The following is a 72,089-nucleotide window of genomic DNA, read 5'->3' on the forward strand; positions in this document are numbered from 1 at the left end:
ACTAAATTGAAATCAGACTCTAGTTCTTGTTCAAATAAGAGAAGGATTCATCCATTAAAATTTCTAAACATATATTATTAATTGACTTCGGTATCCAATATATTAGATAGTCCAAATACGACAATTTTATCAACCAACATAGATTTATTTTTTTGTACAAATATATGTTTTGAAGGGCAAAAAGGTGATCAATTTTCTAAGAATATTTTAGCCCATCAACATATAGCTTTCTAATAGTACTTTTATAATAATATAGAAGATATATAAATAGAAATAAATAGTTGCAGATATAAATATATACGTTCTCAATTGGGGAAGATATAGGAAAAAATAAGTACCATTAATAAGTGCTATAGTTTTTCTTTTAAGCTTTATAAATCGGTAAATCATTTAAAATTTGCTCATAAGTTAAAATTCAATCTACAACATATGTTAAGATACTTTAATTTTTAAAAGAAAATTATTAATATGCTTTTCTAATTCAAGTAGGATCAACTTTATAGGGTCCATGTATGTGTAGTTTAAATCGAAAAAGAATTCCATCATTGAGTAATTTAATTACAATTAGATCCTTAAACTATACAAATATTTAAGGGCATAAAAGTCGATAAATGTTTTACGGATATTTTAGTCGTTCAACATTTAACATCATTCCAATATACCTCTGTTCAGCATGATATAACCCTAATATCAATCAATTATAATGCATGTGTCACGACCCAATTTCACCTATAGGTCGTGATGGCACCCAACACTACAGTTAGGTAAGCCAACTTAATAAATTAAGCATATGTTGATACAATTTAAAACCAAAATAAATAATAAAATACCAAATTCTACCAATGTGTGTGCCAAGACCTGGTGTCACAAGTGTATGAGCATTTAGTAGATAATACAAAACCTCAAATACTGTATGAAATAAAAATAGACAGAATGAAAATACAAGGAGAGACACTAGTAGCTGCAGAACGGCTCAGAAAGTGCAGCTCACCACTATGCCCCTGGATAACGTGGGTGTAAGACGATAGGTCCCCCACTAGTTCATGTCTCAGATCCTGCACAAAAAGTACAGTAAGTGTAGTATGAGTACGTAAACAACATGTACCCAGTAAGTATCAAGACTAATCTCGAAGTGGTAGAGACGAGATGACCGACTTTGACACTCACTATGGGTCAATAATAATAATTGAAATACAACTAGGTTATTTAAATCAACATGATTTACAGAATTTAAAATAATTTATTTAATCAGTGAAAATAATCAAATTCCTTCAAATCCAACAATTCTCAATATATTAATTAAATTCCTTCAAGTCAAATAAGTTTTCCATTTATCAATTAAATATCATTTACAGGAATAACAATTAATTCTTTAACAAGCAAGAATAATAATTCATTAAATTCTAAGGATTTTCCAATTTATCAATTAGCTTCGCAAGTTGAAATAAACTATTAAAGTATCGTGTAATTATTATTATTAAGAATGATTTCTGCAGAGGACGTACGACCCGATCCAGAGTGTCGTGTACACTGCCGAGGGACGTGCGGCGCGATCCATAGATGCATCTATCCTGCCGAGGTGTTCGGCCCGCTCCACAAGAAAGGAGGACATTTTCTTATGTACCTCCGGAAGGAGAGTATATTTATTATAAGATAAATTTGGGAGGAAGAACAATTTCTTTTAACAATTAATTAATTTAAACAGAAAATCAAACATATGAATTTTCCATCCTTTAATATTTTTATCTAACAATTCACAACATATATATAAATATATCAAATAATATTAATTAAACAAGAAATACAATTTACACAAGTAATTCATGTTTTGAGTCCTAAACTACTTGGACTTTAAATATAATAGTAGCTACGCACGGACACTCGTCACCTCGTGCGTATGTATCCCCCGCAATTAGCAATAATTATTCAATTTAATCCCTATGGGGTAATTTTCCCCTTACAAGATTAGACAAGAGACTTACCTCGTCTCAAAGTCCACTTTCCGATTACCACATCGTGTTGAATTCTTGATTCGACGCCGAAAGATCCGAAACAATCCAAATATTATACACAATAATTAATATATGCTAAATGATTCGAAATTTATCTATTAAATAAATTACCTTATCTAAAATGGTAAAATTTCTAAACTTCACCCCGGGCCCACATGCTTGGATTCTGAAAAAGTTTGGATGAAAACGTTATCCATAATCTCAAGAACTTAAATATATAATTTCTACCCAATTTCATAACTATTTTCATGGTCAAAATCTCATTTTTATAAAGAACTGGTTTTTTTTTTACCTAAACCCTTGATTTCTAAGATTTACTAGTTATAATATACCAATAATCTATGTATTTAACTCAAAGGGTGTAGAATTAACTTACTTCCAAGTTGATAGTTGAAAACTCCTCACAAAGAGCTCTGAAATTGCCCAACAATGGATGCAAAAAATAGAAAGAAATGGACTGAGTTTTCGTCCGTTTTAAGGTTCTGCCTAGACAGGTTTTTTGCACCTGCAGAAAGAGTACCGTACATGCCGCTTTCGCACCTACGAAAATTCCTTGCATGTGCGCATTTTCCTTCTTTTCCTGGTTCCGCACCTGCGAAAGAAGTGTTCGCTTCAGTGCAAGCGCAGGTGCGCCCATCCCTTCGCACCTGCGCATTTTTCCGCTTCTGCGCACAAGGCCATCACACCTGCGCATTCGCAGGTGCGCCAAATGCTTCGCATCTGCGATGGCTGGGCAGGCTTCTCTTGTTCGCACCTGCGATTGGTGGCTCGCACCTGCGAGCTCGCACCTGCGGCTGTCCAAGCGCAGGTGCGATTATGACAGTAGCTGGGAGCTTCAGTCCTTGCTCAATTTCCCCAAATTGGTCCGAGCCTCATCCGGTTAACACTCGGGACCCCCGAGGCCCCGTCCGATCTTGGAACGCGTAAAACAACATCAAATTTAAGAATCATACCATAAACCAAATTGATTCAAACGTAAGAATTTTAATTTTTTATTTTACTTCCAATGCGCCAAAATATACTTAAACTACTCGGAATGACACAAAACTTTGCGTGCAAGTCTTAAATCACTATACGGAACTATTCCCAAACTCGGAATTCCAAACGGACTTCAATTACTCAAAATCCTACTCCAAACCAAATTTAAAGAAGTTTTAAACCTTCAAATAGTTGATTTTTACTATTAAGCATCAAACGCTCCCGGGTTATCCAAAATCCGATTCGGATATACGCCCAAGTCCAAAATTATCATACAAACCTATTGGAACCGTCAAATCCCGATTCCGGGGTCATTTTCTCAAAATGTTGACCGAAGTCAAACTTGGCCTTTTAAGGCTAACTTAAGGAACCAAATGTTCCGATTTCAATCCAAATGCTTCCAAATACCGAACCAACCATCCCCGCAAGTCATAAATTAATAAAATCATGTTCAGGGAGTTTTATTTTAGGGAACTGGTTTCTAAAAGTTAAAATGACCGGTTGGGTCATTACATTCTCCACCTCTTAAACAAACGCTCGTCCTCGAACGGGTTTAGAATAATACCTGGAGTGCTAAATAAGTGTGGATATTTGCTCCGCATGTCCTCCTCGGCCTCCCAAGTCGCTTCCTCGACTGGTTGGCCCCTCCACTGGACCTTTACTGCAGAAATCCTCTTGGACCTCAACTGGCGAACTTGTTTATCAACAATGGCAAATGGCTCTTCTTCATAACCCAAACTCTTATCTAGCTGATCTGTGATGAAGTCCAACACATATGATAGGTCAGCATGATACTTCCAGAGTATAGATACATGGAAAATCGGATGAACTCCCAATAGACTGGGAGGCAATGCAAGCTCATAAGCAACCTCCCCAACTCGTCTCAACACCTCAAATGGGCCTATAAACCTTGGGCTCAACTTGCCCTTCTTTCTAAACCTCATAATTCCCTTCATCGGCGAAACCTTCAAGAGAACTTCTTCACCTACCATAAATGATAAATCACGCGCTTTCTGATCCGCGTAACTCTTCTGTCTAGACTGTGATGTACGAAGTCGCTCCTGAATCAACTTTACCTTTTCCAAGGCATATTTTACCAAATCAGTACCATATAACTTAGCCTCACCGGGCTCAAACCATCCGATAGGTGAACGGCATTGACAGCCATATAAAGCCTCAAATGGAGCCATCTCGATGCTGGATTGGTAACTGTTATTATAAGCACACTCGGTCAAAGGCAGGAAACGATCCCATTGACCTCTAAAGTCAATCACACATGCCCTGAGCATACCCTCCAAAATCTGAATTGTCCACTCTGACTGCCCATCGGTCTGCGGATGAAAGGTTGTGTTGAGCTCTACACGGGTCCCTAACTCACTCTGTACTGCTCTCCAGAAATGTGAAGTAAACTGAGGGCCTCTATCTGATATGATGGAAATTGGCACGCCGTGCAACCGAACTATCTCCTGAATATAAATCTGGGCCAACCTCTCTGAAGTATACGTAGTCACAACAGGAATAAAATGTGCCGAGTTGGTCAACCTATCAACAATGACCCAAACTGCATCAAACTTCCCCAAGGTCCGCGGCAACCCAATTACAAAGCCTATAGTGATGTGTTCCCATTTCGATTCTGGTATAGTCAGCTGCTGAAGTAGGCCACCTGGCCTCTGGTGCTGATAGTTAACTTGCTGGTAATTTAGACACCTAGCTACATACTCAACTATGTCCTTCTTTATTCGTCTCCACCAATAATGTTGCCTCAAATCACGATACATCTTTGTAGCACCTGGATGAATAGAATACCGAGAACTGTATGCCTCCTCTAGGATCTTTTTCCTCAGTCCATCCACATTAGGAACACATAGACGATCATGGAGTCGCAGAACACCATCCGCTCCAATAGTAACTTCCTTGGCACCACCTCATAGTACCGTTTCTCGAAGAACCATCAGGTGTGTATCATCATACTGACGAGCCTTGATTTGTTCAAATAGTGAAGACTGAGCTACAACACATGCAAGAACTCGGTTGGGCTCTAAAATATCTAGCCGCACAAGTCTGTTGGCCAAGGACTGGATATCTAAAGCTAATGGCCTCTCTTCTACTGAAATGAAAGCCAAACTACCCATACTTTCCGCCTTTCTACTCAAGGCATCTGCAACTACATTTGCTTTACCTGGATGATATAGGATAGTAATATCATAATATTTTAGTAATTCCAACCATCTGCGCTGCCTCAAATTTAGGTCCCTCTGCTTGAACAAATGCTGCAAACTGTGATGATCCGTATAAACTTCATAGGACACCCCATAAAGATAATGCCTCCAAATCTTAAGGGCATGAACAATCACAGCTAACTCCAAATCATGTACCGAATAATTCTACTCGTGGGGCTTCAACTGACGTGAAGCATATGCAATAACTCACCTTTCCTGCATTAATACACAACCCAAACCAGCGCGTGAAGCGTCACAATACACTGTATACATCCCCGAACCGGAAGGTAACACTAACACTGGTGTTGTAGTCAATGCTAGCTTTAGCTTCTGAAATCTTGACTCACAATCATCGGACCATCGAAACTGAACACCCTTCTAGGTTAATTTGGTCAAAGGTGCTGCAATAGATGAAAAACCTTCCATAAACCGATGATAATAACCTGCTAAACCCAGAAAACTCCTGATCTCAGTCGCCGAAGTGGGATGATGCCAATTCTGAACTGCCTCAATCTTTTTGGGATCAACCTTAATACCATCACCCGATACAATATGCCCCAAAATGCTACAGACTCAAGCTAGAACTCACATTTAGAGAACTTAGCATATAGCTTTTGTTCCCGCAATGTCTGAACCACTACTCTCATATGCTGCTCATGTTCCTCCTTACTGTGCGAGTAGATCAAAATGTCATCAATGAAGACAATGACAAACGAATCAATATATGACCTGAATACCCTGTTCATCAGATCCATAAATGCTGCCGGGCCATTAGTCAAACCGAAAGTCATTACCAAAAACTCATAATGACCATATCTAGTACGAAAAGAAGTTTTCAGAACATCCGAATCTTTAATCTTCAACTGATGATACCCCGACCTCAAGTCGATCTTAGAGAACACCCTAACACCCTGCAACTGGTCAAATAGATCATCAATATGCGGCAACGGGTACTTGTTCTTCATAGTGACTTTGTTCAATTAGCGATAATCAATACACATTCGCATTGTTCCATCCTTCTTTTTCACAAATAATACCGGTGCACCCCAAGGCGATACACTCGGTCTGACAAACCCTTTGTCTAGTAACTCTTCAAGTTGTTCTTTCAATTCTTTCGGAGCCATGCGATACGGTAGGATAGATATAGGCTGGGTATTTGGAGCCAAGTTAATACAAAAATCAATATCACGATCAGGTGGCATACCTGGAAGATCTGAAGGAGATATATCGGAGAACTCCCGAACTACTGGCACTGAATCAATAGCCGGAGTCTCTGCAGTAGTATCCCAAACATAGGCTAGATAAGCCAAACAACCCTTCTCAACCATGTGTTGAGCCTTTATAAAAGAAATAACCCGATTAAATGAACTAACCGACAAACCCTTCCACTTTAGCCTAGGCAAAGATGGAATAGCCAAGGTAATAGTTTTGGCATGACAATCTAGAATATTATGATATGGAGATAACCAGTCCATACCCAGAATAATTTCAAAAATCGATCATCTCGAGCAACAAGAGATCTGATCTAGTTTCATAACCACAGAATGTAATAATACAAGACCGCTAGATCCGGTTCACAATAACAGAATCGCCTACAGGAGTGGACACATAAATAGGAGTACTCAAGGACTCACGAGAAACACCAAGGAATGGAGCAAATAAAGATGACACATATGAATACGTGGATCCTGGATCAAATAATACTGAGGCATCTTTGCCGCAAACAGAAATAATACCTGTAATCACAGCATCTGAGGCCTCTGCATCTGGTCTAGCCAGAAAAGCATAGAATCGAGCTGGAGCGCCAATTGGCTGGCCTCCGCCTGGCGGACCTCCACCTCTAGGATGACCCCTACCCACCTGTCCTCCACCTCTTGGTGGTCGGACTACTGGTGGAGCAACTGGTCCAATAAGCATAGGCTGCTGATCCTGCTGTACTGATCTACCCCAAAGCCTGGGGCAAAGCCTCCGCATGTGACTAGGATCCCCGCACTCGTAACAACTCTTCAGTGCGATGGACAACTGACTAAGTGTCTGGCCTGGGGAACTGAATACCCACTGGGAGGACCCTGAATAGCTGGTGGGCGGTAGGAACTCTCTGGTATAGCACTGAGATAAGGTCGCACCGGAGCACCTCGAGGAGGTGGTGGTGCTGGAAATGGGGGTCTGCTGGACTGCCCCCTCACGAACTGACCTCTGCCCCCAGACGGAGCACCTCAGAACTCTCCAGAGTACCTGAACCGCTGATCTCTCATAATATGCTCTCGGATCCACTGACGTACACCCTCAATCCTCCAGGCTATCTCCACAACTCGCTCATAAGAAGTACCCATCTCAACCTCTTGAGCCATAGTGGCCTGAATACCAGTATGTAAACCGGCTACAAACCTCCGCACTCTCTCCGCCTCAGTAGGGAGTATCATAAGTGCATGGCGAGATAATTCAGAAAACCTCGCCTCATAATCAACCACTGACATCTGACCCTGCTGGAGCTGCTCAAACTGAAACCGCAACTCTTCCCTCTGGGAGGGTGGAATATACCTGTCCAGGAAGATATAGATGAACCTGTGCCAAGTCATGGGAGGAGAATTTGCTGGTCTGCCAAGAACATAAGACTGCCACCATCTACGGGCTCTGCCCTCTAGCTGAAAAGTAGCAAAGTCTACCCGATGAGACTCCAATATCCTCATGTTGTGCAGTCTGTCCCTGCAACGATCAATGAAGTCATGTGGATCCTCATGTCGCTCACCCCCAAAGACAGGGGGATGTAGTCTAGTCCATCGGTCCAATAATTTCTGAGGATCGGCGACTATACCTGGCCTGGGCTCAAGTATAGCTGCTACCACTGGCTGGGCTCCATCCATGGGTAGTGCACCCTGGGTTTGATATAAAGCAACTGCCTGTCCATGAGCCTGCGCGGTAGGGGTCTGTGCTCCCCCGCCCGCCTGAGATGTGGGTGTGTCTGCCAGAAATAAACCGGCCAGAGTCATATTGTCCATGAACCGCAGCATACGACCCATGACATCCTGAAATCCCGGTGTAAATGTGAAATCCACCGGAGCTGGCTCTGCCACAGGCACCTCATCTTGTTCCTCAACAATGGGGTTCTCTGATGGACCCACTGGCGGCATAACTGGAACAGTCCTGGGACGTTCTCGCCCTCTACAGTAGCTGGGAGCTTCAGTCCTTGCTCAATTTCCCAAAATTGGTCCGAGCCTCGTCCGGTTAACACTCGGGACCCCCGGGGCCCTGTTCGAACATACCAACAGGTTTTAAATCATAAAACAGACTCGCTCGAACTCTCGGAACGCGTAAAACAACATCAAATCTAAGAATCATACCCTAAACCAAATTGATTCAAACTTAAGAATTTCAAGTTTTTCAATTTACTTCCAATGCACCGAAATATACTTAAACTACTCGGAATGACACGAAATTTTGTGTGCAAGTCTTAAATCACTATACGGAACTATTCCCAAGCTCGGAATTCCAAACGGACTTCAATTACTCAAAATCCTACTCCAAACCAAATTTAAAGAAGTTTTAAACCTTCAAATAGTTGATTTTTTACTATTAAGCATCAAACACTCCCGGGTTATCCAAAATCCGATTCGGACATACGCCCAAGTCCAAAATCATCATACGAACCTATTGGAACCGTCAAATCCCGATTTCGGGGTCATTTTCTCAAAATATTGACCGAAGTCAAACTTGGCCTTTTAATGCTAACTTAAGGAACCAAGTGTTCCGATTTCAACTCAAATTCTTTCAAATCCCGAACCAACCATTCCCGCAAGTCATAAATTAATAAAAGCATGTTCGGGGAGTTTTATTTTAGGGAACGGGTTTCTAAAAGTCAAAATGACCGGTTGGGTCATTACAACATGATATAATATTGGTTGACGAAAATATCCTTAAAATATTAAACACAAGAACTCATAGTGAAAGGATACAATTGGAATACTACACGTTAGCCCATATATAATCCTACAACCTTTTGGACATCTTAAAATACCTCTTACTTTTAGGACATGGTTCGAATTTGTATAGGTTGTAGTTTAGTACGTGTAAAATGACTTGATCATAATAATGGTAATGAATTCAAACGAAGGATCTAAAGTTGGTTACATAATTGTTTTAAAAACAAATACTTAGGTAAAATAGTTTCATGTAATACTCTTTACTATTAGTTTCAGAATAAGTAAAAGTTCTTTTGTTAATATTTGAAAATTGAGATAGAAATTATTATGAACTGCATAAATAAATACATTAACAATAAAATCTAATTTTATAGAAAAAGAACGTTTTACTGTAAAAAAGAATGAGATGTAACCAATTTATAATATTATCTTTCAGAAAATTCTATTCTTAAATAATATAAAAGTCGATACATAACCCTACATTTACTTTAATGTTTCGGAATTAAATTAAAACTTTGTGAACTTCAAATTTATATGAAAAGTCTGCAATGGATACTTTTGCTAAATAACAAATCACGCTTACATCTAATTCCCCATCTATGAAGCCAGAAAACACTTTGAGGTCATGTGACTTATTTTCTTAGAATTCGTCATATATGCTGAAAGAGAGAGATCCTTGTCAAAAAGCTATATTACTTTCTTGCTTTTATTTTCTTTCTTTCTGATTGACGGGGAGAAAAACACGAGGGAATGGAAAATTTGGGTCGCCGAGTTATGTTTAGATTATTGTTAATATTCGAAAATTTTACAGGTATAAGATAGAGTCTTAAATGTAATTTACTGTCACGACCCAAAATACCCAACCTGTCGTGATGGCACCTATCTCGATACTAGGCAAGCCGACAATCTCGATAAACTATAATTTCTCTTAAGTTTGAAAATACAATAATTTAATACAATACAAAATCCCATAAATACTGACACGAACACTCCCCAAAACCTGGTGTCACTGAGTACATGAGCATCTAATATGAATACAAGTCTGGAAAATACGGTCTATAATAGTCTGAGACCAAATACAGTAAACAAGGAGATAGAGAAGGAGAGACAAGGTCTGCGGAACACAGCAACTACCTCAAAATTTCCTGAAAATCAACTGCGCGAAATGATCAACACCCGCTATGTCCGGGAACACCTGGATCTGCACACGAAGTACAGGGTGTAGTATGAGTACAACCAACTCAGCAAGTAACAATAATAACTAAGGAACTGAAGATAATGACGAGCTACACTTTTATAATTCACTTTGAGTAATTCCAGAAAAGAATAGACATGCTTTCAAATCCGGTATTTTAAGTCAAATTAATTTTATACAGTTCAAGTTCATGTAATCCGGATATAAAATCTTTCAGAGATTTCACAACAATGACAGATAGCAACCAAGTGCAACAAGAAATGCAAAGCAAGTACAACCTCTCAGGCAACAGTCGCTCAACTCATCATAACAGCTCAATCACTCGGCTCTCAGCCCTCAACACTCACACTCAATGGGTATCCACGCTCACTAGAGGTGTACATACTCCGGAGGGGCTCCTACAGCCCAAGCGCCATAATCTGCATGGACAACTCACGTGCTATAATATCCTACACGGACAACTCACGTGCCATAATATTCTTACCTCACCAACAGGCCCTCGGCCTTACTCAGTCCTCCACCTCTCTAGTCTCTCGGTCCCTCAGAAATCACAAAGATCAGCCCAAAAAAAGATAACATAGTGGATCAACAAATATCCAAAAAGATTGAGGTATAATACGCAAGAAAAATTATGACTGAGTACAAGACAGTAATTAGCAAATAATTCAACAAGTATGCGACCTCTGCGGGCCTCAACAATACTATAACATAGCCTAAGTATGATTTCTAACATGATTTACAGTCAAATTTCTTCAACATATAAAACTGCATATAGCTACAATAAATTATTCAACTATACATTTTTTCCGGGACGGACCAAGTCACAATCCCCTCGGTGCACGCCCACACGCCCGTCACCTAGCATGTGCGTCACCTCCAAAATATTCACATGACACAAAATTCCAGGGTTTCATACCCTCAAGGCCAGATTTAAAACTGTTACTTACCTCAAGCCGTGAAATTCTTATTCTGCAATGTCCTTTCCTTGTGAGTTGGCCTCAAAACACCTCGAATCTAGCCATAAATAATTCGTTCCAGTCAATAAAATTCATTGGAATTAATTCCATAAGAAAATGTAAATTTTCCATAAAAGTTCGAATTTTAGCTCAAAAATTGTTCGTGGGGCCCATATCTCGGAACTCGACAAAAGTTATAAAATCCGAAAGCCCATCCAACCACGAGTCTACCCATACCAATTTTACCAAAATCCGACCCCAACTCGACCCTCAATTCTTTAATTTAAACCAAGAGGGCTTTTCAAACTTTTCTTAATTCACCAATTAAATGATAAAAATAACTATGGATTCGGGTAATTTAACCAATATTGAGTTAAGAATACTTACCACGTTGTTTTCCTTGAAAAACTCCCGAAAATCGCCTCTTTCCGAGCTCCAATCCATCAAAAACTGAAAATGGAAACTCTCTGTCCAGACCTCTTTTCTTCGCGAACGCGACAGGTCCCTCGCGTTCGCGAAGCACAACTCGACTGCCTACAAATTTAACCCTTCGTGAAAACGATCACCACCTCGCGAACGCGTAGAACAAGGAACCGGGGGTCCCTAATAGACTCACTCCTCTTCGCGAACGCGACACCACTCACGCGTTCGTGATGCACACTGTCGCGTTCGTGATGCACACACAGACCATACCTTCGCGTTCGCGTCCTCCCCTTCGCGGACGCGAAAAACAAAACCTCACACTCAGAAAACACTCTTCGCGAACGCGAGGGCCCACTCGTGAACGAGAAAGAGTAAATCAGAAAAATGCAGCAGCAGATATCAGCAATCTCACCAAGGCCAAAAATGATCCGTTAACCATCCAAAACTCACCCGAACTCCTCGGGACCTCAACCAAATATACCAACAAGTCCTAAGACATCATACGGACTTAGTCGAACCCTCAAATCACCTCAAACAACGCTAAAACCATGAATTACACCCCAATTCAAGCCTAATGAACTTTGAAATTTTTAATTTCTACAAACGACTCCGGAACCTATCAAATCAGGTCCGATTTACCTCAAATTTTGCGCACAAGTCATAAATGACATAACAAAGGTATTTCAATTTTCAGAATCGGATTCCGACCCCGATATCAAAAAGTCAACCCGCCGGTCAAACTTCCCAAAAATTCAACTTTCGGCATTTCAAGCCTAATTCCTCTGCGGACCTCCAAATAATTTTCCGGACACGCTCCTAAGTCCAAAATTACCATACAGAGCTATTGAAATTATCAGAATTCGAATCCGAGGTCTTTTATACATAGGTCCACATCCGGTCAACTTTTCTAACTTAATTTTTTAATTATGAGACTAAGTGTCTCATTTCATTCTGAATTCCTTCTGGACCCGAACCAACTACCCCGGCAAGTCATAAAACAATTTTTAGGCATAAATTGCACAATAAATGGGGGAACAGGGTTGTAATACTCAAAACGACCAGCCGAGTCGTTACATTCTTCCCCACTTAAACATATGTTCGTCTTCGAACGTGCCAAGAGTGGTTCCAAGCTACCAAATCACTATTCCATCTTACCACACACGTACCCGGGGGTGATCCCACGTTACCCTATTCCACATAGGCCCGACAACACAATACAACTAGAAATCCCTAATTTAGCCTTAGCCCAAAAACCTTGGAATTCAACTCCCAACCTTCAGAATTTCGTTTCAAGACACGGATCTTACATTTACACACTGTATGAGTCTGAACAAGCTGCATCGAGCTATAACTATAATCACGAATATAATCACCCAGCATATTACACAACTTGCCCGCTCGTAGCACCATTCCTGATCACAGTAACTACTCCAAACCAACCAAGTACTAGCATTAAACCCTCATATCGAACAAAAACTCATCCCAACACCTTCGTACACTATTGATAATAAAAGAAACACGCAGAAACTAGTAACCATTCGTCAGATCCACCAGTTGTGGAGCTCCCTCTCATTCGACAAGAACCATAGCAAATTTCTAAGCCGACTTTCAATGTTATCCTTCTGAATATATTGTAATCAAACATGATAGTACCCATTCTAGGTCTGATGACATTATATTATTAAACACAACTATCCCACAGACACGCCACATCAATATAACTCCAGCCGCCATTGCACAATTTGTGTACCCAAATATGGGAGATGTCTCAAGGAAGAGAACCATATTTATCACAACCCAATTTCACTTATAGGTCATGATGGCGCCCAACACTATAGCTAGGCAAGCCAACTAATAAATTAAACATATATCGATAAAATTTAAATCCAAGAAAAATAATAAGACACCAAATTCTACCAATGTGTGTGCCAAGACCTGGTGTCACAAGTGTATGAGCATCTAGTAGATTATACAAAACTCCTAATCACTGTCTAAAATGAAAATAAACAGAATTAAGAATACAAGAAGAGGCACTGGTAGCTGCAGGACAGCTTAGAAAGGCAGCTCACCACTACGCCCCTGGATAACGAGAATGTGCGATGATAGGTCCTCCACTAGTATCTCTCTCAGATCCTGCACAAAAAGTGCAGCAAGTGTAGCATGAGTACATAAACAACGTGTACCCAGTAAGTATCAAGCCTAATCTTGAAGTGGTAGAGACGAGATAACCGACTTTGACACTCACTAAGGGTCAACAACAATAAATGGAATAAATTATAATTATTCAAATCAGCATGATTCACATAGTTAACAATAATTTTATTAAATTAGCAGAAATAATAAAGTCCTTCAAACGCAGCAATTTTCAATATATTAATTAAATCCTTTAATTTTAATAAGAATTCCAATTTATCAAATAGCTTTACAAGCTGCAATTCAATTTCAATAAACTTTCAATTATCAAATAGCTTTACAAGCTGCAATAAACTGTCCAAGTATCGTGTAATTATTATTATTATTAAGCACGATTTCTGCCGAGGTCGTACGGCTCGATCCAGAGTTTCGTGTACACTGCCGAGGGACGTGCGACACGATCCATAGATGCATCTATCCTGCCGAGGCGTTCGGCCCGCTCAACAAGAAAGGAGGACATTTTCTTATGTACCACCATAATGAGAGTATATTTATTATAAGATAAATTCAGGAGGAAAAATAATTTCTCTTAACAATTAATCAATTTAAACAGAAATCCAAGCATATGAGATTTCCATCCTTTAATATTTTTATCTAACAATTCACAACATATATATAAATATATCAAATAATTTAATTAAGTAAATATTTACCATTTACACAATTAATTCATGCTTTTGAGTCCTAAACTACCCGGACTTTAGCATTAATAGTAGCTACGCACGGACTCTCATCACCTCGTGCGTACGTAGCCCCCTCAATTAGCAACAATTATTCAATTTAATCACCTATGAGGTAATTTTCCCTCACAAGATTAGACAAGAGACTTACCTCGTCTTGCTCCAATTTAATCCACTAGTAGGCCTTTCCTCGATTATCCAACTTTGATTGGCTCGAATCTAACAAAAAATAATTTGATACAAACACTAAAATTTTTAGGAATCAATTCTATAAGGAAATACTATATTTTCAATAAAAATCCCGAAATTAATTAAAATTCGTCTGTGGGGCCCATATCTCGGAATCCGGCAAAAGTTACGAAATCCGATAGCCCATTCAATTACGAGTCCAACCATACCAGTTTCACTCAAATCCGACTCCGAATCGATACCGAAATCTCAAAAATTTATTTCTAAATTTTTTCCATATTTCAATCTCAAAACACTAATTAAACGGTGAAAACAATGATATATTTGTGTATATAGACCAAATCCGAGTTAGAATCACTTACCCCAATGTCTTTCCTTGAAAATCTATCCAAAATCGACTCTGCTCAAGCTCCAATTTTTTTAAAATAGCGAATGGGACGAATGCCCTCTTTTTATAAAACAGCCTAGACAGCCTTCAGAATTAGGCCTCGATCGTGGTTTCGATCATGGCCCTCGAGCCTAGGCCTCGATCGTAGCTTCGATACACAAGCTCGAGCCTAGACCTCGGTCATGGCCTCGATTATGGCATCGAGCCTGGTCCTTCGATCATAGCCTTGATTGTGGCATCGAGCCTGAGCCTTCGATTGTGACCATCGGTCTTGGGTCTCGATCCTGGCCCTCGAGCATTGCCTTCGATGATGGCCCTTGAGAATTGCCTTCGATCATGGCCCTCGAGCATTTCATGTCCCTCGAGTTGGACCTTCGATCATGGCCCTCGAGCTGGACCTTCGATCATAGCCATCGAGCTGGACCTTCGATCATGACTTCGATACACAAGCTCAAGCCTGAGCCTCGTCAACCCTGGGCTCGATACCTGGGCTCGATCACAACCCAGAATGTCCAACAGAAGAGGAAAAATTGCAGCGGCTTTTTAAGTCCAACTTTTAATCCGTTAACCATCCGAAACTCACCCGAGGCCCTCGGGACCCCAACGAAATATACCAACAAGTCCTAAAACATCATACAAACTTATTTGAAATCTCAAATCACATAAAACGACGCTAAAATCACGAATCATGCTTCAATTCAAGCTTAATGAAACTTAGAATTTCCAACTTCTACATTCGATGTCGAAACCTATCAAATCAAGTCCGATTGATCTCACATTTTGCACACAAGTCATAAATGACATAACGGAGCTATGAAAATTTTCGGAACTGGATTTCGACCCCGATATCAAAAAGTCAACTCCCGGTCAAACTTCCAAACTTAAATTCTTATTTTTAGCCATTTCAAGCCTAATTTAACTACGAACTTCCAAATAAAATTCTGAACACGGTCCCAAGTCCAAAATCACCATACGGAGCTGTTGGAATCATCAAAATTCTATTCTGGGGTCATTTGCACATAATTCGATATCCGGTCACTATTTGAACTTAAACTTTTAATTTTTCATCAAAATTCCATATCTCGGGCATACGCACAAGTCCCAAATCACGATACGGATCTACCGGAACTGTCAAAACACTTATCCGAGTCCGTTTGCTCAAAATGTTGACCAAAGTCAACTCAATTGAGTTTTAAAGCTCTAATTCACATTTTAATTCATTTTTCACATAAAAACTTTCCAGAATCTTTTATGGATTGTGCACGCAAGTCGAGGAATGATAAATAATATTTTTTGAGGTCTTAAAATATAAAATTAATTATTAAATTTAAAAATAATATTTTGGGTCATCACAATATTGCAAGCTCAACAAGCACCACCACAACCACAATGTTACAACCAATTCCTCAAATTTCGTGAAGAGGATAACCATAGGCGCATGTACAGAATTCCTCAAATACACTGCTCATGTAATTTTTATCATAGAGGAAGGAAACCAATAAAATCTGATAAATTATCAAAGAAATGAAATTCCCACACGCGGTACGGATAACTCACGTGCCAACAATATGAACCGCCTGGCATGGTCACAGGCCTCCAGTCCCAGCATATCATACAGGAGTAATTAAACATATACACTTGTATATGATAATGAAATAAGATTCTCATGCTCCTGGACTGGTATAAATAGCACGCCATAGTGCAAGCATGTGTAAAGTCTGCTATCACAATTCAAATCGACAATTAATAAATACATGAGGAATACTTTCATAATTCTTTTGTGTGACATAGAAATAATTTGAATATCAGCAGTCTATCAACCAGGTGAGTACTGCAATACTGATAAACATCCGTAAGTCAAAACACAACGCGCCTTCTAAAATGCGCACCCTTCTAAGGAATTACCGAGCAGTTATGACATTAATCGAAATATCTGAAACTGACCATGTTATCCAACATTCGTTACCTTCTCTTCAAAACTGAACTGTCATTTTGTACATGTAAATTCTAATCCCGCACAACACACCACATCTATTATGCCATCATGTGACAAGCACAAGAATCCCATTATCAACTCTCAGTCACCAGCAAATTACATACCTTATTAGTTAGAGACCTCTCTCTTGCTCCTTTCCAGGAGAAAATCACAATACACAACACGTTCCATACACCGGTAAAAAATATCTAGTTCAAACCATGGTAGAAATCATCATGAATACTTTGAAATCCATTTGCACATAACCAAACTATCAGAGCTGAATTCCTCCAACTCCACCAAGCCACACAAGTTGCCAAATCCGAGTGTATTGCCACAAAACACCTGTAAAGTCCCATATCATCATAAGAACCAAAAGCACCGAGCATCCCATTACCATACTGATCCAGCATGTTACCCATTTGTCCTATTTTCTCTGAGTTTATTCTGAATCACCCTCAAGTTGACATTTCTCTATGTCAAAACACTATTATCCTTACCCAAAGCTCACTACAAGACATCCTAACATAAAATCACATCGCCCTAAGGCCCATAAGCCACTGTATTCTTCTTATGCACCTTCATAAATACCCCAACCGTAACACTCACTCTGAAAATACTTTATGAGAATTTAAAATTGTTCCTCTTTCCTTTCTTATACTGAAATGTAGAATCCATAGTCAAACAGAATTACCGCACGTCCCGATACCATCCAACGTAAGTAACTGATTCTAGTGATATACAAATTCAAAAAATTTTCAATTTCCACATATACATTTTGAACCCATTAGAACCCTCTCGATAGTCATCCACTCTGCTCAAATCTAATTTACTCCTCCCCAAACGGGCCGAAAGACATGTGCTCCTTTAGCACGGTCAACACTCAAATTCATACTTCGTGTGCACTACATCCTTCAAAATAACAACTTAATTGTTCTAAAATTTTCATATTTCTATAAAGTGCCATATAACCCGTATTCAGGAATTTTCTTACTCGGGTCATCCTCGATATCCATCTCTGCAAGTCATAACTGATCCATAAGTGTGTCTCCGACCAAAACTAAAATTTAACACATAACCATAAAATCGAATTGTCAATAGCAGACTCCCCCACTTAGCTTTAAGCTGCAATTATATAAAATTAGAACCCGCAAGAATTTCTCCTTCTCAATTACCAAGATTTCGCACCGTTAACCTGCCAAACTTCTCGAAGTCTTTTGTTAAGCTTTTCATGAACATTCTGAATCACCAGCCGTAGTCACACACTCGACCTCTTACCAGGTAGCAACTAATATTTCTCGCAGAAGTTTCATCAATATCTTGCCACCGCAACTACTCACCGGAGATAACCCACATGTGGAATTCCTTTCCGACATCTTACTGTGATTAAGTGAATTTTAAATTAAGGATAATATCTTCACTTGCATCATTATAAAGATAATCATTATTGAAATATATATATAAAGTTTTAGAAATTGAAATTTTAAAATAGAAATATGTTTTGAAGGATAACAACATACCAAATAAGAGTTCAAGTACTAGTAAAAGAGTCACGTCATAACCAAAGAATCATTCATATTGTGTCAACCTTTGTGCTTTGCCATAAATACGAGTTATTATTTCGCTTTGTTGCAAAAATAAAATTATCACTACGAGATTTGAGAAAATGTTAGTCTTTTTTTATTTATTATTTCTTAATTAATATCTAGCGATTATCTATAATTATCTAGAAGGTTTAAATTTTAAGATTAATTACATATAATTTAAATAACTCAGATATTTAACATGGTTAATGTCAAATATCAAAATGGAGTCATACTAGGGAAAAACAATTCACTAGCTAAATAATTTCTTAAATTTTTAGATAGTCGACTAAAATGAGTTTTGAATTAAGGATAACATTTTCACTTACATTACTATAAAAAAAATTATTATGACGCTTCACTGGGTGCAACGACCACGAACTCAGTAAATTCTTCTGAGCTCATGCTCGCCCACCATTTGTATAAGTTTGCACTTTCCCTATTGACATTAACTAAAAGTTCAAACAATGCCTTCCGAACTCAAGTCATATTCAATCTTTCTTCGTACAGTAACCATCACTCCAAATAAAGTCTGTAGGCCAAATCACATTTTATCACGATTCCAAACCGTTCTACACTTTCTCAAGGCACGAGACTACCCTACCACAGAATCCATATGCTAATCTGCCACTCTTACTTTGGTTAAACCACCTCCTTTAAGCAACTTCTCAACCTTTACTTCTCCTACTTGACCTGCTAGTACTTTAACCACCCCGAAACACTTCTCGTCATGTCTTCCCTCACACTTTGCTGCCCAACTGTTGCATCAAATCCAAATGCATCTCTGTCACACCTGAACTAATAAAATGTTACCGACTCTAAGCCTCTTCGAAGATCATCTTTCTTGAGCCATCAACATTAGAAATATCCATTCGCAACCACAATTACTACACAATCACTTACTCTCTTTGAATCCAAACTCATTGACAAGACATGAGAATTTAATTTGTCCCACAGTTTATCAACGTGAAAGATCCTTCAATACACTCACAACTCGAGACCATACGTCAAATCAAGACAGATATGAAGTACCCAATAGCCAACTCTTGAGTCACAAGTAAACTTTATTTGTCTCATTCAACCCATCTGAAAACATCCCGCATTCACATCATACATATAGTCATTCAACCGCTCAGAGCCACAAATTCCACTCATAGGGACACTACCAGACATATGAGTCCAAATGTATAAGTTCACATAACTGAAGCTACCGAGCCTATGTCACGACCCAAAATCCCTTCACAGGCGTCGTGCTGGCACCTAGTTTCTAAGACTAGGTAAGCCGATTTCAATTACCTTTTGAAGATAATTTTTTTTAATTAAATAAATAATCAAAACTGACAGTGGAACAAATATGAATATACAACCTCCCAAGACTGGTAGTACTGAGTTACGAACTCTAACTAAATATATGGAATTATCACGAGGACCGAATATACAATACTGTTTGATTAAAAATTAACAGTACAATGAAATGAAAAGACTCCAAGGGACTGCTACGACCAAGCAGCTCTACCTTGAATCCTTACGATCCCGCTTTAACTCTGCTCAAGTCCAATATCTCCAATACCTGGCTCTGCACAAAAATGTGCAGAAGTGTAGTATGAGTACACCACGGTCGGTACCCAATAAGTATCAAGACTAACCTCAATGGAGTAGAGACGAGGTACAGTCCAGATACTCACTAGTCTAATAACCTGTGCAATATAATATACAAAATACTAGGAAACATGTAGCAATAAGGGCAGGATAAAACAACTAGTGGTATGCTCAGCAAGACAACAAGAATACCATAAATATCACTCAACAATTAATAAATACATGTACGTCCAATTAATTCAAGTTTTTCAAATAAATATCCTTCACGTATAATTCTTCCAAATAACTCTCTTTTAAATGTAGTTTTCTCAAATAAATATCTTTCAGATACAATTCTTTTTGAATAAAAATCCTTCCGAATAAATATTTTGAATATAATTCTTTCAATTAAAAAGTCACCATGTGATGCCTTATTTCATAATCATAAAACAATACGGGTCTCAGCCCATTTTCATATTTTTCGAAACGGGTCTCAACCCATTTTCATATTTTTCGTAAACACGGTTCTCAGTCCATTTTCATATTTTGACGGCACCTCGTGCCCATAATTAAATCATATCACAACTGCACGGACAATTCACGTGCCAATTATCATCATCATTTCATCACAACACCTCGTGCCCACATTTCATATCACAACAACATGGACAATTCACGTGCCAAATATCCTCATTATTTACTCACGACACCTCGTGCCCACATTTCAATTTATAATCCTCCTGGCAGTAGCCACATGCTCTCAATTTTAACATAAATCAGATTGTTATCAATTTACCAACAACAAGACAAATTGCACAAGGTATAAAAGTAAACAGAAGAAAATCACAACATCACATGAAAATTATCAACACCACAACCCCACATCATCACATATCGTCCCTGACAATAGCCACCCTTATCGCTCCTATTGCTACCCTTATCACTCCTATAGCCACCCTTATCGCTCCGCCCAGACAATATCAATAGCCAGCCTTATCGCTCCTATTGCCACCCTTATCGCTCCTATAGCCACCTTTATCGCTCGGCCCAGACAATATTCCAACAAACACAACAACAATGAAATGCCACACTTATACCCACATAATATCATCGGTGAAATGCCACCCTTATTTCTCCAAAATAATAACTCACACAACATAACAATTTATACGGAAAATTAACACAGCAACATAATAAAATTAATTCATATCACAATTTGCCCAATGGCCACAACCAAATTCTAAAGATATAACAAAAATCAATTAATTTCACAACAAATAGCCCAAGGCTCCACACACTGTATATAACACCCAAAAACAATCAATAGAGATAGAAATTACTCAGCATAAAGCAAAACCTTCATTAATGCAAATTTAGATAATTATATTAACACTTATTCTTAAGCTCGCTTAAATTAATTATTTGCATAAGAAAATTCATATTGGAATTAATTTCCAAGAAATATTAAACCAACAATACTCACGAAATTTCATAAATATTTCAAGTAACAATCACATCAAATTATCATATAAAAACAAATTCAACAATAAGGATTTAGGCATGGCAAACAGATGATTTAATAATTTTCCACCATTTACCAATTTACTACACAATAATACCTAAAACTTTAATTCAATGAATTTTGCACGTATAAGCCCGAGTACGTACTCGTCACCTCGCGTACACGGATTTTCACATTTCACAAATGGCACATAAGACTCAATGCCTAAGGGGTAATTCCCACACTCGAGGTTAAGCAAGACACTTACCTTTTTGAAGTTAGGCCGACATTCCAAAATAGCCTTCTTGCTTGAATTGACCTCCGGACAGCTCAAATCTATCCAAATTAATTGTATAACTCCATTAAAATTCGTTGCAAACAATTCCGGATAATAATACGTCGACTTAAAAATTTATTCCAAAAAGTCAACAAAAGTCAACACGGGATCCGCCCCTCGGAACTCGACATATTTTTCATGAAATCCGAACACCCATTCCGATACGAGTTCAACCATACCAATTTTATTGAATTTCAATAACAACTCGACCTCCAAATCTTAAATTTTTGTTTTTGGAAGATTTTACAAAAATCTTGATTTCTTCCATTAAAATCCGAATTAAACGATGAATATAATCATAGATTCATGAAATATAAACACTTTAGGATATAGAACACTTACCCTAATCCATATGGTAAAAATTGCCTCAAATATCGCTTCAATCCGAGCACCATAGCTCCAAATATGTCAAAAATGGCTGAAACCTCAAAATATAGCTATTGCCCAGTTATTTACTCTTCGCGATCGCGAAGTACAAATTTTTTCAGCCCCAAAATTGCTCTTCGCGATCGCGGAAAACCAATCGCGATCGCGAAGAACAAACTCCCCCAACTCTTCCAGACAACTTCTAGTATAATGGTCATAACGTTTTGTCCAAAACTCCAAATTGCAAATGGTATAACTTTCTGAATACTAGACAGCAAGGGATATAACTTTCATGTGTTGATCATCTCCCAATTCCTTATAGATTTCTAGATATAAGCTTACAAAGTTAGCCTTGTGCAGTAGAGATTTCCAAACTCTTCCCAGACAACCTATAGTGTATCTACCATAACATTTTGTACACAAGTCCAAATGCCAAATGGTTTCTTTTCCGAAAACTAGACATCAAGGGCTATTACTTTCATTTTTGGATCATCTCCAAATTCTGTATAGATTCCGAGATATAAGCTTCCAAAGTTGGGTCAGTGCAACCGAGATTTGTTCTACGCGATCGCGAAAGAGCTTCCGCGATCGCGATTCACAAGGCCCCAAGCTGCTGTTTGCTCTTCGCGAACGCGATCAAAAGTTTGCGATCGCGATGTACACCTCTGTAGGCAGATACCAACAATTACAAATGGCCTAAAAATGGTCCGAAACCACCCCGAAACTCACCCGAGCCCCTCGGGACCTCAACCAAATATACTAACAAGTCCTAAAACATCATACGAACTTAGTCGAAGCCTCGAATCACATCAAACAATGCTAAAATCACGAATCACACCTCAATTCAAGCCTAATGAACTTTAAACTTTCAAATTCTATATCTTGTGCCAAAATACATCAAATCAATCCGGAATGACTTCAAAGTTTGCACCTAAGTCATAAATGACATAACGAAGCTATTCCAATTTCCAGAATCGAATTCCGACCTCGATATCAAAAAGTCAACCCCCTGGTCAAACTTTCCAAAAATTCAACTTTCGGCATTTCAAGCCTAAATCCACTACGGACCTCCAAATAATTTTTCGGACACGCTCCTATGTCCAAAATCACCATACGGATCTATTGGAATCATCAGAATTAAATTCCGAGGTCGTTTACACATAAGTCAATATCCGGTCAATTTTTCTAACTTAAGTTTTCAATTATGAGACTAAGTGTCTCATTTCACTCCGAAATCTTTCCGTACCCGAACCAACTAACCCGATAAGTCATAAATCAATTGTAAGGCATAAATTGAGCAGTAAATTGGGAAACAGGGTTATAATACTCAAAACGACTGGCCTGGTCGTTACATTCTCCCCCACTTAAACATACGTTCGTCCTCGAACGTGCCAAGATTTGTTTCCAAGCTACCAAATCACTATTCCATTTTATCACGCACGTACCCGGGGGTGGTCCCACGTCACCCTATTCCGTGTAAATTGTATAGGCCTGGCAACACAACATAATTAAAAATTATTACTTTAACCTTAGCCCATAAACCTTGGAATTCAATTTCCAACATTCATAATTTCTTTTCAAGACCTGAATCTCACATCAACATGTTGTACGAGTCTGAACAAGCTATATTAAGCCATAACTATAACCCCAGATATAATCACTAAACATACTACACAACTTGGATGCTTGCAGCACCATTTTCGATTACATTAACTACTCCAAAGTAACCCGGTAATAGTATTAAACCCCATATCAAACAAAACCTTGTTCTAAAACTTTCGCACAATGTTGATAGTGAAAGAAACAAGTGAAATCTCATAACATATTATCAAATCGACAAGTCATGGAGCTTTTCCGCCCCAACCAGAACTAAAATCACTTTCCAAGCCGACTTTCAATATTATCCTCCCAATATACCGTAATCAAACCTGATAGTACACATTCTAGGTCCAATGACCTTATAGTATTAAACACAACTATTCCATTGACATGCCACACCAATACAACTCAATTCACAACTGCGCAACCTTGTAGCCAAAATGGAAGATGTCTCAAAGTAGAGAACCGTATTGTAAATTCAACAAGCACTACCAAAACTGTAATGCTATAAGCTCATTATATATATAGTAGAACCAAGACACAAATTTATAACAGTAACCAGCTCTTCTAGAGCTCACATTAACATCACTCGCACGGTATTAGTCTCAACTGGCTATAGCAACTCGTGCCTATGCATATCAACTTTCTTGATAGTGTTGAAGTACTTCAAATTTTTTTCGGAGTGTTACATTCTTCCCTGCTTAGGATCATTCACCCTCAAACACATAACATAATTTTGTCTCTTCTTTGCACGTCTCAATCTCCTAAAATTTTTTTCTACCTCCCAAAATTATTTTTCTAGAAATTTCAGTAGAGTCTCCCCTGTAATTAGGCCTAACCACCTGCCAGAGTAACACCAAAATAACTCCTAACATCACATTCACAATGTATATATCAATAAACACAATCTCAGCGTTACAAACACTGCATTATCATAATGATATCAGGACATGAAGCACATCATATGTATGCTCATCACCACATCTTTGGTCTTAAAAGCTGTTCATAATTAATTCCAGCATCATCAATTAATCTCATATTAACCACCACCTCGTTTCGAATTTTCACCACACTGACAACAGAATGTGAGGCATGAAGACCTCATGATTACTTACTCGGATTAATGAGTCACATTTAACGCCACCTGGGCACTCACCTTATAGGCTAAAACTCAATGTTTACAGCACGAAAATGGCTGAATATGAACAGAAAAATATACAAGAATTTTCAAATAAGCCTAACAGGCATGACTCCCTATTAATATTATTGTACAAATTAATTTCACAAAGGGATAATTTTAAACTCATAAATATTTCATCACAAGGACCTCGTCCTTATATAACTTCTACCGTGATTTGTAGCCCGGTTCACATCATATATAAAATGCGAGGATCTCGTCCTCAACTCCAAATCACAAGTATTTTGCATATTGTGCCAAATAAAATTTCAATTTTCCTTTCTTTTTTCTTTTCAATATATTGCATAAACAGTTTTCACAACATATAATGAACCCTCATATCGGTAGGGCGTATAATTCATAAAAATTGGAATCAATTATTCTGAAATACATTAAACCCACTGTAATTAATAATAAAAATTACTTTTGGACTTATAGCCCTCAATGGTGTACAAAAATAAATGACTGACACGGGCTCACACCTTCAAATCTCCCAACAGGGATAAACATATAAGTGGGTCACAAATTTATGAAGCTCACCCATAAGTGAAGCATAATATAAGAACTCACCTCAGTATTCAGAACCGAATCAAATTAAGGAAAATATCCTTTTATAATAAAAATCAGGATCGTACCTGTAACGACACCATCTGGTGTATTGGCCTCAGCCAAATCATATTGATTAAATCAACGGGTCGGGCCTCCACCTCTTAGGCGTCTACTACCCGCCTGTCCTCCACCTCTAGCTGACTGTGCACGTGGAGTATCAACTGGAATAAAGCTTGTAGTTGGAGTGTTCTGATGAAATCCACCTCTCCCAAGTCTGGGACAATTTCTCTTGATGTGTCTAGTATCACCACACTCATAACAACCCCTCTGCGGGTTCGGCTGCTCATACTGAGTCTGTGCCGGATAACTGAAATAACCATTATAGGAACCCCGTGCCGGTGGTGCATTAAAATAACTTACTGGAACACCCCCAAGTATTTTGAAATTATTTCCATGACCTCGTTGGTACTGAAATGTAAAATTATTAATGATGCGGGAATACAACAAGTCCCAGCATCATCCCATACAAATCTCATCTCTTAATCATATACAAGTTTCGTAGAACCTTTCAATACCACATAAATACATCTCAGGCCAAAACTCATATAACACATGACCCCGCAATCTGGTCGTTGATAGTGGACTCTCTCACTTGGCGCGAAGCCATAGGACACATTTTGATGATCCACAATACTAACCTTTATCGTTCGTAGGACACCGGTCATAAGACACCTCAAGAAATTTATTTGGCGCATGTCATACTCGTGACAGTTAAACTCGCTTCCTCCAGTGCCTTGGTTGCGTATGTACCCTTCGCTAAATAGAAATCCCATACGAACTACGTAGTCTCTAATACCACCAACTATTTCAGATCTACATCCACCTCGTGACCCTACCACAATTGTGATGATTAAGCAATTAATTAAACCTTCTTAATATCATACTTATCAACCAGATGTCAGAACCTACTGCACCTCAATGTGCACAACTGAATGATCTCTTAGTACTTCCGCATCCTCGATCTAGACGACACGTTGTAATAATGGTTGAGCAACCCTGGCTCCCCTATAACCCCTCTATATTATCATGAACCATTGGCGCATAGTTGATACCGAGTGCACAGTTTCATACACGAGTGGATGCAAAAGAACATAAGATATATGCTTCAAGCTGAATAAATGCCGCACGATAAGGAATGAAAGAAGTAAAATTTTCTAACAGTTCTGTTGCCTCTCGAAGATAAGTACAGACGTCTCCGTACCGATCCGCAAGACTCTACTAAACTCGTTCGTGATTCGTAGAACCTATGAACCTAGAGCTCTGATACCAACTTGTTACGACGCAAAATCCCACCACAGGCATCGTGATGGCACCTAGTCTCTAAGACTAGGTAAGCCGATTTCAATTACCTTTTGAAGCCAAATTGTGTTTTTAATTAAATAAATAATCAAAACTGACAGCGGAACAAATATGAATATACAACCTCCCAAGACTGGTAGTACTGAGTCACGAACTCTAACCAAATACATGGAATGATTGCGAGGACCGAATATACAATACTGTTTGATTAAAAATTAACAGTACAATGAAATGAAAAGACTCCAAGGGACTGTGACGACCAAGCAGCTCTACCTTGAATCCATACGATCCCGCTTTAACTCTGCTCAAGTCCGATATCTCCAATACCTGGCTCTGCACAAAAATGTGCAGAAGTGTAGTATGAGTACACCACGGTCGGTACCTAGAAAGTATCAAGACTAACCTCAACGGAGTAGAGACGAGGTACAGTCCAGACACTCACTAGTCTAATAACCTGTGCAATATAATATACAAAATACTAGGAAACATATAGCAATAAGGGCAGGATAAAACAACCAGTGGTATGCGCAGCAAGACAACAAGAATACCATAAATATCACTCAACAATTAATAAATACATGTACGCCCAATTAATTCAAGTTTTTCAAATAAATATCCTTCATATATAATTCTTCCAAATAACTCTCTTTTAAATGTAGTTTTCTCAAATAAATATCTTTCAGATAGAATTCTTTATGAATAAAAATCCTTCCAAATAAATATTTTGAATATAATTATTTCAATTAAAAAGTCACCATGTGACGCCTTATTTCATAATCATAAAACAATACGGGTCTCAGCCCATTTTTATATTTTTCGTAAACACGGGTCTCAGCCCATTTTCATATTTTTCGTAAACACGGGTCTCAACCAATTTTCATATTTCCACGGCACCTCGTGCCCATAAATAAATCATATCACAACTGCACGGACAATTCAAGTACCAATTATCATCATCATTTCATCACAGCACCTCGTGCCCACATTTACTCACGGCACGTCGTGCCCACATTTCAATTTATAATCTGCTTGGAAATAGCCACAGACTCTCAATTTCAATATAAATCAGATTGTTATCAATTTAACAACAACAAGACAAATTGCACAAAGTATAAAAGTAAACACAAGAAAATCACAACATCACATGAAAATTATCAACACCACAACCCCACATCATCACATATCGTCCCTAACAATAGCCACCCTTATCGCTCCTATTGTCACCCTTATCACTCCTATAGCCACCCTTATCGCTCCGCCCAGATAATATCAATATCCACCCTTATCGTTCCTATTGCCACCCTTATCGCTCCTATAGCCACCCTTATCGTTCCGCCCAGACAATATTCCAACAAACACAACAACAGTGAAATGCCACCCTTATACCCACATAATATCAACGGTGAAATACCACCCTTATTTCCCCAAAATAATAACTCACACAACATAACAATTTACACGGGAAATTAACATGGCAACATAATAAAATCAATTCATATCACAATTTGCCCAATGGCCACAACCAAATTCATATAACGAATCACACCTCAATTCAAGCCTAATCAACTTTAAACTTTCAAATTCTATATCTTGTGCCGAAATATATCAAATCAATCCGGAATGACTTCAAATTATGCACACAAGTCATAAATGACATAACGAAGCTATTCCAATTTCCAGAATCGAATTCCGACCTTGATATCAAAAAGTCAACCCCCCGGTCAAACTTTTCAAGAATTTAACTTTCGGCATTTCAAACCTAACTCCACTACGGACCTTCAAATAATTTTTCGGATACGCTCCTAAGTCCAAAATCACCATACGAAGTTATTGGAATCATCAGAATTAAATTCTGAGGTCGTTTACACATAAGTCAATATCCGGTCAACTTTTTCAACTTAAGTTTTCAATTATGAGACTAAGTGTCTCATTTCACTCCGAAATCTTTCCGGACCCAAACCAACTAACCCGATAAGTCATAAATCAATTGTAAGGTATAAATTGAGTGGTAAATTGGGGAACAGGGTTATAATACTCAAAACGACCGGCCGGGTCGTTACAGCCTAAGCTGCGGTCTAACCTCGGCCTCAAGTCCTCCAGACTGGCCCATTACCGAAACACAAAATACACATCTTGAACCTCATTCATAAAATCCCAAGCCGGCGATGCACAGCTGATACCGAGCGCTTCTATGCGCATACGAAATGCGTGGAAGGAATTCAAAGAGTTATGTTTCAAGATGAATCAATTCTACACGATAGAATACAAGAAGGGAAATTTTTCTAAGGGTTCTGCAGCCTCTCGAAGATAAGTACAAACGTCTCCGTACCGATCTGCAAGACTCTACTAAACCTGCTCATGACTCGTGAGAGATATGTAACCTAGGGCTCTAATACCAGCTTGTCACGACCCAAAATCCCAACCTGTCGTGATGGCGCCTATCTCGATACTAGGCAAGCCGACAATCTCGATAAACCACAATTTATCTTAAGTTTGAAAATACAATAATTTAATATAAGACAAAACCCCACAAATACTAATACGAACACTCCCCAAAACCCGGTGTCATTGAGTACATGAGCGTCTAATATGAATACAAGTCTGAAAAATACGGTCTATAATAGTCTGAGATCAAATATAGTAAACAAGGAGATAGAGAAGGAGAGATAAGGTCTGCGGAACACGATAGCTATCTCAAAATCTCCTGAAAATCAACTGCGTGAAATGATCAATACCCGCTATGTCCGAGAATACCTGGATCTATACACGAAGTGCAGGGTGTAGTATGAGTACAACCAACTCAGCAAGTAATAATAATAACTAAGGAACTGAAGATAATGACGAGCTACACATTTATAATTCACTTTCAGTAATTCCAGCAAAGAATAAACATGCTTTCAAATCCGACAGTTTAAGCCAAATAAATTTTATACAGTTCAAGTTCATGTAATCCGGATATAAAATCTTTCAGAGATTTCACAACAATGACAGATAGCAACCAAGTGCAACAACAAATGCAAAGCAATTACATCCTCTCAGGCAACAGTCGCTCAACTCATCACAACAGCTCAACCACTCGGCTTTCAACCCTCAGCACTCACACTCAATGGGTACCCGCGCTCACTGGGGGTGTACAGACTCCGGAGGGGTTCCTATAGCCCAAGCGCCATAATCTGTACGGACAACTCACGTGCTGCACGGACAACTCACGTGCTATAATATCCTTCACAGACAACTCACGTGCCATAATATCCTTACCTTACTAACAGGCCCTCGGCCTTACTCAGTCCTCCACTTCTCTAGTCTCTCAGGCACTCAAAAATCACAAAGATCAGCCTAAACAAAGATAACATTGTGGATCAACAAATATCCAAAAAGATTGAGGTATAATACGCAAGAAAAATCATGACTGAGTACAATATAGCAATTAGCAAATAATTCAACAAGTACGCAAACTCCGCGGGCCTCAAGAATACTATAACATAGCCTAAGCATGATTTCTAACATGATTTACAGTCAAATTTCTTCAACATATAAAACTGCATATAGCTACAATCAATTATTCAACTATACAGTTTCTCCGGGACGGACCAAGTCACAATCCACTCGGTGCACGCCCACACGCCTGTCACCTAGCATGCGCGTCACCTCCAACATATTCACATGACAAAAATCCAGGGTTTCATACCCTTACGACCAGATTTAAAACTGTTACTTACCTCAAGCCGTGAAATTCTTATTCTGCAATGTCCTTTCCTTGTGAATTGGCCTTCAAACGCCTCGAATCTAGCCATAAATAATTCGTTTCAGTCAATAAAATTCATTGGTATTAATTCCATAAAAAAATGCTAATTTTCCATAAAAATCCGAATTTTAGCTCAAAAATTGCCCGTGGGGCCCACATCTCGGAACTCAACAAAAGCTACAAAATCCGAAAGCCCATCCAACCACGAGTCTACCCATACCAATTTTACCAATATCCGACCCCAACTCGACCCTCAGTTCTTCAATTTAAACCAAGAGGTTTTTTCAAAATTTTCCAACTTAATTCACCAATTAAATGATAAAAACAACCATGGATTCGGGTAATTTAACCAATATTGAGTTAAGAACACTTACCCCGTTGTTTTTCTTGAAAAATTCCCGAAAATCGCCTCTTCCCGAGCTCCAATCCGTCAAAAACTGAAAATGGGACGAAGTTCCATTTTCAGAACTTAAACTCTGTCCAGACCTCTTTTCTCCGCGAACGCGACAGGTCCCTCGCGTTTGCGAAACACAACTCGACTGCCCACAAATTTAACCCTTCGCGAACGCGACCGTGGCTTCGCGAACGCGAAGCTTTGCAAATCTTACCCTTCACGAACGCGACCACGGCTTTGCGAACGCGAAGCTTTACCGGCTCAGACCTTCGCGAACGTGAACGGGACCACCACCTCGTAAGCGCGTAGAACAAGGACCAGGGGGTTCCCAATAGCCTCACTCCTCTTCGCGAACGCGACACAACTCATGCTTTCGCGATGCGCACACAGACCATACCTGCGCGTTCGCGTCCTCCCCTTCGCGGACGGAAAGAACAAAACCTCACACTCAGAAAATACTCTTTGCGAACGCGAGGGCCCACTCGCGAACGTGAAATAGAAAATCAGAAAAATGCAGCAGCAGATATCAACAATCTCACCAAGGCCATAAATGATCCGTTAACCATCCAAAACTCACCCGAGCCCCTCGGAACCTCAACCAAATATACCAATAAGTCATAAAACATCATACAGACTTAGTCGAACCCTCAAATCACCTCAAACAACGCTAAAACCATGAATTACACCCCAATTCAACCTAATGAACTTTGAAATTTCTAATTTCTACAAACGACTCCGGAACCTATCAAATCACGTTCGATTTACCTTAAATTTTGAGCACAAGTCATAAATGACATAACGGAGGTATTTCAATTTTCAGAATCGGATTCCGACCCCGATATCAAAAAGTCAACCCCCGGTCAAACATTCCGAAAATTCAACTTTCGGCATTTCAAGCCTAATTCCTCTACGGACCTCAAAATAATTTTCCGGACACGCTCCTAAGTCCAAAATTACCATACGTAGCTATTGAAATTATCCGAATTCGAATTCGAGGTCTTTTACACATAGGTCCACATCCAATCAACTTTTCTAACTTAATTTTTCAATTATGAGACTAAGTGTCTCATTTCATTCCGAATTCCTTCGGGACCCGAACCAATTACTCCGCAAGTCATAAAATAATTGTAAGGCATAAATTACACAGTAAATGAGAGAATGGGGTTGTAATACTCAAAAAGACCGACCGGATCGCTACATTTACGTTTTCTCTTTTCTTTTGGGTGAGGTGGTGAATAAGGGCAGAGAACCATTTTCTTTTGCATTATGTCAAAAGCATGTACTACTAAAGAGTCGAGGCATTGTGAAAAGAAGTACTAAAAGACAACGAGTGGTTGTGGTAGAGCATATATATCTGCATGATTATATATATTTATATATATATATATATATAGATGGCATAGTTTAAAACTATTGATGCTTATCTCTTTGTAATCCTTAACTATTTGTAGAAGGTACTTGTAGGTACTTCATTGCACCGCCAAGAAATGTTTTGGGATGAATAAGATTTCTTTCACCTTTTGAAGTTAAACGTACAAGTCCTTGGAAATACAAAAGCCCCTGACAGGGAACACACAAGATTTCTCCTAACAAAAAGGTATACTTAATTTCAATTGATATTTACAAATAAATTTCTGTATTGTTTTCAAATAGAATTGCTACATAAGGATCTTGAAGCAACATATACCAAGGATTCAAGAAGTATTTAGAGACCTACAAAATATTATACTTTTTTTCTATTTGTACATTTTCTTAAATTTATAAGGGAGATAGCGGAAGGAAAAAAGTGATGGTGGCATTTTTCACTATATCACTAGAAGATAAGCTTTGGCGGTTGAGAAATTACATGTAATATTTCATTTAAATTGAGGAAAAGCAAAATTATTTCACCAACATATAATTAGTTGGATAGTGTAGAGTTAATGATTGCAGGTTTTAGGAGACAAAATCTTGTACCTGACTTCCTTTTGTGAATTTGTTTTCTTTACAGAGTATAGTTTTATTAATGCTTTTTCTGAATGGCAATATTTTTACTTATGGATGTCAATTACATCAAGGCGAAGAAAACAGAATTAGTGATATGCTATAAGCAAATCGTCTCATCAACAATTTATTCGATGTAATAGTAACTGTATTTCTCTTTGGAATTAAGTACCCTCACGGTTTAAACGAGGATGAAACGATATATGGATAACCGCACCATTGTTAAAAGAAGAAAATTATCATAGACACACATGCACATAATCTTAGACAAATATCTATGTATTATATTAAAAGCACGAAGGCCTTAACGAAATATCGTTCGTCTTTATTGCCCTTCGTAAATGCATTTTATGTTGGATAAAATTGTAAATATAGAAACAAATTAGAAAAACCAAAATTAAATTGTCCAGCAATTAATGTTACTGTAATGACCCAACCGGTCATTTTGACTTTTAGAATCCCGTTCCCCTAAATAGAACTCCTTGTATGTTCTTATATTAAATTATGACTTGCGGGGATAGTTGGTTCGGGATTTGGAAGTGTTCGGGTTGAAATCGGAACACTTGGTTCCTTAAGTTGGCTTTAAAATGCTAAGTTTGACTTCGGTCAAAATTTTGAGAAAATGGCCCCGGAATCGAGATTTGACGATTCCAATAGTTCAGTATGGTAATTTTGGACTTAGAAGCATGTTCGGAATTTTATTTGAAAGTCTGTAGTTAAATTAGGCTTGAAATGGCTAAAACAAGAATTTATGTTTGGAAGTTTCATCGGGAGTTGACTTTTTGATATCGGGGTCGGAATCTAGTTCCGAAAACTTTCGTAGCTCCGTTATGTCATTTATGACTTGTGTGCAAAATTTGAGGTCAATCGGACTTGATTTGATAGGTTTCGACATTGAATGTATAAGTTGAAAATTTTAAGTTTCATTAAGCTTGAATTGGAGCATGATTCATAGTTTTAGCATCGTGTTATGTGATTTGAGGTTTCAAATAAGTTCGTATGATATTTTAGGAATTGTTAGTATATTTGGTCGAGGTCCCGAGGGCCTCGGGTGAGTTTCGGATGGTTAACGGATCAAAAGTTGGACTTAAAACAGCTGCTGCAATTTTTCTCTTCTGCTGGAAATTCTGAGATGTGATCGAGCCCAAGATCAAGCCCAAGATCGAGGCCCAAGATCGAGGCCCAAGATCGAGACCCAAGATCGAGGGTCATGATCGAAGGCAGGGCTCGAGGGTCATGATCGAAGGCCCAGGCTCGAGGGCCATGATCGAAGCCACGATCGTGGCCCAGGCTCGAGGGCCATGATCGAAGCCACGATCGAGGCCGAGGATTGAGGCCATGACCGAGGCAGTTCCGAAGGTTGCCTGGGCAGAACTATAAAGGAGGGGACTTCGTCCCATTCTCCATTTTTAACAAATTGAAGCTTGAGAAGAGGCAACTTTTGATAGATTTTCAAGGAAAGACATTGGGGTAAGTGATTCTAACTCGGATTTGGTCAATATACACGAATATATCATTGTTTTCACCATTTAATTAATGTTTTGGGATTGAAATTTGGGAAAATTTAAGAAATCTCACAGAAACAAATTTTTGAGATTTCGGTATCGATTCAGAGTCGGATTTGAGTAAAACTGGTATGGTTGGACTCATAATTGAATGGGTTATCGAATTTCGTAACTTTCATCAGATTTCGAGACGTGGGCCCCACGGACAAAGTTTTATTTAATTTCGAATTTTATTGAAAAATGTAGTATTTTGTTATGAAATGGATTCCTATAATATTTTGTGATGACCCAAAAGGTCATCTTATATTTTAGAACACGAATCTGCGCTCTTAAGCCTTAAAAATCTCATTTTACCCTTCTCGATTTACGTGCGCAGTCCGGGCATATTTCCGGAAAGCTTTTATGTTGAAAATTGATGAAAATAAGAATTTATGCCTTAAAAGTTAATTTGTGTTGACATCGGTCAACGTTGTTGGTAAACAAGCCCGGATCCGTATTTTGACGGTCCCGGTGGGTCCATATCGAATTATGGGACCTGAGCGTATGCCCGAAATCGTATTCGGAGGTCCCTAGCTCAAGCTATGAATTTTTGATGAAAATTAAAAGTCTAAAAATTAATTATTTTTAAGAATTGATTGATGTTTGGCATTGTTAGTGCCGGGTCCGTATTCTGGTTCCGGAGCCCGGTACACGTTTATTATGATATTTAAGACTTGTCTATGAAATTCGGTGAGAAACGGAGTTGATTTTACGTGATTTGGACGTCCAGTTGAGAAGATATGAATTTTAAAGTGTTTTTGAGAATTTCATTTGATTTGGTGCTAAATTCGTAGTTCTAGGTATTATTTTGGCGATTTGACCGTGCGAGCAAGTTCGTATGATGTTTTTAGACTTGTGTGCTGATTGGTTTGGAGCCGCGAGGGCTCGGGTGAGTTTCGGGTAGGCCACGTAGATGTTTTGGACTTTGAAAATCTGGTATTTTGCTGCAGCAGGTGTTCTGGCAGGTCCTTCTTCGCGTTCGCAAAGGAATTCTCGCGAACGAGAAGAGTAAACTGGGCAGCTGAAGTTTTCTTCTTCACGAACGCGAAGTGATGGGGGCGTTACCCTTCGCGAACGTGACCAGCTCCTCGCGAATGCATAGTGTTAGGCACACCTGGGGGAAGGTTGGTCGTTCCTTCATCGCGAACGCGAGCAATGTCTCGCGAATGCGAAGGCCAGGGGGAGTAACCATCGCGAACGCGAGCAGGGTCTCGCGAACACGAAGGCTTGGCAGCCAGTACCATTCGCGAACGCGACGGTAGCCTCGCGAACGCGATGCACACTGCCGCCCAGTACATAAAACAGAATCAAACACGGGTTTAAGCCATTTCTTTAATATTTTTCAAGAATCAAACGGGTAGAGGCAATTTTCAAGAGTCATTTTCTTCCCCAAAGTGTTGGTAAGTGATTCTAAACCATTTTCTTTCAATTACCCATTTCATTTTTTGGATTATCAACCTAAAATTTAGAGTTTTCATGGTAGAATTAGGGGTTAGGGTAGAAATAAGGAATTTCGAAAATTTGGGAATTTAGATCTTAATTTGAGGTCGGATTCCAAAACCAATTATATATTCGGGCTCGGGGATGAATGGGTAAATGGATTTTGGTCCGAACCTCGGATTTTGACCAAGCGGACACGGGGTCAATTTTTTGACTTTTTGGAGGAAATTTGTTAAATTTAATTTATGCAATATAATTGATTTCTTTAGAAATATCTGATATTATTGAGTCATTTTTAAATAGATACGAGTGGTTTGGAGGTGAATTCCAAAGGAAAAGCTATGATTGAGAATTAAGTGGCCTTCAGAGCGAGGTAAGTGTCGTGTCTAACTTTGACTTGAGGGAATAGGTATTATGTGTTTATTTGCTACGTGTTTGGTTGTTAAATACGATGTATAGGTGATGTGACGAGCATCTATGCGTTGTTGTCGAGTCATAGCATGCGAGTGAAATTCTATTCTTGTCTATTTTGTCGACTTAAATTCTACTATCCATGCTTAGCGGGTTATTTGAAATGTTGGGTGACTTATATCTGGTTTCATTGAGATTTGGTAACTTCCGAATATTGACTCTAGGTTGAGGTTTCATTGTGTTATTGATTATGGGTAAAATACTAGTGTCATTGTGATATTCCTATCTATCCGTTATTATTGATTCAGTGATTTTTGAGGAGGAGTGTAAAGCATGAAGGGTGATGCCGTGCATGCATTATTTATATTGTGAGAAAGAGTGTAAAGCATGAAGGGTGATGCCGTGTATATTATGAGAGGTTTAATGCACGAAGGGTGATGTCGTGCCGTTCTATTTATTTATTTGGTGAGGTTGAGAGTAAAAGCACGAAGGGTGATGCCGTGCCGTTCTATTTATTTATTTATTTGGTGAGGTTGAGAGTAAAAGCACGAAGAGTGATGCCATGCAGTTTTCCTTTGCTGTTTTATTTGCTCAATTTGTTTAAGGTATTTCGGTTTAATTTTGTCTTTTCATTATTCTCACTCTTTATATTGTATTCCCCCACTGTATGTCCCATTCCCATTATTTCTACGTTATTTCTTTATTTACTGTTGTTGCCACTAACATAATTATACTGGTCATGTTATATGTGGGTGTCTTGTCCTAACCTCATCATTACTTCACCGAGGTTAGGCTCGGCACTTACCAGTACATGGGGTCGGTTGCACTGATGCTGTGCTCTGCACTTTCTGTGCAGATTTTGGTACCGGCTCAGTTTGATCGAGATTTTGCTATTGGTCCGCTGTCCGGAGACTCAAGGTAGATCTGTCGATGTTCACAGACCTTGAAGTCCCTCTCTATCTTTTATGTCATACTGTTTTCTTTCATTCAAACAGTTGTATTTATTTCAGACTATTACTTGTAGTAAATTCTAGAATGCTCGTGAATTGTGACTCCAAATCCGGTGGTAGTAATTAATACAGTTTTATAATATTCTGCACTTATTATATTTCATCTTAGTTAATTATTGTTATTTACTGAATGGAAATAAGGAATTGGTTTAATGATTCTCTAACGTTAGCTTGCCTAGTAAGTGAAATGTTAGGCGCCATCACAGTCTCGCCGGTGGGAAATTTCGGGTCGTGACAGTTAGTATCAGAGCACTAGGTTGCCTAGGTCTCACGATTCACGAGTAAGCTTAGTAGAGTCTGGAGGATCAGTACGAAGACGTCTGTGCTTATCTTCCAGAGGCTATGAAGTTTAGGAACAAGTTTCACTTCTATTCTTCTCTATCGTGCGATTTTGCTTTCTCAATACTGATTGAACTCTTCTACTCTTATTCTCTCGCAGATGGCGAGCATACGTACCGCTTCCTCAACTGAGCAGTAGCCAGAGCCTCCAGTGACAGCTCCTACGTGGGGCAGAGGTCGAGGCCGAGGCTGTGCCAGAGGCCGAGGCAGGGGCAGGGCTCAGCCTAGAGCCCGAGCAGCAGCCCCAGCAGTGGAGCCTCAGATAGAGCTTGACGAGGAGGTTCCTGTCCAAACTGTTCCTGCCGGACCAGCTCAGGTTCCGGAGGGGTTCATTGCTACCCCAGTACTTCAGGACACTTTGGTCCGTTTGGTGGGCCTTATGGAGAGTGTGGCCCAGACTGGCGCAATTTTCATGGCACCAGCAGTCTCTCAGGCTGGAGGAGGAGCCCAGACTCCCACCACTCCTGCTCCGGAGCAGATAGTTCCCCAATATCAGGCTCCAGCAGCTCAGCCAATTGGATTAGTTCAGCCGGTTATTGCGGCACAGGTCGGCGATGGGCCAACTATGTCTTCTGAGGTTTTATGGAGATTGGACAGGTTTATAAAGCTCTTTCCTGTTCACTTCAGTGGTGCTCCTTCAGAGTATCCCCAGGAGTATCTTGACAGCTGTCACGAGGTCCTACGAAACATGGGTATAGTGGAGACCAATGCAGTCGATTTTGCTGCATTTCAGATGAATGGTTCCGCCAAGAAATGGTGGAGAGATTACTTGTTGACCAGACCAGCTGGGTCGCATGCTCTTACTTGGGACCAGTTCTCTCAGCTCTTCATAGAGAAGTTTCTGCCTATCACATTGAGAGAGGAGCATCGCCGTTAGTTTGAGCGTCTCCAGCAGGGCAGTATGACTGTTACTCGGTATGAAACCTATTTTGTGGATTTGACCCGTCATGCTATTCTTCTGCTTCCCAACGAGAGAGAGAGAGAGAGAGGGTGGGGAGGTTTATTGATGGGCTTGCTCAGCCTATCAGATTGCAGATGGCTAAGGAGACTGGGAGTGAGATTTCTTTTCAGGCGGCTGCTAATGTCGCCAAACGAGTCGAAATGGTTCTTACTCAGGGAGGTCAGGGGTCTGACAAGAGACCTCGTCATTCCGGTGAGTTCAGCGGTGCCTCGTCTAGAGGCAGGAGTACTTTTGGTAGAGGCCATCCTTCTCGGCCGTTTCATTCAGCGCTCCAGGCATCCCACGGTGCCTCATGTAGTCGTAGCCCTTAGATGAATTATTCCAACCAGCTAGCCTACGGTGCACCACCAGCTGCTATAAGTGCACCTCCACTCCAGAGTTATCAGGGTGGTTATTCAGGTCGATAGGGTCAGTTTCAGGGTCAGCAGTCACAGCAACCGAGGTTATGTTATACTTGTGGTGATCCGAGGCACATTGATAGATTTTGCCCTCGGGCAACGGGCAGCTCACAGCATCAGAGTTCTCGTGCCATGGTTCCGGCACCAGTTGCTGCACCACCTGCTCAGCCAGCCAGAGGCAGGGGTCAGGCAGCCAGAGGTAGAGGCCAGACTGTTAGAGGTGGAGGTTAGGCCGTTAGAGGTGGAGACCAGCCAGTTAGAGGCTGTCCCAAGGACGTAGTTCAGGGTGGTGGGGCCTAGCCCCGGTGTTATGCTTTCCCAGCTAGGCTTGAGGCTGAGTCATATGATGTTGTTATCACAGGTACTGTTTCATTTTGCAGTAGAGATGCTTCAGTTCTATTTGATCCGGGATCTACTTACTCTATGTGTCATCCTATTTTGCTTCCTATTTGGTTGTGCCCCGTGATTCTTTGGGTGCTCCTGTGTATGTGTCCACACCAGCGGGAAATGCTATTATTGTAGATCGTGTTTATCGTTCGTGTGTGGTCACCATTTGTGAGTCTTGATACTCGTGTAGATCTTCTACTTCTCGACATGGTTGATTTTGATGTCATACTGGGTATGGATTGGCTGTCACCTTATCATGTTATATATGATTGTCACGCCAACACGATGACCTTAGCCTTGCAGGGGTTGCCTCGATTAGAGTGGATAAGGAATCTTGTCCATTCTGCCAACAGGGTTATATCTTATGTGAAGGCTCGACATATAGTCGAGAAAGGGTGTCTAGCTTATTTGGCTTATGTCCACGATTCTAGTATGGAGGTTCCTTCCATGGATTTAGTGCCGGTTGTTTGTGAGTTTCCAGAGGTGTTTTCTGCAGACCTGCCGGGGATGCTACCCAACAGGGATATTGATTTGTGCATTGATTTGGCTCCGGGCACTCAGCATATTTCCATTCCGCCATACCGCATGGCCCCACCAGAGTTGAAAGAATTGAAGGAGCAGTTGCAAGATTTGCTTGATAAGGGCTTCATTGGACCTAGTGTCTCGCCCTGTGGTGCATATGTGTTGTTTGTGAAGAAGAAAGATGGACCGATGAGGATGTGTATAGATTATCGACAGTTGAACAAAGTCACCATCAAGAACAAGTATCCATTGCCGAGGATTGATGATTTATTTGATCAGCTTCAGGGTGCCAAGATGCTTTCAAATATTGATTTGAGATCTAGCTACCATCAGTTGAAGATTAGGGCATCCGATGTTCCTAAGACAACTTTTCAGACTCGGTATGGGCATTATGAGTTTCTAGTGACGTCATTTGGGATGACAAATGCCCCAGCAGCATTCATGGATTTGATGAACCGGGTGTTCAAACCCTACTTGGATTCCTTTGTGGTTGTGTTTATTGATGATATCTTGATCTACTCCCACAGTCGAGAAGAACATGAGTAGCACCTTCGGATCGTTCTTCAGACTCTGAAATACAGCTAGTTATATGCTAAGTTCTCAAAATATGAGTTTTGGTTGAGTTCAGTTGCTTTCTTGGGTCACGTTGTATCAGCAGAGGGTATTCAGGTGGACCCTAAAAAGATTGAGGCAGTTCAGAACTAGCCTAGACCCACATCAGCTACCGAGATCCATAGTTTCCTGGGTTTGGCGGTCTATTATCGTTGATTTGTGGAGGGGTTTTCATCCATAGCAGCCCCGTTGACCAGATTGACCCAGAAGGGTGCCTCGTTCAGGTGGTCAGACGAGTGTGAAGCAAGCTTTCAGAAGCTCAAGACTGCTTTGACTACGACATCGGTATTGGTGTTATCCACAGGTTCAAGATCTTATACAGTATATTGTGACGCATCCTGTATTGGTCTAGGTGCGGTATTGATGCATGGTAGCAAGGTTATTGCATATGCTTCGCGGTAGCTGAAGGTTCACAAGAAGAATTACCCTGTTCATGATCTAGAGCTGGCAGCCATTGTTCACGCGCTGAAGATTTTGAGGCACTATCTTTACGGTGTACCATGTGAGGTATTCACTGATCATCGGAGCTTGCAGTATTTTTTCAAGCAGAAGGAACTCAATTTGAGGCAGAGAAGGTGGTTGGAGCTATTGAAAGACTATGATATCACCATATTGTATCATCCCGGGAAGGCGAATGTGGTGGCCGATGCTTTGAGTAGAAAATCATCTAGTATGGGTAGCCTTGCATATATTCCAGTTGGTTAGAGACCGCTTGCATTGGATGTTCAGGCCTTGGCTAACCAGTTCGTGAGGTTGGATGTTTCTGAGCCCAGCCATATTCTAGCTTGTACAGTTGCTCGGTCTTCTTTGTTTGACCGCATCGGAAATCGGCAGGATGACGATCCTTATTTACTTGTCCTTAAAGACACAGTGAGGCACGGTGGTGCCAAGCAGGTTACTGTTGGAGATGATAAAGTTTTGAGGATGCAGGGCCGTATTTGTGTGCCTAATGTGGATGGACTTCGTGAGTTGATTCTTGAGGAGGCCCACAGTTCCCGGTATTCTATTCATCCGGGCACCGCCAAGATGTATCACGACTTGCGGCAGTATTATTGCTGGAGGAGGATGAAGAAAGATATAGTTGCTTACGTGGCTCGGTGCTTGAATTGTCAGCAGGTGAAATATGAGCATCAGAGACCCGATGGTTTGCTTCAGCAGATGGAGATTCCTGAGTGGAAGTGGGAGCATATCACAATGGACTTTGTTGTTGGACTCCCACGGACTCAGAGGAAGTTCGATGCCGTGTGGGTTATTGTGGATAGGCTGACTAAGTCAGCACACCTCATTCCTGTGGCAGTTACCTATTCCTCGGAGGGGTTAGCAGAGATTTATATTCGGGACACCGTCCTTCTTCACGGTGTGCCCATGTCTATCATTTCTGATCGAGGTGTTTACCTCGTACTTTTGGAGGGCAGTACAACGTGAGTTGGGTATGTGGGTTGAGTTGAGCACAACATTCCATCCTCAGACGGACGGGCAGTCCGAGCATACTATTCAGATCTTAGAGGATATGCTCCGCGCTTGTGTCATAGACTTTGGAGGTTCTTGGGATCAGTTCTTGCCCCTTGCAGAGTTCGCCTACAACAACAGCTACCCGTCGAGCATTCAGATGGATCTCTATGAGGCATTATATGGTAGGCGGTGTCGGTCGCCAATTAGGTGGTTCGAGCCGGGAGAGGCTCGGTTGTTGGGCACAGACATAGTACAAGATGCCTTGGATAAGGTCAAGATTATTCAGGATCGACTTCACACAGCTCAGTCCAGGCAGAAGCGTTATACCGACCGTAGAGTTAGTGATGTTGCATTCATGGTTGGAGAGAGAGTGTTACTTCGGGTATCACCCATGAAGGGTGTAATGAGGTTCGGAAAGAAGGGCAAGTTGAGCCCTAGGTATATCGGACCTTTTGATATTCTTGAGAGAGTAGGAGAGGTGGCTTACAGGCTTGCGTTGCCACTTAGTTTAGGAGCTGTTCATCCGGTATTCCATGTGTCCATGCTTAAAAAGTATCACGGTGATCCGTCCCATGTGTTAGATTTCAGCTCTGTCCAGTTGGACAACGATTTGACTTACGAGGAGGAGCCGGTGGCAATTCTAGCCCGGGAAGTTCTCTAGTTAAGATCAAAGAGTTACCCTTCAGTTCGAGTGCAGTGGAGAGGTCAGCCTATTGAGGCAGCTACGTGGGAGTCCGAGTTCGATATGCGGAGTATCCCCACCTTTTCACCAGCCTAGGTACTTTTCTATGTCCGTTCGAGGATGAACGGTTGTTTTAGAGGTAGAGAATGTGATGACCCAAAGGTCATCTTATACTTTAGAACTCGAATATGCGCTCTTAAGCCTTAAAAATCTCATTTTTACCCTCCTCGATTTACGTGCGCAGTCGGGCATGTTTTCGGAAAGCTTTTATGTTGAAAATTGATGAAAATAAGAATTTACGCCTTAAAAGTTGATTTTCGTTGACTTCGGTCAACATTTTTGGTAAACGGGCCCGAATCCATGTTTTGACGGTCCCGGTGGATCCGTATAGAATTATGGGACCTGGGCGTATGCCCGGAATCGAATTCGGAGGTCCCTAGCTCAAGTAATGAATTTTTGATGAAAATTAAAAGTCTGAAAATTATTTATTTTAAATAATTGATTGATGTTTGGCATTGTTAGTACCGGGTACGTATTCTGGATCCGGAGCCCGGTACAGGTTCATTGTGATATTTAAGACTTGTCTGTGAAATTTGGTGAGAAACGGAGTTGATTTTACGTGATCCGGACGTCCAGTTGAGAAGATATGAATTTTAAAGTGTTCTTGAGAATTTCATTTGATTTGGTGCTAAATTCATAGTTCTAGGTGTTATTTTGGCGATTTGATCGCGCGAGCAAGTTCGTATGATATTTTTAGACTTGTGTGCATGTTTGTTTTAGAGCCCCGAGGGCTCGGGTGAGTTTCGGGTAGGCCACGAGATGTTTTGGACTTTGAAAATCTGGTATTTTGATGCAGCATGTGTTCTAGCAGGTCCTTCTTCGCATTCGCGAAGGTATTCTCGCGAACGCGAAGAGTAAACTGGGCAGCTGAAGTTTTCTTCGCGAATGCGAAGGCTTGGCCGCGAACGCGAAGCGATGGGGGCGTTACCCTTCGTGAACGCGACCAGCTCCTCGCGAACGCGTAGTGTTAGGCACACCTGGGGGAGGGTTGGTCGTTCCTTCATCGCGAACGCGAGCAATGTCTCGCGAACGCGAAGGCTAGGGGGGAGTAACCATCGCGAACGCGAGCAACGTCTCACGAACGCGAAGGCTTGGCAGCTAGTACCCTTCGCGAATGCGACAGTGGCCTCGCGAACGCGATGCACACTATCGCCCAGTGCATAAAACAGAATCAAACACAGGTTTAAGCCATTTCTTCAATATATTTCAAGAACCAAACGGGTAGAGGCGATTTGCAAGAGTCATTTTCTTCCCCAAAGTGTTGGTAAGTGATTCTAAACCATTTTCTTTCAATTACCCATTACATTGTTTGAATTATCAACCAAAAATCTAGAGTTTTCATTGTAGAATTAGTGGTTAGGGTAGAAACTAGAAATTTCGGAAATTTGGGGATTTAAACCTCAATTTGAGGTCGGATTCCAAAACCAATTATATATTCGGGCTCGGGGGTGAATGGGTAAATGGATTTTGGTCCGAACCTCGGATTTTGACCAAGCGGGCCCGGGGTCGGTTTTTCGACTTTTTGGAGAAAAATTTGGGAAATTTAATTTATGCAATATAATTAATTTCTTTAGCAATATTTGATATTATTGAGTCATTTTTGAATAGATACGAGTGGTTTGGAGGTGAATTCCAAAGGAAAAGTTGTGATTGAGAATTAAGTGGCCTTCGAAGCGAGGTAAGTGTCGTGTCTAACTTTGACTTGAGGGAATAGGTATTATGTGTTTATTTGCTATGTGTTTGGTTGTTAAATACGATGTATAGGTGAGGTGACGAGCATCTATGTGTCATTGTCAAGTCATAGCATGCGAGTGAAATTCTATTCTTGTCTATTTTGTAGCCTTAAATTCTACTATCCATGCTTAGCGGGTTATTTGAAATGTTGGGTGACTTATATCTGGTTTCATTGATATTTGGTAACTTCCGAATATTGACTCAAGGTTGAGGTTTTATTGTGCTATTGATTATGGGTAAAATACTGGTGTCTTTGTGATATTCCTATCTATCCGTTGTTATTGATTCGGTGATTTGTGAGGAGGAGTGTAAAGCACGAAGGGTGATGCCGTGCATGCATTATTTATATTGTGAGGAAGAGTGTAAAACATGAAGGGTGATGCCGTGTATATTATGAGAGGTTTAATGCACGAAGGGTGATGTCGTGCCGTTCTATTTATTTATTTGGCGAGGTTGAGAGTAGAAGCACGAAGGGTGATGCCGTGCCTTTCTATTTATTTATTTATTTATTTGGTGAGGTTGAGAGTAAAAGCACGAAAGGTGATGCCGTGCAGTTTTCCTTTGCTGTTTTATTTGCTCAATTTGTTTAAGGATTTTCGGTTTAATTCTGTCTTTTCATTATTCTCACTCTTTATATTGTATTCCTCCACTGTATGTCCCCTTCCCATTATTTCTGCGTTATATCTTTATTTACTGTTGTTGCCACTAGCATAATTATACTGTTCATGTTATATGTGGGTGTCTTGTCCTAGCCTCGTCACTACTTCGCCGAGGTTAGGCTCGGCACTTACCAGTACATGGGTTCGGTTGCACTGATGCTGCACTCTGCACTTTCTATGTAGATTTTGGTACCGGCTCAGGTTGATCGAGATTTTGCTATTTGTCCACTGTCCGGAGACTCAAGGTAGATCTGTCGGTGTTCACAGACCTTGAAATCCCTGTCTATCTTTTATGTCCTACTGTTTTCTTTCATTCAAACAGTTGTATTTCTTGCAGACTATTACGTGTAGTAAATTCTAGAATGCTCGTGAATTGTGACTCCAGATCCGGGTGGTAGTAATTAATACAGTTTTATAATATTCCGCACTTATTATATTTCATCTTAGTTAATTATTGTTATATACTGAATGGAATTAAGGAATTGGTTTAATGATTCTCTAACGTTGGCTTGCATAGCAAGTGAAATGTTAGGCGCCATCACGATCCCGTCGGTAGGAAATTTCGGGTCGTGACATATTTAGTGATTGTATCGAATTATTTTGGCTAGATTCAAGCCATTCAGAGTTGGATAATCGACGAAAAAGACTTCTAGTGTATTAAATTGGAGAAAATTGAGGTAAGTCTCTTGTCTAATCTTGTGAGGGAGAAATTACCTCATAGGTGATTAAATTAATAATTGTTGTTAATTGTGGGGGCTATGTACGCACGAGGTGATGAGAGTCAGTGCGTAGCTACTATTAATGCTAAAGTTCGGGTAGTTTAGGACTCAAAAGCATGAATTACTTGTGTAAATTGTATTCTTTACTTAATTAAATTATTTGATATATATATATATATATTATGAATTTTTAGGGAAGATATATATTGTGAATTGTTAGGGAAGATATTAAAAGATGGAAATCTCATATGCTTAATTTTCTGTTTAAATTAATTAATTGTTAAAAGAAATTGTTCATTCTCCCGAATTTATCTTATAATAAATATACTCTCCTTCCGGATGTACATAAAAAAATGTCCTCCTTTCTTGTGGAGCGGGCCGAACGCCTCGGCAGGATAGATGCATCTATGGATCGCACCGCACGTCCCTCGGCAGTGTACACGATACTCTGGATCGGGCCGTACGACCTCGGCAGAAATCGTGCCTAATAAAAATAATTACACGATACTTTGACTATTTATTGCAGCTTGTGAATCTAATTGATAAATTGAAAATTTATTGGAATTGAAGGAATTTAATTAATATATTGAGAATTGTTGCATTTGAAGGAATTTAATTATTTCTTTTGGTTAAATAAATTATTGTTAATTCTATGAATCATGCTGATTTAGATATTCTAGTTTTATTTCAATTATTATTATTGACCCATAGTGAGTGTCAAACTCGACCACTTTGAGATTAGGCTTGATACTTACTAGGTAAACGTTGTTTACGTACTCATACTATACTTGCTGCACTTTTTGTGCAGGACCTGAGGTAAGTACTAGTGGAGGACCTATCATCTTACACCCCCGTTATCCAGAGGCGTAGTGGTGAGCTGCCTTTCTGAGCCGTTCTGCAGCTACCAGTGTCTCTCCTTGTATTTACATTCTATCTATTTTAATTCAGACAGTATTTGGAGTTTTGTATAATCTACTAGATGTTCATACACTTGTGACACCAGGTCTTGGCACACACATTGGTAGAATTTGGAATTGTATTATTTTCTTGGATTTAAAGTTAATCAGTATCTTTTCTAATTTGTTTAATATTGATTGAAAAATAATAAAATTACTTAGAAAATTATTCTTAAGATAATTGATATATGTTTAATTTGTTTGTTGGCTTGCCTAGATGTAGTGTTGGGCGCCATCACGATCTATAGGTGAAATTGGTTCGTGACAACATGGTATCAGAGCACTAGGTTCACGTAGGTCTCACAAGTTATGAGCAGACCTAATAGAGTCTTGCGGATCGGTACAGAGACGTCTGTACTTATCTTTGAGAGGCTATAGGGTGTTAGCAAACTACCTTTCTTCATATTCCATCGTGCAATTGATGTAGTACTAAATATCTTTCTCCTATTCTCTCACAGATAGTGAGAACGCGCTCTAATGAGGTTTCAGACCAGGGAAGAGCTACTCCCCTAGTTGCTAGAGGCCGAGGGAGGACTCCAGCTCGTGGTAGGGGTGGGGACGTCCCAGGACTATTCCAGTCATGCCGCCAGTGGGTCCAGTAGAGAATCCCATTGTTGAGGAATAGGGTGAGGTGCCTGTGGCAGAGCCAGCTCCGATGGATTTCACATCTGCACCGGGATTTCAGGATGTCATGGGTCGTATGCTGCGGTTCATGGACAATATGTCTCAGGCCGGTTTATTTCCGGCAGACCCAGCCACATCTCAGGCGGGGAGGGGGGAGCACAGACCCCTATCGCGCAGGCTGATGGACAGGCAGCTGTTGTGTATCTGACCCAGAGTGCACTACCTGTGGGTGGAGCCCAGCCAGTGGCAGCAGCTACACCTGAGTTCAGGCTAGCTGTAGCCGCTGATCCGCAGAAACTATTGGACAGATGGACTAGACTACATCCTCCTGTCTTTGGGGGTGAGCGACATGAGGATCCCCAGGATTTCATCGATCGGTGCAGGGATAGACTGTACAACATGAGGATATTGGAGTCTCATAGGGTAGACTTTGCTACTTTTGAGCTAGAGGGCAAAGCCCGTAGATGGTGGCAGTCTTATGTTCTTGGCAGACCAGCAGATTCTCCTCCCATGACTTGGGACAGGTTCATGCGTATCTTCCTGGACAGGTATATTCCACCCTCCCAGAGGAAAGAGTTGAGGTTTCAGTTTGAGCAGCTCCAACAGGATCAGATGTCAGTGACCGATTATTAGACGAAGTTTTCTGAGTTATCTCGCCATGCACTTATGATACTCCCTACTGAGGCGGAGAGAGTGCGGTGGTTTGTTGGGGGTTTACATACTGGCATTCAGGCCACTATGGCTCGAGAGGTTGAGATGGGTACTTCTTATGAGCTAGTCGTTGATATAGACTGGAGAATTGAGGGTGTGCGTCAGCAGAGCCGAGAACAGGTTATGAGAGATAAGCGGTTTAGATATTCTGGAGAGTTCAGAGGTTCTACGTCTGGGGGTAGAGGTCAGTTCGTGAGAGGGCAGTCCAGTAGGCCCCCATATCCAGCACCACCGCCTCCTCGAGGTGCTCCAATACGACCCTATCTCAGTGCTATACCAGAGAGTTCTTATCGCCCACCCGCTATTCAGGGTCCTCCCAGTGGGTATTCAGTTCCCCAGGGCCAGACTCTTAGTCAGCAGCCCATCGCACCGAAGAGTTATTATGAGTGCGGGGATCCCAGTCACATACGGAGATTCTTCCCCAGGCTTCGGGGTAAACTAGTGCAATTGATGTCGACCACCAAGAGGTGGAGGACAGGTAGGTAGGGACCATCATAGAGGTGGAGGTCAGCCAGGCGGAGGCCAGCCAGTTGGCATTCCAGCTCAATTCTATGCTTTTTCGACCGGACCAAATGCAGAGGCCTCAGATGCCGTGATTACATGTCTTATTTCTGTTTGCGGCAAAGATGCCTCAGTATTATTTGATCTAGGATCTACGTATTCATATGTGTCATCTCTATTTTATCCATTCCTGGGTGTTTCTCGTGAGTCCTTGAGTACCCATGTTTATGTGTCCACTCCTATGGGCGATTTTGTTGTTGTGAACCGGATCTATCGGTCCTATATTATTACATTCTGTGGTTATAAAACTAGATCAGATCTCCTATTGCTTAAGATGACCAATTTTGAAACTATTCTGGGCATGGAATGGTTATCTCCATATCATGCTATTCTAGATTATCATGCCAAGACTGTTACCTTGGCTATTCCAGCATTGCCTAAGCTAGAGTGGAAGGGTTCGTCTGTTAGTTCATTTAATCGAGTTATTTTTTATAAAGGCTCAACACATGGTTGAGAAAGGTTGTTTGGCTTATCTAGCCTATGCTCGGGATACTACTGTAGAGACTCCGACTATTGATTCTGTGCCTGTAGTTTGGGAGTTCTCCGATGTATTTCCTTAAGATCTTCCAGGTATGCCACCTGATCGTGATATTGATTTCTGTATTGACTTGACTCCAGATACCCAGCCTATATCTATCACATCGTATTGCATGGCTCCAAAAGAATTGAAAGAATTGAAAGAACAACTTAAAGAGTTAATATCCAAAGGGTTCGTCAGACCGAGTGTATCGCCTTGGGCTGCACCGGTATTATTTGTGAAGAAGAAGGATGTAACAATGCGGATGTGTATTGATTATCACCAATTGAACAAAGTCACTATTAATAACAAGTACCCGTTGCCGCGTATTGATGATTTATTTGACCAGTTGCAGGGTGCTAGGGTGTTATCTAAGATCGACTTGAGGTCGGGGAACCATCAGCTGAAGATTCGGGATTCGGATGTTCTGAAGAATGCTTTCCGGACTAGATGTGGTCATTATGAGTTTCTGGTGATGTCCTTCGGTCTGACTAACACCCCGGCAGCGTTTATGGATCTGATGAACGGGGTATTCAAGCCATATATTGATTCATTTGTCATTGTATTCATTGATGACATTTTGATCTACTCGCGCAGTAAGGAGGAGCATGAGCAACATATAAAGTAGTGCTTCAGACGTTGCGGGAACAAAAGCTATATGCTAAGTTCTTTAAATATGAGTTTTGGCTAGAGTCTGTAGAATTTTTGGGGCATATTATATCGGGCGAGGGCATTAAGGTTAATCCCAAAACGATTGAGGCAGTTCAGAATTGGCATCGTCCCATTTCGGTGACTGAGATCAGGAGTTTTCTGGTTTTAGCAAGTTATTATCGTCGGATCGTGGAGGGGTTTTTCATCTATTGCAGCACCTTTGACCAAATTAACCCAGAAGGGTGCTACGTTCCGATTGTCCGATGATTGTGAGGTGAGCTTTCAGAAGCTCAAGACAACATTGACTACAACACCAGTGTTATGGTTGCCTTCCGGTTCAGGGATGTATACACTGTATTGTGATGCTTCACACGTCGGTTTAGGTTGTGTATTAATGCAGGAAGGGCGAGTTATTGCATATGCTTCACGTCAGTTGAAGCCCCACGAGAAGAATTATCCGGTACATGATTTGGAGTTAGCTGCAAGTGTTCACGCTCTAAAGATTTAGAGGCATTATCTTTATGGGGTGTCTTGTGAAGTTTACACTGATCATCGCAGTTTGCAGCATTTGTTCAAGCAGAGGGACCTAAATTTGAGGCAGCGCGGATGGCTAGAATTACTGAAAGATTATGATATTACTATCCTATATCATTCGGGCAAAGCAAATGTGGTTGCAGATGCCTTGAGTAGAAAGGCGGAGAGTATGGGTAGTTTGGCTTTCATTTCAGCAGAGGAAAGGCCATTAGCTTTGGATATTCAGTCCTTGGCCAAAGGACTTGTGCGGCTTGATATTTCAGAGCCCAACCGAGTTCTTGTATGTGTTGTAGCTCAGTCTTCACTATTTGAGCAGATCAAGGCTCACCAGTATGATGATCCACACTTAATGGTTCTTCGAGAAACGGTACTACGGGGTGGTGCCAAGGAAGTTACTATTGGAGCGGATGGTGTTCTGCGACTCCAGGATCGTCTATGTGTTCCTAATATGGATGGACTGAGGAAAAAGATCCTAGAGGAGGCACACAGTTCTCGGTATTCTATTCATCCAGGTGCTACGAAGATGTATCATGACTTGAGGCAGCATTATTGGTGGCGACGAATGAAAAAGGACATAGTTGAGTATGTAGCTAGGTGTCTTGCCAGCAAGTTAAATATGAGCACCAGAGGCCAGGTGGCCTACTTCAGCAGATGACTATACCGGAGTGTAAATGAGAACGCATCACTATGAAATTTGTAGTTGGGTTACCGCGGACCTTGCGGAAGTTTGATACAGTTTGGGTCATTGTTGACAGGCTGACCAAGTCGGCACACTTCATTCCGGTTGTGACTACGTATACTTTGGAGAGGCTGGCCCAGATTTATATTCAGGAGATAGTTCGGTTGCATGATGTGCCAATTTCTATCATATCAGATAGAGGCCCTCAGTTTACTTCACATTTCTGGAGAGCAGTACAGAGTGAATTGGGGACCCATGTAGAGTTCAGCACGGCCTTTCATCCGTAGACCGACGGGTAGTCAGAGCGGACAATTCAAATTTTGGAGGATATGCTCAGGGCATGCGTAATTGACTTTGGAGTTCAGTGGGATCGTTTCTTGCCTTTGGCCAAGTTTTCTTGTAATAACAGTTACCAATCCAGTATCGAGATGGCTCCATTTGAGGCTTTATATGGTCGGCGATGTTGTTCGCCCATTGGATGGTTTGAGCCCGTTGAGGCTAAGTTATATGGTACTGATTTGGTGAAGGATGCCTTGGAAAAGGTAAAGTTGATTCAGGAGCGACTTCGTACAGCACAGTCCAGACAGAAGAGTTACACGGATCCGAAAGTACGTGATTTATCATTTATGGTAGGTGAAAAGTTCTCTTGAAAGTTTCGCCGATGAAGGGAATCATGAGATTTGGGAAAAGGGGGAAATTGAGCCCAAGGTTTATAGGCCCATTTGAGGTGTTGAGACGAGTTGGGGAGGTTGCTTATGAGCATGCATTGCCACCCAGTCTATCGGGCGTTCATCCGGTTTTCCATGTATCTATGCTCCGGAAGTATCATGCCGACCTATCACATGTGTTAGACTTCAGCATAGTTCAGCTAGATAATAGCTTGGGTTTTGAAGAGGAGCCAGTTGCCATTGTTGATAAACAGGTTTGCTAGTTGAGGTCAAAGAGGATGTCTGTAGTAAAAGTCCAGTGGAGGGGCCAACCAGTCAAGGAAGTAACTTGGGAGGCCGAGGAAGACATGCGGAGCAGATATCCACACTTATTCAGCACTCCATGCACAATTCTAAACCCGTTCGAGGAGGAACGTTTGTTTAAGAGGTGGAGAATGTAATGACCCAACCGGTCATTTTGACTTTTAGAACCCCGTTTCCCTAAATAAAACTCCCTGTATGTGCTTATATTAAATTATGACTTGCGGGGATGGTTGGTTCAGGATTTAGAAGTGTTCGGGTTGAAATCGGAACACTTGGTTCCTTAAGTTGGCCTTAAAATGCTAAGTTTGACTTCGGTCAACATTTTGAGAAAACAACCCCGGAATCGGGATTTGACAGTTCCAATAGCTCCGTATGGTGATTTTGGACTTAGGAGCGTGTTCGGAATTTTATTTGGAAGTCCGTAGTTAAATTAGGCTTGAAATGGCTAAAACAAGAATTTAAGTTTGGAAGTTTGACCAGGGAGTTGACTTTTTGATATCGGGGTCGGAATCCAGTTTCAAAAATTTTCATAGCTCCATTATATCATTTATGACTTGTGTGCAAAATGTGAGGTCAATCGGACTTGATTAGATAGGTTTCGACATCGAATATAGAAGTTGGAAATTTTAAGTTTCATTAAGCTTGAATTGAGCATGATTCGTGGTTTTAGCGTCGTTTTATGTGATTTGAGGTTTCAAATAAGTTCGTATGATATTTTAGGACTTGTTGGTATATTTGGTTGAGGTCCCGAGACCCTCGGGTGAGTTTCAGATGGTTAACGGATCAAAAGTTGGACTTAAAACTTCAGCTGCAATTTTTCTCTTCTGCTCTGGGTTATGATCGAGCCCAAGATCGAGACCCAAGATCGAGGCCCAAGATCGAGGCCATGATCGAGGGTCATGATCGAAGACATGGCTCAAGGGTCATGATCGAAGGCCCAGGTTCGAGGTCAATGATCGAAGCCACGATCGAAGGCCATGATCGAAGCCATGATCGAGGCCGAGGATCGAGGCCATGACCGAAGCAGTTCCGAAGGCTGCCTGGGCAGAACTATAAATGAAGGGATTTCATTCCATTCTCCATTTTTAACAAATTGGAGCTTGAGCAGAGGCGACTTTTGATAGATTTTCAAGGAAAGACATTGGGGTAAGTGATTCTATCTCGGATTTGGTCAATATACATGAATATATCATTGTTTTCACCATTTAATTAGTGTTTTGAGATTGAAATTTTGGAAAATTATTAGAAATCTCATAGAAACGAATTTTTGAGATTTCGGTATCGATTCAGAGTCGGATCTGAGTAAAACTAATATGGTTGGACTCGTAATTGAATGGATTGTCAAATTTTGTAACCTTTGCCGGATTTCGAGACGTGGGCCCCACAGACGAATTTTTAATTAATTTTGGATTTTTTGAAAAATCTAGTATTTTTTATGAAATTGATTCCTATAATTTTTAGTGATTGTATCGAATTATATTGGCTAGATTCAAGCCATTCAGAGTTGGATAATCGAGGAAAAGACCTTCTAGTAGATTAAATTGGAGCAAATTGAGGTAAGTCTCGTGTCTAATCTTGTGAGGGGAAAATTACCTCATAGATGATTAAATTAATAATTGTTGTTAATTGTGGGGGCTACGTACGCACGAGGTGACGAGAGTCCATGCGTAACTACTATTAATGCTAAAGTCCGGGTAGTTTAGGACTCAAAAGCATAAATTACTTGTGTAAATTGTATTCTTTACTTAATTAAATTATTTGATATATATATAGTGTGAATTGTTAGGGAAGATATTAAAAGATGGAAATCTCATATGCTTAATTTTCTGTTTAAATTGATTAATTGTTAAAAGAAATTATTCATTCTCCCGAATTTATCTTATAATAAATATACTCTCCTTCCGGAGATACATAAGAAAATGTCCTCCTTTCTTGTGGAGCGTGCCAAATGCCTCGGCAGGATAGATGCATCTATGGATCGCGCTGCACGCCCCTTGGCAGTGTACACGGCACTCTGGATCGGACAGTACGACCTCGGCAGAAATCGTGCCTAATAATAATAATTACACGATACTTTGACAGTTTATTGCAGCTTGAGAATCTAATTGACAAATTGAAAATTTATTGGAATTGAAGAAATTTAATTAATATATTAAGAATTATTGCATTTGAAGGAATTTAATTATTTCTGCTGGTTAAATAAATTATTGTTAATTCTCTGAATCATACTGATTTAGATATTCTAGTTATATTTTGATTATTATTGTTGACCCATAGTGAGTGTCAAAGTCGGCCATCGCGTCTCAACCAATTTGAGATTAGGCTTGATACTTACTGGGTACACGTTATTTACGTACTCATACTGCACTTGCTACACGTTTTGTGTAGGACCTGAGGCAAGTACTAGTGAAGGACCAATCATCTTACACCCCCGTTATCCAGAGGCGCAGTGGTGAGCTACCTTTCTGAGCCGTTCTGCAGCTGCCAGTGTCTCTCCTTGTATTTACATTCTGTCTATTTTATTTCAGATAGTATTTGGAGTTTTGTATAATCTACTAGATGTTCATACACTTGTGACACCAGGTCTTGACACACACATTGGTAGAATTTGGAATTGTATTATTTTCTTGGATTTAAAGTTAATCAGTATCTTTTCTAATTTGTTTAATATTGCTAGAAAAATAATAAAATTACTTAGAAAATTATTCTGAAGATAATTGATATATGTTTAATTTATTTGTTGGCTTGCCTATCTGTAGTGTTGGGTGCCATCACGATCTATAGGTGAAATTGGGTCGTGACAGTTATCTTAGGTTTTAGTATTATATTTTGTCAAAGGTCGGTTTAATAGTACTAATGTCATGTTAGGTTTATGATTCTTTTACCAAATTCACTCATCAATTAATATTAGTTTATGTTTAGTTTTTTTTTTTGGTTATAATTGACGTATGATACAATTATAAGAAGAAGCAATTAATGTCATTAGATTTATTATTCTTTTACCATAATTGTCGTAAGATACAAAGTCATTTTTTGATTTTCTAAAATTTTAGAACCAAAACCGATAAGGAGCAGAAACTATTATTGCTTTAGGTTTAGTATTATTTTACTAATATCGAATAAGGAGAAGTAATTAATGTCATATTAGGTTTAGAATTCTTTTACCAAACAAAGTCAATTTTATTTTCTAGAATTTTAAAATCAAAACCATTTAGAATAAGGAGGAACACTTCTATAAAAGAAGCCAATAATCCACGTTCTTTGTCATAAACCTGTGACAGTGCCAACTTCTGCGAAGGTAAATTCATTTGTGCTTTTCACTTTTGATTTTGACTATAATATTTCATGTATAATTATTAGTTTACAATTACTTATTTATAATATCTTTCTTATAATTTTTTAGATCATTGCATTTTGCATCATGCAACGTCTATACTGTAATGTCTATATTCTTATTGTGTATTGTAAAACAAAAATTTGGTTGAAGGTAACTACAGTAATGGTCAAGTTCTTTTTTTTTTCTTTAACTTGCTTTGTAAGTTTCTTTCTTTGTTTCTAATGTACTTTGAATCTGAATTTTATTCTTATTATATCTGTGAGTGTTTTAGTTATAAAAAACTCCTAGATTTACATGTCAAATATCAGCTTTTATAGTTTTAACTTTTTTATGTTGTTGATTAAATGAACAGTTGAGTCAATCTAAGTTATCAATTATGGTAACTGTTTTGTTTTTCACTCTCATATAAGACGTGATTGGCTTATTTTAATTTATGGTATTTGATCTTATTTTAATTTTATTGTATTTTCTTTTATTATAAATTTATTGTATTTGGTTATATATACATGTATACCTTTGTACAAAAAGACTTTTTGAAGCAATTTAAGCTTATATTGTTAAGAAACATAATTTTATACTTTTGGGATGACATCGTCTAATAATCCTCTTATATTCAGGATTTTTACAGTCTAATGGACATATAAGTGAGTAGAGTTGAGGTAAGATATCCTCTCTATATTTTCTTCCAAGGATCCGCAAAGAAAGTAACAAAAATAAGCTATCAGGGACGACGAAAGCTTGAATATAAATCGAGACTTTATATATAATTTTAATATATATTTTTAAAATTGGTTACTTATCTATTGGATTACATAATCATGATATACAAACTTTATAAGAAGCAAACATTAAATAATTTAATGGTAGCACGTTGTGATGACCCAAAATGTCATCTTTAAATTTAATAATTAATTTTATGTTCTAAAACCTTGAAAGTACTATTTATCATTCCTCGACTTGCGTGCGCAGTCCATAAAATTTTCCAGAAAGTTTTCAGGTGAAAAATGGATTAAAATATGAATTAGAGGTTTAAAACTCAACTGAGTTGACTTTGGTCAACATTTTGATCAAACGGACTCGGATCAGTATTTTGATAGTTCCGGTAGGTCCGTATCGTGAATTGGGACTTGGGCGTATGCCCAGAATCAAATTTCGAGGTCCTTAGTCCGAGATATAGAATTTTGATAAAAAGTTAAAAGTTTAAGTTCAAATAGTGACCGGATGTCGCATTTTGTGCAAACAACCCCGAAATAGAATTTTGATGATTCCAACAACTCAGTATGGTAATTTTGGACTTAGAAGCGTAATCGAAATTTTATTTGGAAGTCCGTAGTAAAATTATGCTTGAAACGGCTAAAATAGAAATTTAAAGTTTGGAAGTTTGACCGGGGAGTTGACTTTTTAATATCGGGGTCGGAATCCAGTTTTAAAATTTTTTACATCTCCGTTATGTCATTTATGACTTGGGTGCAAAATTTGAGGTCAATCGGACTTGATTTGATAGGTTTCGACATCGAATGTAGAAGTTGGAAATTCTAAGTTTCATTAAGATTGAATTGGAGCATGATTCGTGATTTTAGCGTTGTTTGATGTGATTTGAGGTTTCAAATAAGTTCGTATGATGTTTTAGGACTTGTTGGTGTAATGAGTTGAGGTCCCGAGGGCCTCGTGTGAGTTTCGGATGGTTAACGGATCAAAAGTGGGACTTAGCTGCTGCAAAAGCTGCTGCAATTGTTCTGCTGGAAATGCTGTCAAAATCGGGCTGCCTGCCAAAATCGAGGTCCCTGCCAAAATCGAGGTCCCAGTCAAAATCGGGCTGCCTGCCAAAATCGAGATCCCTGCCAAAATCGAGGTCCCTGACAAAATCGAGGTCCTTGACAAAATCGAGGTCCCTGATAAAATCAAGGTCCCTGACAAATCGAGGTCCTTGACAAATCGAGGTCCCTGACAAAATCGAGGTCCCTGACAAATCGAGGTCCTTGACAATATCGAGGTCCCTCACAAATCGAGGTCCCTGACAAAATCGAGGTCCCTGACAAATCGAGGTCCCTGACAAGATTGAGCTCCCGAGATCGAGCTCCCAAGATCGAGCTCCCGAGATCGAACTCCCAAGATCGAACTGGACAGATCGAGCTCCCAAGATCGAACTGGACAGATCTGTAAGTTATAAAAAAAAACAGAGGCAGTCAACCCATTCGCCATTTTTGACAAACTTGAGCTTGAATAGAGGCGACTTTTGACAGATTTTCAAGGAAAGACATTTGGGGTAAGTGATTCCAACTCGGATTTGGTCTATATACACAAATATATCATTGTTTTCACCATTTAATTAGTGTTTTGAGATTGAAACTTGAAAATTTTTAGAAATCTCATAGAAATGAATTTTTGAGATTTCGGTGTCGATCCAGAGTCCGATTGGAGTAAAACTGGTATGGTTAGACTCGTAATTGAATGGATTATCGGATTTTATAAGTTTTGCCGGATTTCGAGATGTGGGCCCCACAGGCAAATTTGAGTTTATTTCGGATTTTATTGAAAAATGTAATATTTTCTTATGAAATTGATTACTATAATTTTTGTTGACTGTATCGAATTAATTATGACTAGATACGAGTCGATCGGAGTCGGAAAAATCGAGGAAAAGGCATAATACTTGGTTAAATTGGAGCCAGTCGATGTAAGTGACTTGTCTAACTTTGTGTAGGGGAAATTTTCCTAGGATTGATAATTGTAATGTGTAGAAAGCCGTGTACATGAGGTGACGAGTGTGTATACGGGCTAAATATGAAAGATTATATTTTAAATTGTGTAGATCATTATTGCGCATTAATTAAATTATTTTATTTTGTTATATTCTTCATTCTTGATTTAATGTTTATATTTTTAAATTTGCTTGACCTTTTCCTACTAATTGTTTTATCTGTTTAGTTGGAACTTGGTTTCTTTTATTTTGTGCATTATTTGAAGGTTGATTTTCTTTAAATTAAATATTATTAATATGAAGTATTTGACATTGTTAAACTTGATATTGAAGCAACGTATTAACGATTTTGAAATATTATTTTCCTGAATTATTTACTCCTCAATATTCTTTTAAGATTTTCATACTCATTGTGATGGAGCAGTGAGCTCTTTATTGTGAAAAAATATTATTGTTTAATTATTTTGACATGATTCGTGAGCTCTTTATTGTGGAAAAATATTATTGTTGAATTATTTTGACATGAGCCGTGAGCTCTTTATTGTGAAAAAATATTATTGATGATTTATTTTGGCATGAGCCGTGAGCTCTTTATTGTGAAAAAATATTGTTGTTGAATTATTTTGGCAAGTTAAATTATTTGAGAACTTGAGGTGCAAATTGTGATATATTGTGATATTGATACGCATGCGGTGGTATAAGGTCTGGGTATTGAAACGCATGCGGTGAGATAAGGGTGGCTTGATATGCGTGGCTAGTAGGGAAAACTACTAGAAGTCATGCGGTGTGATAAGGATGACTAAAACGCGGGATGCTATTTCGAAAAAAATATTTTCTTTAAAATAAATTGTGAAGGCTCCCGCGTTGAGATAAGGAAATGAGATATTGTGAATTTGTTTATGATTTGGGACTACGAGGCGGTACTTCGAGAGCTTCCTTGTTGATATTGATTTATGGCCGCAGTTGTCTTTGATTATTGTTGTGATTTTCTTGAAGTTGAAAAGAATTCTGTTTTGTTTCCACGAGGTATTTATTTGCCATTATTTGAAGTAATTAAATGTGACATACTACTTGATTCATTTCCATTGTCATTTTATCTTTCAATATTGTTTAAACATTTTACCATGCCATTATTTATTCTCCAGTAGGGTCTGACCTGACCTCGTCACTACTCTACCGAGGTTAGGCTTGTCACTTACTGGGTACCGCTGTGGTGTACTCATGCTACACTTCTGCACATCTTTTTGTGTAGATCCAGGTACATCTTATCAGACCATGCATTAGTAAACTAGCTGTACGAGGAGACTTCGAGGTATATCTGCCAGCTTTCGCAGACTCCGGAGTCCCCTTCTATCATTTTGTATTATCTTCCTTATTTGCTTTAGACTCTGATGTATAGAGACATAGAGAATAAATTCTTAGAAGCTTGTGACTTATTTTTACCGGGTTTTGGGAGTTGAAATTGTTTGAATTGTAGTTTATTTATTTCAGATATTTATTATTATTCCGCATTAATAGGCTTACCTAGTCTTAGATACTAGGTGCCATCACGATATCCTACGGAGGAAATTTGGGGTCGTAACACACGTGTAGGTAAACTGCAAGAGCAACATTGTTGGCATATTCAAATACCAAAAGTTATTCCTCGTTCATATATTCACAATAAGAAAGTTATTTTAGTTTAATATGTTCACACTTTTTAATCCTCACATACGTCTTCATTAGTCACTTTGTTCATATAAGTAACTAAAAAGTGATAGCTATAACAAAACTTATATTGTTTGAATAGCTAAAAGAGTAGAGTATTTATGTCACGACTCAAAATCCCATCACAGGCGTCGTGATGGCACATAGTCTCTAAGATTAGGTAAGCCGATTTTAATTATATTTTAAAGCTATTTTTTTTTAAACTAACAGCGGAAATAATTACAATATACAACCTCCTAATACTGGTAGTACTGAGTCACAAACTCTAACTGAATACATAGAATAATTATGAGGACCGAATATACAATATTGTTTGATTACAAATTAACAGTACAATGAAATAAAAAGACTCCAAGGGACTGCGACGACTAAGCAGCTCTACCTTGAATTCTTACGATCCTGCTTTAACTCTGCTCAAGTCCGATATCTCCAATACCTGGCTCTGCACAAAAATGTGCAGAAGTGTAGTATGAGTACACCATGGTCGGTATCCAGTAAGTATGAAGACTAACCTCAGTAGAGTAGAGACGAGGTACAGTCAAGACACTCACTAGTCTAATAACCTGTGCAATATAATATACAAAATAGTAGGAAACAAATAACAATAAGGGCAACATAAAACAACCAGTGATGTGCACAGTAAGACAATAAAATCACCATTAGTATCGGTCAACAATTGATAAATACATTTACTCCCAGTTAAATCAAGTTCTTCAATTAAATATCTTTCACACATAATTCTTACGAATAAAACTCTTTTTCAAATATAATTTCCTCAAATAAACATCTTTCGAGTATAAAATTCTTTCAATAAATATCTTCAAATATAATTTTCTTAAATAAATATCTTTCAAATACAATTCTTTCATATAATTCTTTTTGAATAAAAATCCTTCCAAATAAATATTTTGAATATAATTCTTTCAATTAAAAGTAACCATGTATCACGACCTAAAATTTCAACCTGTCGTGATGGCGCCTATCTCGATACTAGGCAAGCTGATAATCTCAATAAACCAAAATTTCTCTTTAAGGTTGAAAATATAATATTTAAATATAATACAAACACTCCCAAAAACCTGGTGTCACTGAGTACATGAGTATCTAATATGATTACAAATCTGGAAAATATAGTCTATAATAGTCTGAGACCAAATACAGTAACAAAGAGATAGAGAAGGAGAGACAAGGTCTGCGGAATACGGCAGCTACCTCAAAATCTCCTGAAAATCAACCGCGTGAAAGGATCAATACCCGCTATATCCGGGAACACCTGGATCTGCACACGAAGTACAGAGTGTAGTATGAGTACAACCAACTCAGCAAGTAATAATAATAAATAAGAAACTGAAGATAGAAACGAGCTGCACAGTTATGGTTCATTTCCAGTAATTCCAGCAAAGAATAGACATGCTATCAAATCTGGCAGTTTAATGTCAAATTAATTTTTATACAGTTCCTGTTGATGTAATCCGTAGATAAAAATCTTTCAGAGATTTCACAGCAATGACAGATAGCAACTAAGTGCAATAACAAATGGAAATCAAGTACAACCTCTGAGGACAACAATCACTCACTGGGCTCCCAGCCCTTATCACTCACTCTCAATGGGTACCCGCGCTCATTGGGGTGTACAGACTACGGAGGGGCTCATACAGCCCAAGCGCTATAATGTGCATAGACAACTCACGTGCCATAATATATTTATCTGGATCTGCACGGCCAACTCACGTGCTGCACGGCCAACTCACGTGCTGCACGGCTAACTCACGTGCTATAGTATAATATAAGGATCAGCACGGCCAACTCACATGCTATAGTATCAGTATCTCACAATCAGGCCCTCGGTCTCACTTAGTCATAAATCTCTCCAGTCTCTCGGGCTCTTAATAATCATGAAATCAGCCCAAACAACAATGATATGATGTATCAATAATAATAATAGAGACTGAGATAAAATGCACAAGTAAAAGCTGAGACTGAGTACATATAGCATTTAACAGGCAATTCAACAAGTATGCGACCTCTGTGGGTCCCAACAGTACTATCACATAGCCTAAGTATGATTTATAGTCAAATTTTATCAACACATAGAGAGTATGTAGCTAATAACAAATTATTCAACTTTACAGTTTCCCGGGACGGACCAAGTCACAATCCCCTCGGTGCACGCCCAAACGCCTGTCACCTAGCATGTGCGTCACCTCCAAAATAATCACATGATACCAAAATCCGGGGTTTCATACCCTCAGGACTAGATTTAAAACTGTTACTTACCTCAGAGCGTGAAATTCTTTACTCTGCTATGCCTTTGCCTCGCAAATCAGCCTCCGAATGCCTCGAATGTAGTCATAAATAATTCGTTTCAGTCAATAAAATTTATTGGAATTAACTCCATAAGAAAATTCTAATTTTCCATAAAAATCTGAATTTTAGCTCAAAAATCGCCTGTGGGGCCCATGTCTCGAAACTCGACAAAAGTTACAAAATCCGAAAGCCCATTCAACCATGAGTCTACCCATACCAATTTTATCAAAATCCGACACCAATTCGACCCTCAAATCTTCAATTTAAACTAAGAGGGTTTTCAAACTTTTCCAACTTAATCCACCAATTAAATGATAAAAACAACCATGGATTCGGGTAATTTAACCAATATTGAGTTAAGAACACTTACCCCGTTATTTTCCTTGAAAAACTCTCGAAAATCGCCTTTTTTCTGAGCTCAAATCCGTTAAAAACTGAAAATGGGATTTCACAACTTAAACTCTTTGCCCAGACATTTGCTCTATGCGATCGCGAACATTCCCACGCGATCGCAAAGAACAATTTTCCATCGCACAGATTTTACTCTATGCGATCGCGGACTTTCCCATGAGATCATGATGCATAACATCACAGGCATACGCGATCGCGGACTAGTCCACGCGATCGCAAAGCACAAAACGCGTGACTTCTACTCTGCTCCACTTACTTTACGTGAACACGACCTTCTTCACGCGTTCGCGAGTCACAAAATTCCAGAGCTACGCGATCGCATCCCGCTTCACGCGATCGCGAAGCACAAAATGCCACTGCCTCACATTAACCCTACGCGAACGTGTAGAACAAAAACCCCCACTGACCAAATAAGCCTACGCGATCGCAGACGCATTCACGCGATCGCGTAGAAGGAAAACATCATCAGATATCAGAAAAATTCCAGCAGCTGTTCAAATCCAAATTTTTGATCCGTTAACCATCCAAAACTCACCCGAGCCTCTCGGGACCTCGACCAAATATACCAACAAGTCCTAAAACATCATACTGACTTAGTAGAACCCTCAAATCAGCTCAAACAACGCTAAAACCCTGAATTACACCCCAATTCAAGCCTAATAAACTTTGAAATTTCTAATTTCTACAAACGACTCCGGAACCTATCAAATCACGTCCGATTTACCTCAAATTTTTCACACAAGTCATAAATGACATAACGAAGGTAGTCAAATTTTCAGAATCGTATTTCGACCCCGATATAAAAAGGTCAATACCCCGGTCAAACTTCCCAAAAGTTCAACTTTTGGCATTTCAAGCCTAATTCTACTATGGACCTCCAAATAATATTCCGGACATGCTCCTAAGCCCAAAATCACCATACGGAGCTATTGAAATCATCAAAATTCAAATCCGAGGTTGTTTACACATAGGTTTATATCAGGTCCACTTTCCTAATTTAAAATTTTAATTATGAGACTAAGTGTCTCATTTCACTCTGAGTTCCTTCCGGACCCGAACCAACTAACCCGATAAGTCATAAATCAATTGCAAGACATAAATTGAGTAGTAAATGGGGGAATGGGGTTGTAATATTCAAAACGACCGGCCGGGTTGTTATATTCTCCCCTCTTAAACAAACGTTCGTACTAGAACGGGTTTAGAATAATACCTGGAGTCTCAAATAAGTGTGGATATTTGTTCTGCATCTCCTGCTCAGTCTCCCAAGTAGCTTCTCCGACTGGCTGGCCTCTCCACTGCACCTTCACTGATGTTATGTTCTTTGACCTCAGCTTTCGAACCTGCCGGTCTAAAATAGCCACCGGCTCCACATCATAAGTCAAATTACCGTCCAGTTGTACTGTACTGAAATCCAGAATGTGAGACGGATACCCAACATACTTTCGGAGCATGGATACATGGAACACTGGATGAACACGTGATAGAATAGGTGGCAAAGCAAGTTCATAAGCCACCTCCCCAATTTTCTTAAGTATCTCAAAAGGCCCAATATACAGAGGGTTCAACTTGCCCTTTTTCCCGAACCTCAACACACCCTTCATGGGTGAAATCTTGAGCAGAACCTTCTCCTCAACCATTTGAACAACATCACGAACCCTCCTGTCGGCATAACTCTTCTGTCTAGACTGTGCCGTGCAAAGCCGTTCCTGAATCACTTTGACCTTCAGTACCCAATAGCCTAACCTCACCCGGCTCAAACCAACCCACCGGAGGACGACACCATCTCCCATATAAAGCTTCATACAAAGCCATCTGAATGCTTGACTGGTAGTTATTATTGTAAGCAAACTCTATGAGTGGCAGAAATTGATCCCATGAACCCCCAAAATCAATGACACAAGCGCGTAGCATATCCTCCTATATCTGAATAGTATGCTTGGATTGTCCATCCGTCTGAGGGTCAAATGTTGTACTTAACTGAACCTGTGTGCCCAATTCTCGCTTCACTGCCCTCTAAAACTATGAGGTAAACTGCGTACCCCAATCTGAAATAATGGACACCGGCATACCGTGTAGGCGAACAATCTCGCGAATATAAATCCCAGCCAACCACTCCGAAGAATAATTAGTACCAACTGGAATAAAATGCGCAGATTTGGTCAACGGATCTACTATGACCCAAACAACATCAAACTTTCTCAAAGTCCGTGGGAGTCCAAATACGAAGTCCATGGTAATAAGCTCCCACTTCCACTCCGGAATTTCAAGTCTCTGTAGCAATTCGCCCGGTGTCTGATGCTCGTACTTTACCTGTTGACAATTTAAACACCGAGATACAAACCCAACTATATCTTTCTTCATCCGCCTCCACCAATAGTGCTGCCTCAAATCCTGATACATCTTTGTGGCGCCTGGATGAATAGAGTACCGCGAACTGTGAGCTTCCTTGAGAATCAGCTCACGCAAACCACCTACATCAGGCTCACATAGCCTGCCCTACATCCGTAATATACCGTCATCTCCAATAGTGACTTCCTTGGCATCACCGTGCTGAACCGAGTCTTTAAGAACAAGCAGATGTGGATCATCATATGGGCGCTCTCTGATGCGATCATATAAAGAAGACCGAGAAACCACATAGGCCAGAACTCGATTCGGCTTGGAAATATCCAATCTAACAAACTGATTAGCCAAGGCCTGAACCTCCAAGGCTAAAGGCCTCTCTGCTACCGGTAAGTATGCTAAGCTACCCAAACTCTCTGCCTTACGACTCAAGGCATCGGCTACCACATTAGCCTTTCCGGGATGATAGAGAATGGTGATATCATAATCCTTAAGCAACTCCAACCACTTTCGCTGCCGCAAGTTAAAATCCTTCTGTTTAAAAAAATGTTGTAGACTCCGATGATCGGTATATACCTCACACTAGACACCGTACAAGTAATGCCGCCAAAATTTCAAGGCATGAACAATAGCTGCTAACTTAAGATCATGGACCGGATAATTCTTTTCATGTACCTTTAACTGTCTGCCTGATCCCCACCCCGAGATGGCAGGGCGGGTGGTGTAACTGCTGGTGTTGGTGCCATTGGTCAAGAACTCTGCTGTGAAGCCCCACTCAACAGCCTAGGACACTCTCTCTTGAAATGACCAAATTCTCCGCACTCGAAACAACCTCTTCTCTGACTGAACTGCTACTCCTGATAACCCGAGGAATGACCTGTAGAAGCCCGTGTGGATGAGGCATGATGAAAACTCTGCACTGGTAGTGCACTAAATGAAGACTGGTCTGAGTGAGCACTATAAGAACCATGGCTAGCTGATGCACCATGATGAGCTGGACGACCCATCTGAGCGTGTCTGTAAGGACGACCCCTACCTCGATGAAACTGACCCCCTGAAGGAACACCGCTGTAATCACCCGAACCACGAGGCCTCTTAGCCTCTCTCTCTCTACGTTCCTGGACCATCTCTATCTGCCGAGCAATGTCCACCACCTCATCAAAAGTAGCACCAGATACTCTCTCCCTAGTCATAAGTAACCGCAACTGATATGTGAGGCCATCAATGAATCTCCTAATCCTCTCCCTATCAGTGGGAACCAACCAGACTGTGTGACGAGCCAACTCAGAAAATTTCATCTCGTACTGCATCACTGACATAACACCCTGGCGAAGCTGCTCAAACTGCTTGCGCAGCTCTTCTATGCGGGACTGAGGTACAAACTTCTCCAAAAAGACCATAGAGTATTGATGCCAAGTAAGAGGTGCTGCACCAACAGGCCTACGCCTCTCGTAAGTCTCCCACCATCTGAGTGCAGGCCCAGAAAACTGAAGAGTATTGAATGAGACCCCACTGGTCTCCAGAATACCTGCTGCCCGAAGCATCCGTTGGCACCTATCTAGAAAATCCTGAGCATCCTCTGACTCAGTACCACTAAATGGTGGAGGTCGAAGCCTCTCAAATCTCTCAAGTCTCCTCTGCTCATCATCTGCCATAACAAGAACTACCGGGGCCTGAGCAGCCACAGCCGGCTAGGCTGGTAGCGCTCCCGGTATCTCAAGTCCCTACACTACTTGGTCTGGAGTACGGGAAACATGGGTGTGAGTACCTCCCCCCACCTGAGAAGTGGAAGGTGCGTCCTGAGCCGAAACTACCTGAGCAAGACCAGTGCAGGCGCTAATATCTGGGCTAAATTCTCCTGAATGCTTGCAATCTCAATGGGCACAACTGGTGCCTGAGTTGATCCTGTCGGCTCAACTATATTTGGAATCTGCTCCTGAGCTGGAATAACTGGTGGTACTACAGGTGCTGTTCCAATTGTGGTACGAGCTACACCTCGACCTCTACCTTGGCCCCGACCTCTACCACGATCCCGACCTCTCGCGGCCCTAACTGGTGGCACTGGTGGCTGACCGTCCGATCCGGTAGTATGTGTCGTCACCATCTGTGAGAGAATATAATAGCAGAAATTTAGTTTCCAGAATCAACAAATTTGCACGACAGAATACAAGAAAGTGCAATTTTCCTAAGGGTTCCGCAGCCTCTCAAAGATAAGTACAGACGTCTCCGCACCGATCCGCAAGACTCTACTAAATCTGCTCATGACTCGTGAGACCTATGTAACCTAGGCTTTGATACCAACTTGTCACGACCCAAAATCCCAACCTGTCGTGATGGCGCCTATCTCGATACTAGGCAAGCCGATAATCTCAATAAACCAAAACTTCTCTTTAAGGTTGAAAATATAATATTTAAATACAATACAAACACTCCCCAAAACCTAGTGTCACTGAGTACATGAGTATCTAATATGAATACAATTCTGGAAAATATAGTCTATAATAGTCTGAGACCAAATACAGTAACAAAGAGATAGAGAAGGAGAGACAAGGTCTGCGGAACACGGCAGCTACCTCAAAATCTCCTGAAAATCAACCGCACGAAAGCATCAACACCCGCTATGTCCGGGAACACCTAGATCTGCACAGAAAGTGCAGGGTGTAGTACGAGTACAACCAACTCAGCAAGTAATAATAATAAATAAGGAGCTGAAGATAAAAACGAGCTGCACAATTATGGTTCATTTTTGGTAATTCCAGCAAAGAATAGACATGCTATCATTCCGGAGCTATTGGAATCATCAAAATTAAAATCTGAGGTCGTTTACACATAGGTCCATATCCGATCCACTTTTCTAACTAAAATTTTCAATTATGAGACTAAGTGTCTCATTTTACTCCGAGTTCCTTCCGGACCCGAACCAACTAACCCGATAAGTCATAAATCAATTGCAAGATATAAATTGAACAGTAAATGGGGGAACGGGGTTATAATATTCAAAATGACCGGCCGAGTCGTTACACCATGTGACACCTCATTTCAAAATCATAAAAATACGGGTCTCAGCCCATTTTCATATTTTTCGTAAACACTGGTCTCAGTCCATTTTTCATGTTTCCATGGCACCTCGTGCCCATAATTAAATCACATATTTTCTCAGCATCTCGTGCCCTCATTTCATATCACAACTGCATGGACAACTCACGTGCCAAATATCATTATCATTTCATCACAGCACCTCGTGCCCACATTTCATATCTCAACTGTACGGACAATTCACGTGCCAAATATCCTCATTATTTACTCACGGCACCTCGTGCCCACATTTCATTTTATAATCTGTCTGGCCATAGCCACAGGCTCTCAATTTCAATATAAATCAGATTGTTATCAATTTACCAACAACAAGACAAATTGCCCAAGGTATAAAAATAAACACAAAAAACTCACAACATCACATGAAAATCATCAACACCACAACCCCACATCATCACATATCGTCCCTGACAATAGCCACTCTTATCGCTCATATTTCCACCCTTATTGCTCCTATTGCCACCCTTATCGCTCCTATTGCCACCCTTATCGCTCTGCCCAGACAATATTCCAACAACACAACAACAGTGAAATGCCACCCTTATACCCAGATAATATCAATGGTGAAATGCCACCCTTATCTCCTCAAAATAATAATTCACACAACACAACAATTTACACGGCAAGTTATCATGGCAACATAACAAAATCAATTCACATTACAGTTTGCTCAATGGCCACAACAAATTCCAAGGATATAACTTTAAAGACCCGAATTTTCGTTTTAAGAATTAACGCCTCGTTTAGTGACTTAAGGTCTCGAGCAGTTTCGCAATATGTATTATGACCCGCGGGTATGGTCGAGTTGAATTACCGAAGATTCGGAATTAAATTAAGAGAACAATTCTTATTTAGAAGCTTAAATGTAAAGAGTGGACCGGAGAGTTGACTTTTGAGCAAACTACTTTGGAATGAAATTTTGATGATGTCAATAGCTCCGTATGGTGATTATGGACTTAGGAGTGTGTTCGAAAAATTATTTGGAGGTCTGTAGTGGAATTAGGCTTGAAATGGCGAAAGATGAATTTTTGGAAAGTTTGACCGGGGTGTTGAATTTTTGATATCGGGGTCAAAATCTGATTCTAGAAATTGGAATAGCTTCGTTGTGCTATTTCTGACTTGTGTACAAAATTTGAGGTCATTCGGACGTGGTTTGGGAGGTTTCGACATCATTTGTGGAATTCAGAAATTTCTAAGTTCATTAGGCTTGAATCCGTGTGTAATTCATGTTTTTGGTGTTGTTGAAGGTGATTTGAAGGTTCGACTAAGTTCGTATGATGTTATGGGACGCTTTTTTATGTTTGGTTGAGGTCCTGAGGACCTCAGGTGTGTTTCGGATCATTTTGGGCTACTATGAATGCTGATTTGCTAATATCTGGTATTGTTCTTTGTGTTCGCGAGGAGCCTCTCGCGTTCGCGAAGAAGGATTTGACTTCTTGCATTTTGTTCTTCGCATTCGCGAAGAAGGAAATCTTTGTTGCAATAGTCTAACTTTGGAGGCTCATATCTCGCAATCTAAAAGGAATTTGGAGATGAACCAAAATGAAAATTGTAGCCCTTTGTGTCTAGTTTTCAGAAAGGTAAACCAATTGTCATTTGGAGTTGCATATCAAACGTTATGGTGGATATACTAGAGGCTGTCTGAGAAGAGTTTGAAAATGGTTGTTGGAGAATTTGTTCATCGCGAACGCAAGAGAAGGGTCGCGAACGCGAAGAACAAATCCTTGGGAAGCAGAATAAAGTCTAAATTCGTCTCATTTTTCCATTTTTGGACCAAGGAAGCTCAAGTGAGGCGATATTTCGAGAGTTTTTCAAGGAAAACATTGGGGTAAGAATTTCTAACTTGATTTTAGTTAAATTATATGAATCTAGTGTTGTTTTTATCACTAAATTAGTGAATTGGGTTGAAAATGGTAGAAATCCTCTAGACTTTAATTTAAGATTTGAAGGGCGATCCGTCATCGGAATTTGATAATTTTGATATGGTTAAACTCATATCGGAATAGGTGTTTAGATTTCGTAAAAAATTTGTTGGGTTCCGAGGGGCGGGCCCCGCGCTGACTTTTTAGAATAAAATTTTAAGTTGGTGTTTTATTATCCGGAATTATTTCCGATGAATTTTAATGAAGTGGTACAATTAATTTGGATAGATTTGAGCTGTCCGGAGGTCAAGTCAAGCAAGAAGGTAATTTTGGAATATCAGCATAACTTCAATAAGGTAAGTATCTTGCCTAACCGCGAGTGGGGGAATTATCCCTTAGGCATTGAGTCTTATGTGAAAATTATGTGATTTGAAAGCCGTGTACGCAAGGTGACGAGTACGTACTAAGGCTTATATGTGCAAATTTTATTGGTTTAAAGTTTTAGGCATGCTTATGTATTAAATTAGATAATTGTTTGCATTAGTAAATCCTTGAATTATCACGCCTCATTCCTTATTTGTCAAGTTTGTATTTTATATAATAACTTGGTGTTATTGTCATTTGAATTTTATGTGAATTACGTGTGTTTGTTGATTTGATATTTTTCTTGAAATTAAATTCATGATGGAATCCTTATCTGCAAATATTTATTAAATAAGTTTAAATTGAGGAGTTAATATAATTATCAAGAATTTGGATTGATGAAGGTGTTGCCTATACTGAGTATTTTTCACCTCTGTTGATTGTTTTGAGGTTTTATATATGTTTTGTGGAGCCTTGGGCTATTTGTTGAAGACTTTATTGATTCTGCTACATATTTGGAATTTGGTTTTGGTCAGTGGCAAATTGTGATATGAATTGTTGTATTGTGTTGTGGTTTAAACACTCTCTTTGATGTTATTTATGCTTCCTACCTTGCTTGTTAATGATATACATGTGCTTGGTAAGGAAGAGTGTAATGCACGAAGGGTGATGCCGTGCCATTTGAACCATATTATCACGTGAGGGAGAGTGTAAAGCACGAAGGGTGATGCTGTACCATTTGAGAGTGTAAAGCACGCAGGGTGATGCTGTGCCAGAGAGTGTAAAGCACGAAGGGTGATGCCGTTCCATTTGAGAGTGTAAAGCACGAAGGGTGATGCCGTGCTATTTTATTTATATTATCAGGTGAGGATGAGAGTAAAAGCACGATGGGTAATGCCGTGCAATTATTTTTATATTATCATATATTCATGGTACGAAGGGTGTTTCCGTGCAGGCGAGGACGAGAGACATATTGTAACGACCCAACCGGTCGTTTTGACTTTTAATAAGTGAACGAGTCATATTATAAGTGATGTAGGGTCTAAGGAGAGCCCTAAGTCTTAATCAAGTTGGAAATTACTTGATAGACTAAAGTTCCAAATGAGTACATACAAAAATCTAACTTTGGACGAGCATGCCTATATATATATATAAGGATTTATATGGTGGACAACCTATCAAATGAAAGATTTTCGAGTCTAGTTTCTAACTCTTTCAACCGTTCGTCATTTGGATATTTCTACAAGGACTTATGGACGTTTTAGTAAAAGGTGTCTAGCAGGGCAAAACTTGTAATACGAGGTACAACCTGCAAAGCGCAAGGTACAACTCCCTGAAGCACCTGTGCCTTTATAAGGCAGTCACGGGCAGCAGCCATTTTTGGGGATTTTCTTGAGCTAGGAATTGGTTCTTTCATGGTGGATTCGACCTTGAGGACTACTTAAGAATACAAGGTGAGTTGTTTTGATATTTTAAGCTAATAACATCCTATTAACACTAGAATTAACATCCTTCAATCTTTGAAATCC

The sequence above is a fragment of the Nicotiana tabacum genome, chromosome 17 (genome assembly GCF_000715075.1).
Source record: "Nicotiana tabacum cultivar K326 chromosome 17, ASM71507v2, whole genome shotgun sequence".
Lineage (NCBI taxonomy): Eukaryota > Viridiplantae > Streptophyta > Magnoliopsida > Solanales > Solanaceae > Nicotiana > Nicotiana tabacum.